This window comes from Protopterus annectens, chromosome 10.part0, assembly GCF_019279795.1.
Source record: "Protopterus annectens isolate FY-2018-M chromosome 10.part0, PAN1.0, whole genome shotgun sequence".
In the NCBI taxonomy this organism is placed as follows: Eukaryota; Metazoa; Chordata; order Ceratodontiformes; family Protopteridae; genus Protopterus; species Protopterus annectens.
Window position 1 is genome coordinate 680,247,050 of NC_056744.1, and position 72,089 is coordinate 680,319,138.

The window sequence follows — 72,089 nt, forward strand, 5'->3', positions numbered from 1 at the left end:
TGTGTAGGGCATGTGTTTGAGGCCGGTAATCCTCTTTGTGAGGTATTTCTGTGGCCTTTCCAGTTGTTGTAGATGTCTTGTGAGGTACATACCAAAAGGGGTGTTGTACTCTATAATGGATCTAATGAGTGATGAATAGAGGGGAAAAATTACCTCTTTTTTTCTGCATGAGAAACCTTTTGTGATGAGGTGTGCCACGTAGAAGGATTTCCTGACTACTGTGGTGATGTGATTATCAAAGGGGAGACTACTGTCCACCTGTGTCCCAAGGTCTCTTATCACACTTTCATTGTTAAGTATACTACCACTTATGTTGTAGTTCATGGGTACAGAGTTTTTACCAAAGGGGATGACAATGCACTTTTTGGCACTGAGCTTGAGGCCATGGCTTTGACACCAGGCATCTTCCTCAGAGAGGCCCTTTTGTAGGATGTCCACATCATTAGTAGTTTTGATTATGGCTCCTAGTTTGCAGTCATCTGCGAACTTCATTAGCCAAAGACCTTCTACGTTAGCCTGTACTTCAGAGATGTAGATACCAAACAGGACAGGACCCAGGACTGAACCCTGTGGTACTCCACCTGTCACTGGTCTGAAGTCCAATTTAGAGTCTGCTACTTTCACAGTGTAGGTTCTGTCAGTGAGCCAGCTGGCAACCCATCTTGTGACATAGGGATTTATACCTAGTTTAGTGAATTTATCTATAATTCCAGAGTGGGGGATGGTGTCAAAAGCTTTGGCAAGATCTAGATAGGCTGTGTGAACCACCTTACCCATGTCTACGGCTTTGGTGACTGCTTCAAAGAAGTCTATCAAGTTTAGGAGACATGATCTGCCTTTTACAAACCCGAACTGGTTGGGCTCCAGAGACTGGAGATTACCAATGTCTTTGTTTATAAGTTCCATGGCCTTGCAGACCAGGTTCATCAGGCTAATGGGGCGCTAGTTCCCGGAGTCCATGGTGTCTCCCCCATTGTGTAGTGGGATAACTGTCACTGTGCGCCATTCAGCAGGCAAAAAGCCTGAGGTTATGCTATGATTGAACATATTACTTAGGTGTGGTGCCAGTTCATTCTGTAGTTCATGCAGAATGCAGCCTGGGATGTTGTCTGGTCCCATGGATGTTGTGTTCCTGACTTTGGAGGGTGTGGTTTTTACCTGTGCAGCCGTGATTACAGGAACTTTGCATTCTTCCAGTACAGAGATGGGCTCTTTAATGGGTGAGAGGGTGGTAAAGTTAGCACTGAACCTATCTGCCAGGATGTTGGCAATATCAGTTGGGTATGTATATTTAGTGCCATTGTGCTGTAACTCAGAGCAGATCTGAGTGTTGTCACTGAGATTCTTGACATAGCTATAGAATGCTTTGAGGTTGTCTTTAGAATCAGTGGCAATTTTGTTTTTGTAACTAGCTTTGGAGGATTTTATCAGGGATCACAACTTCTTACTGAGGATGACCAAGAAGCTCCTCCACTCATGGGATTTTACTCTCTTTTGCAAGAGTTTCTTCCTTCTGTTGTACAGTTTGTTTATGGCAGAGGACCACCAGATTGGCTTAATATTTTTGGAGGATAGCGTCTTGGTTCTGTTTGGGATAGCACGATCCATGCACACATGTAAGTGCTTATAAAGTGCAATTGTGTAGGATTCAGTAGTTGTAACTGTATTGTCCATCTGCATGGGTGTCATGAAGTTCTCCACTTCTGTCTTAATTAGCATGAAGTTGGCTTTGGAGAAATTTTTTAACGTGATTTCCTTAATGGGGGGTGGGGGCAGAATGTGGATATGTAGGGTAATTAGCTTATGGTCAGATCGGACCAATGAGACGTTGACTTCAGGTGTGGAACACGGGTCACTCAGGACAAATCAAACCCAGTAACCAACACAAATAACCACAAAGTGAGCTAAATGCTACTCATTGCCAGAAGTCTCAGCCTCCAAATGCACACACTCGAGGCACTTCTCAGTATGAAGAATATTGATATCTGTGCTGTAACAGAAACCTAGTTCAAGGCACCAGAGAGCACACCAGCACTACCAGGATACTACTCATTCTATACCTTCCAGCATCAGAACCTGGATCATAGCACATAGGGTGGGGATGTATCCATATTGGTCAAGGATACCTACACCTCTCTCTACATCCTCTCTACAGGATATGTATCCATAGAATGTTGCAAAGCAACGTTCTTCCTGCTCCACAGGGGTGGGGCCACAAAAGACCCTTGGAATTCCCACTCCAGGAGCCTGATGAGTCTGATTTGCAAGGCAATGGAGCCAATCATAATGGAAGTCAACAATAAAGAAATTGGGAACCTTCACACAGTTTGGCTTTGTCAAATGCAGATCATGCCTCCTGAACTGGGTGGATTTCTTTGAGACAGTTACCCAGGCTACAGATGATTGAAAGGAGCTCCACACAGCCTACCTATAGCTCGCTAAGGTCTTTGACACCATTCCCTAGTCAGGTATCATAGATGAACTTACCAACCTGGGCATAAATCCATACATCACAAGATGGATTGCAAACTGGCAAACAGATAGATCCCACAAATTAAGTGTTGCTGGTTACATGTCAGACTCTAAACTGGTAACAACTGGTGTCCCCCAGGGTTCAGTCCTGGGGCCCCTCCTGTTTGGTATATACTTCTCAGAAGTACATGCCAACACAGGAGGGTTGTGGTTGACTAAGTTTGCTGGGAACTGTAAAGTGTTTGCCATAATAGATTCCCCGGCTGACACAAATATTCTCCAGAAGGGACTCTATGAGACAGATGTGTGGTGTCAGAATCATGCCCTCAAGCTCAATGTGAAAGAATGCATAATAATCCCCTTTGGGGAAAACAAAGTACCCACAAACTACCATATAAGGATAAAAAAACTGAGTCACACTACACACTCCAGGGATATGAACCTCATCACAACAATGAATACTACATGCTGGTGGGATAGAGTACCATCCCAGAGACTTGTCTTACTGTGGAACAGAGTCCCAATGTACATCAGACAGAGCCCCTCGCTGACACTCTTCAATAGAAACCTTGATGAGTGGATGGGAAACAGACAATTCACGCCAGGCATCACATCAGCAGCCCCACTAGAAAGGGGCTTAGGGTACTAACTATTAGAACTAGGGCTTAGGAGACTAACCAATGGAGTGGTGAAAGCTGCACAACTTGCCTAGGCCTAATATATGCCTTCGTGAAGATAGTCTACAACATACCTATGAACCTATGTGACAGGTACATGTCTGCAGATAGTAGATGTGTACTTCATTGTAGAGTCATGATGTACAGCAGGCACATGCACCACATAAACTGTAATGCTTACAGATACTGGTGGCTATTATGTACAGTAGGTGAGATGTGCACCTCATGTCTTTTGTGCCATTGGGATGTGTGCTGGGTGGGACAGTCCTGGATGGCTCCCTGTCATGGTCACCCTCTTACACACATCTCTGCCCATCCATCTTTGGCTTATTATACTGTGTTCCCCCTACATATATAGGTACATAGGTAGGTAATAGGCTATCTGCTTGAAGGCATATATTAGTATGGCCAGAGTGTGCAGCTATCACCACACATGGGGTTAGTTCCCTATGCCTCTGTGTAGTAGAGCTGATGAAGTGATCCATGGTGTGAAAGTTCAGTTTCACATACACTCATCAAGGCTCCTCTGGAAGAGTGTCAGTGAGGGACTCAGCTTAATGTAGGTTGGGAGCCTGTTCCAAAGCAAGGGAAGTCTGTGAGTTAGTAATGTATCCCTCCAACATGTTCTATTTATTGTTCTGATGATTATATCCCTAGAGCATGTGGGACAGTGAGCTTGGGTTTACTTCAGATAGAGCATGTACATCAGTTCTGCATTGGACATGGACCTGTCTCTTGGGAGAGATCGCCTGAGTAGACGGTATGCAACAGAGTACAGATTGAGTTACTTCAGTCTTGTTGCATGGGACAACTGTTTGAGGCCAGTAATCCTCTTGTTGAGGTACTTCAGTGGTCTTTCCAGCTGCTGAAGGTGCCTAGTCAGATTCATCACAAGTGTGTTGTGGTACTCTCTGATGGGTCTGATGACTGATGAGTGGGGGGAACCTCCTTTGACCTACATACAAAGACTTTGGCAATTTGTGGGAACACATAGCATGATTTTCTAACCACCTTGTGAATGTGTTTCTGAAAGTAGAGATGACTATCCACATGTGTGCATAGATCCCTTATTATTACCTCCATATGTAGGGTGTTGGCACCTATGTGGTATTTGTATGACTGTAGCTCAAGGCCATAATTTTGACACCGCATCTGTCTGACTGAGACCCTTTTTAAGGATGTCTCTGTTGTCCCACACATCGAGTATGACAACCTTTTTGTAGTCATTCGTCCACAAACTTTGCTAACCATAGCCCTCTTGTGTTTGACTGTATTTCTGAAAAGTATACACGAGACAAGACAGGTCCCAGGACTGAGACATGGGGAACAGCAGTTGTTACCAGCTTACAGTCCAACAGGGAGACCACAATTCTTACCTTGTGGGATCTATCTGTGTCCTAGTTGGCAATCCATCATATGATATACGTGTTTATGCACAGGTTGTTGATTTTGTGGATACATCATGTGTGTGGGATGTTGGAAAAGGGCTTTTCAAGGTCTATGTAGGCCGTGTGAAGCTCATTTCATCGATGTATGTCCTGGGTAACTGCATTGAAAACTGTCTAGCAGGTTTAGGGACCATGATCTGTCCCTGACCAAACCAAAATGGGTAGGGTTGGGTGTTTGTAGGCTCCCAATAGCTCTGTTTATGAGTTCCATAATGATGGACTTCATGGCCTTGCAGATCAGGCTTATTAGGCTTATAAGATAATAGGTCCCATGGTCTGTTGTGCACCAACACTTGTGGAGCATGCCAAACATTGCTGTAACCCATTCAACAGTTTCATATCCTGTACAGAGGGTGAGTCTCGACAGACTGTTCAGGTTCAGGGTCTGTTTGTTTTGGAGTTTACATATGACACAGCCAGGGACACCATGTCATCCCATAGACACCGTGTTTTTAGGTTTGGATAGAGCTGTTTGACCATTGTATATGTGATTTCTGGCTTTTCACAATCTCCAGGTATGGTAATGGGCCCTTTTGTCAGTGAGAGGCGGGTAAATATGTATGAACCTGTCTGACAAGATGTTGGCAATGTCAGTCATGTACATGTATTCATTTACACTTTGCACTGACTCAGAACATATATGAGTTTACATTGATATTTATGACAGCTAAAGAAAGCTTCATGGTTCTGTATGGACTCTTTGGCAATATTTTTGGCAGAACATGGCTTGGATAATGTTAGGAGTGCTCATTGTTTCTTGATAATACTGATCGGAGATTTATTGATCTTCTTTGGATTTTCACTTTCTTTGAACAACTTAAGTACTTGTATTACATAAAAACACAAATCCAACGCAGTTCAGCACTCCAACGGAGACGGGAATTAGTGTAGAAAATATGAAATAACAAAATCCAACAACCATATACGCTCTTCCCTGATGGCAATGAAACGTGATAAAACTAGATAAAAATCCTCCAAAATGCTTGACAACGAACACAACTGGATATAGATCTAAAACTTTATTTGATGTAAAGTGAGCGCTTTCGCCAACAGGCTTCTTCAGACTTATAAAAAACACAGTGCAACAAACATTTTAAAAAGCCCTCCTTGGGCTGTGATTGGTTGTATCTCCTGTAGCAAAATCACGTTATAATTTAAAGAGCTAGGTGCAATATCTAGTGGCTCTTTGCAATTTAAAAACACGAAGCTGCTATAAATTGAGATATGCTCAATTTAAATGCATGTAAAATTAAAACAGTAAAAAATCCTTTCAAATAAATTTGTATAAGGAGATTTTCATATAACAGTCATCAAAATGCATAAGGGCTAATATATATACATATTTATAGTGATGTTATATAGTGATATAAGTATCAAATGGTACAGGCTTCAAAATTAAGGACATATATAACATTTTTTAAAAATCAGTCACTAACAATCATATAATGCATGCATCAATCTGAACTGAAAATTCATTGACATCAATATTTATACTATACGCTAGTACTTTTATTTGCTGGAATTTTTAAATAAAAGTACTAATATGTAGATATATATATATTGATGTCAATGAATTTTCAGTTCAGATTGATGCAATTTATTTGAAAGGATTTTGTTACTTGTATTACATAGTTTGATTATGACAGGGGTCCAATATATTATATGGGTCTGTTTTCATATCAATGTGTGCGCAAGGCAGGATTGGTGAATAGTGACATGTGTCTGGAGTAAGAACTGCAACTGCCAGATATGTGTGGCCCACTGCTGTACTCAGACATGGCCTAAGTGTGTGAGCATGCTCAGTATGACCTTTCAGTATGTTGCTGACAGAAATTTGCTTCATTTGTTTAAGTGTGTAAGCATGCCCACTATGGGAATATATATACTATATATGTGTGTGAAAATTCAGTTGATTTTTACTTCAGGGCTCACCTTTGTGTTGTACATTGACAGGAAGCACACTGTGCCTGCAAGGCTTCCATGAGTCAATTTGCATAGACCTATCAACATTGCTACATACGGGGGGGGCAGCTATTATTTGTACATTTCTACCCCGGGGGGGCACACCTGATTGTTACTGTGGGTGTACATAGGATGAGGGGTACACCTGAGACTTATACGCATTTGCTAGGCCTGCACTGCTATGTCAGGTACTCCATTTCAGTCTGTACTGTTGCTTATCATACTGGCTTGAGGCATACCGCTGTACTACAGACCTTAGTTTCCAATTATACGCATATTAGTTTGTGACTTCATAACCTACCCAACCCACATCACACTGCCTGGCCTGCTGTTATCTGTCTGCATAGGCCTGGTGGGAGGTTACTCATATGCCTCTTCAGAGGGCATGATACAGCATTTGTTTGTGTTTGTCTACAATTATCCTGCTGGCTGTGACTGTTAGGTATGTGACCCCCCAAACTGGTATGTGTGAGTGACTTAAGTTGTGTCTGTGCCAGTGAAATGCTGTCATGGCTTAGTGGTTCAGTACTAAGACTATAGTGCACAGTATCCTGAGTTCGAGCCCTGTCACTGCTTTTTATTTTCCTGCTGCGCAGACCTGACTGGTTAAGGAACAGTAAAGCAGGTGTGAGCGTGTTTACCCGACTTTGCCCAACGTTGCCCAATGTTGCCCGACGTTGTGCTGGTTAGCGTGGTGTGCAGCTATGTGCAATTGTATTTAAATATGCTCAATACTGGTAAAATGTGCTTAGCTGTGCTTTATATTGCTTAAAATAGAGCACACATGCCTCAGGTGGTGCTGCAGGGCTGCCTATGCTGGATGCACATAGTACACTCCCTATGCATGTTTGAAAACAGGTAGTGTCAAGTTTGGCATCCCTTTTACTGTATGTGCGAGTCAGAGAGAGGTGTCCTTTCCAGGGTTCCTACTGAGTCAGTGTATGTGCTATGCATTGCCTCTTTGCCAAGGCCAGGGAATACTGGGCATGCCTCCTTCTGCCTACTGGGGCAGGCTCAGGTTGTTCCTCCTCCAAGTCATGCTGTGCCTGTGCAGGCCTTGGCAATGGTGGGTGGGCTGTTTGGCCCTGCCCCATGCTGTTCCTGCTGCAGGTGTTTATGCAGGATCATATTGTGTAGCATGGCACATACCATAACAATTTGGGTACATATAGCTGGTGAGTACTGCAAGGCTCCACCAGATGTGTCCAAGCACCGGAACCATGACTTGAGCATCCCAAACACACGCTCAATTATGTTTCTTGTTTGTGTGTGTGCATCATTATGGAGTTCTTATTCAGGTGTGTGTGTGTGCATTTCTGATGGGTGTCATCAGCCACAGCTCCAGTGCATATCCAGCATCCCCCACTAGGTGAACCTCAGGGATGTCCCCATTGGCAAATCTCTGATACAACTGGGTCAGATGCCAAATGTGGGAATCGTGATTGCTTCCAGGGCATCCAGCACACACATTCATTATTATGCCCTGGGCATCGCACACAACCCAGCAGTTGATGGAGGGGAAGCCCTTGCGTTTGATGTAGACCCTCCCCCACTCACCGGGTGGTGCTTTGATGCATATGTGCGTGCAGTCTATTGCACCCACTACCTCAGGATATTCTGCTATTTGGTGGAAAAGATGCATATTGCTGGCCAATGCCTCATGGGAATTGGGGAAATATACATGGCCACCTACATGTGCTGACATGGCATCCAGGAACTGGTGGAGTACCCTGGATTCTGATGCCTGTGAAATACCCATCATATCACCAGTTGGTCTTTGGAAGGTACCTGTAGCTATTATTCTTAGGCCTTCACATACATTGGTATCCACTGGGATGGGTTCCCCTCAGTTGGTTCTGTGTGTGAGGTGTGGCTGGCAAAGCTCAACAGTTTGCTGTAGGAGATCTCTGTCCATGCTATAACACTTCACTATCTCCAGCTCATGTAGCCCTGGTAGGTTACCCTGGGTCTGTACACTCTTCTCCATCTCCTCACTGTGGGTTGCTCAGCAGCATTCACAACATCACCACCCTCAGCACTTTGCCCATGTTGGTTTATGATAGCAAGATCAGCCCCTAACATTTTGTCTGACTTAAACTTTTTAAGCTTTCCCTTTTGTATACTTCAGTGTTGCAGAGTTCTTGAGAAAAAACAGGGGGGAATGGTGTTTGCAGAGTTTAAAGTGCTGGGCTGGGCTGGGCTAGTCTGCTGCCTGTGTAATTGGCTGATTCTGATATATTTCACCTGGCAGCTCTGCTAGTTCTCCTTGGTTAACTTCCTACTACTTTTTTTTCTTCCTTTTGCCTTTCTGTTTCTGCCCGAGGCAGCGTCACGCAAACAAGCGCAAACACATGCACATGCTGTGTGTATGTTTGCAGGGAGTTTCCTATCTTTTAACAGTGTGCACCTTGGGTTTGAGGTTTTCAAATTAGACAACTCTAGGCACGCCGCTTGCAATCCTGAGCAATTCAGGGCAAACACAAGCCACTGTGCTCCAATTAGCTTACAGCCTGTCTGACACACCCCCTCATAATGTCACCTATATCCTACTCTTCTACTCACCTACTCCTACTCTTACAGTCTTGGGTCATGCCTCACATGCTGGGGAAAATTGGGATTCACTATCCTTATCCTCATTTGCATAGGATTGCCTAGTAATGCATGGTTACATCTCTCACACTGAGCTCCCCTCCCCTTAGCAGCCACTACTCAGTGGCCATGTTGTCTTCAGCGTGCCATACACCTGCATGGCAGAATAAGCTTTTTAGCAAAAAATGCCTATTTTTGGCTTTTTTAAAATTATTTTCTTGTTTTTATATGCACCACACATTTGCGCGGTGCTGCGCTATGCTTAAACATCGGAGATTGGGGGAAAAAATGTTAAATTGTTATATTTTTAAACATTTTATAATGCCAATGGCCTTATATTTGGCCATTGGCATGCTTCCTCAACTGTATGCATCCTTTATTTGGAGCTGTCATAGCTTCGTTTAGCTATTTGCAGAAATGTACTCCGTTACCAACGAAGTACATTTCTGGAGCTAACACTAATCTTCCACGGACAGGTTAGTGTTTCCTGGATCACAAATTTACCTCATTTGCATGGCTTTCACCAGCAAATGAGGTCATTTGCATACCATGATGCTGTCCATGCAAGAGTAGCTTTAGCAGCTCTCGTGCACACCCCTGCCAGTTGTTCCTGGATCGCACGACAGACATATTGCCGGCATGAGCTCCTACACTCTTCTTGCACTCTGTGCAAGTTTTCATAAATCTGGGGGATTGTCTTTTGAAGAAAGCACTTAACTTATTGAATTGTGCTTGTTTTTTATTAAAAGTGGAGTCCTGACAGTCATTGGGTGCATGCCTTTTGGTTACTAGTGTTTTTCTCGCATCCTAGAACTTTTGTTGGATTTATTGGGTGATAACCATCCTCATATGTGCCACTCACACACTAACCCTGCATATACTGGGCCACTACACAGTGTGGTCCGATGCCTGTCTGTGGTATGGGACATGTGTGTGTTTGGCCTTACAAACATGTAAGCCGGTAGGGTACCATACACTAGAGCAGCATGTAACATCAGATAGAACAGGACCAAGAACAATGACATCTACCACAGTCTGTACACAGGCCAAGGTACATATTCACAATACAACACTGTTGACAATTACCATAAGTACACAGAACTCAGTACTGTGCACACAACCACAGAATGCCCAGGTTATGTTCTCAAATATAATCCCTTCTATACATAACATGTGTAACAGTTTGATATCTCACTGGCTTGTTAGATATGATGTTAATAAATAATGTTGTACAGAACATATGCACCTCTTACTGCATGACATATGTACAAAGGTTGACAGAGTTGTGGCTGGAGGTGCAAACACAGGGCCAATATTGACATGCTGCTGTGATAACCTTATACATTTACTGTTGTAACTGGGTTTGTTGTGACATATGTCCTATGAGAGATTTGAAGTCAGTAACTCTCATGGCTGTCACCATGTACTGACTGCAATCTTCACACTATGCTTCTGCAGTTCTCAGATAGGTGCTCTGTGAGTAGCACAAGAAACAAAAGGCACCTCACACTGCCCAGTCTGCAGATGACCCTACAGATGGGGGTTTCCTCAAAAACAGCACTGTCATGACAGGTATTAAAACATGTAGACCAGCTATATCCACACACACCCTGTTAAACCGACATTACTCCAAATATAGAATAGCAATACTTGCATTCTGTAGTCATGTCAGGCACATCCACCTCCTGTGTGTTGGCCTGTTTCCACAGTGTATGTTGTTAGAGGTAAATCCCAAATCCATCTGTGATGCTCTTTGCCAAACACCAGATATAAGCCTTGCTCACAGTGAATTAAAAGGCCCAACACCAACATGATGTTCCTAGATATTGGAGTGTGTTTCCATGCAATTGGCTATGGGAATGTTACCAAAGCTGTTCCACATGCAATCAGCTAGAGTAGGCCTGCAATTTGTGCAGAGGACATCCGCTGATTATGAGCATCACTTACAAAACACAAGTTGCTGCCTAAGAAAAGCAGGTGTAGTTCTCCACATCCACCAGAGAGGGAGTGAGAGAGACAGACAGAGACAGAATAAGTCACGGAGGGGGTGGGAGAGTAAAACCTAAGCATGTCTTTGTCACACACCTACCAGTACAGGGTTTTTAATCCCTGACTGACTATGTATTGCTATCACATGTCTATGCAGTTATTGCATGCTTCACATAGCTTACATGTTGAGGAACTGTCCAAACGTATATGTGATGGTGAGTGACATCTGAATCAGTGATATGGTAGTTATATGGTGAGTGTAGTACACGTGTCTGTCCACATGAACAGGTGTCATCATCAGCACAGCCACACCCCCTCAGTGACTCACACACATTGACACACTTAGCAGGGTCAGGAATACACTTCCTAACAAGTTAGTTTGCCACAATACAGTAATGTGCAGGTATCACATGCGCCACAGGGGTTATCCGGAGGTTATATGGGCAAAGGGTATGTGAAGGTATCTGACATCACACAGCATGCTTCAGTATGCCAATGGAAGTTGTAGTGAGTGTGAATGTGGTTAAAAGTATCATATATCACATACACAGCCACAGGGCGCTAGTACTGACATGCATGCATGCATTGCTTCGCAGGTGTGTAGTGATTGTGCTGGAAGGCTATACAAGGCTAGGTGAAGGGTATACCTTGGCATCAGGTCACATGACAATGGTCTGCAGTGTGGCTCAGGGGTGTAGTGTCTGGAGTGGCCCAAACAAGTGGGCATTGTTTCACCATCCAGTCACCTGGGTAACTATTGTGTGTGGCCATTGCTGTGCAATGCTTGCCATGTATGTGTTCTTTCATCCATGACATGGGATGTGCACATGTCCCACATGCATGTACAGCGACATGTGAAACTGTACCTGGGGTGTCTGGCCCATGTTGTGTACACAGATTGTTATCATCAAATGTGCCAGTCCTGGCCTCATGTGGTGAGAACTGGTGATGGGCAGCAGGTAGACCCTGCATCTACATTGATAGCATGATACAGGTATTCCATGGTGGCAGTGGCATCTGTCCATAGAGGGCATGTGTTTAAGACATGGTATGTCCTTTGTGGGTCACATTTGATGGCAGCACAGGTGTTGCAGGCATCCAGTGGAGAACATACTGAAGGCACACTGTCTGCATGTACGTGCCTATTGTACTGATGAACAGGATGCCATGCCCTCTGTAGTCCACTGCGATCACACCATGGTTACTATCTGTGGACAATGTGCAGGGTACTACCAATGTAGTGGTTGTTGCCTAGACAAGTGTGACTGTGTATGAGACATGGGTTGAGAGTGTTCCCTGGGTAATACAAGGGTTGTAACTTTGATCACCAGGCCTTCATGTCACATGTAGAGTTATGGATTGGCAACCCAGCCTCTCAGCTATTTCACATCTGTTATCCTTGTAAGGTGGACATTGTGACATATAATAGGCCTACCATATAAGAAAGTTGCAAAACCCGCTCCAAAATGAGTCCAGTTGTCACACACTCACAGCCACCTCCACACAGGATAGGAATGACAAACACAGACACACACTTGCCATGTCTGGGATTAGAACTCCTACCTAACTAGTTTATCACACAACAGCATTACACAGTTATAGGGTGCGCAATAGAGATTATTGGAGTACTTTTCCCCAAACGTGTATTTCACTGGGAATGACATCGACAGGCTTGCCAAAGTAAGGTAATTGAGGTTGTAGTGACTGTGAATGGCCTCAAACGCATTGCACCCTACACAGACAAATAAACACACACACAGACATCCACACTGGCCATGTGTGGGAATAGAACCTCTACCAAAATACTATATCACACTACTGCATTACGCTGTTATAGGATGCACCATGGAGATTACTGGGCTATGCCTTTCCCAAAGATGTATTTCACTGGGAATGACATCAGCAGGCTTGCCAAAGTAAGGCAATGGAGGTTGTAGTGACTGTGAATGACCTCCAAAGCACTGCACCCTACACAGACAAAGAAACACACACACAAACATCCACAGTTGCCATGTATGGAAATTGAACCCCTACAAAACTGCTATATCACACTACAGCATTACACTGTTATAGGATGCACCACGGAGATTACTGGGCTATGCTTGACCCAAAGGTGTATTTCAAAGTGAATGACATCAGCAGCCTTGCCAAAGTAGGGCATTTGAATTGTAGTGAGTGTGACTAGCCTAAAAAGCATTGCTCCCTACACAGACACACAAAAACATACACACACACAGTTGCCATGTCTGGGATTAGAACTCCTACCTAACTGGCTTATCACACTACAGCATTATGCTGTTATAGGGCATGCCACAGAGACAACTGGGCTACTCCTTTCCCAAAGGTGCATTTCAAAGTGAATGACATCAGCAGCCTTGCCAAAGTAGGGCATTCAAATTGTAGTGAGTGTGACTAGCCTAAAAAGCATTGCTCCCTACACACACACACACACACACACACACACACACACACACACACACACACACACACACACACACACAGTTGCCATGTCTGGGATTACAACTCCTACCTAACTAATTTATCATATGACAGCATTACACAGTTATAGGACACGCCATAGAGATTATTGGAGTACTCCTTCCCCAAAGATGTATTTCTCTGGGAATGACATCAGCAGGCTTGCCAAAGAAGGTCAGTTGAGGTTGTAGTGACTGTGAATGGCCCCAAAAGCATTGCACCCTACACAAAGAAACAGACACACAGACATCCACACTGGCCATGTGTGGGAATAGAACCCCTATCAAAGTATTATATTACACTACAACATTACACTGTTATAGGACACACCATGGAGATGACTGGGCTCTGCCTTTCCCAAAGGTGTATTTCACTGGGAATGACATCGGTAGTCTTGCCAAAGTAGGGCAATGGAGGTTGTAGTGACTGTGAATGACCTCAAAAGCATCGCACCCTACAGAGACAAAGAAACACACACACAAAGATCCACACTTGCCATATCTGGGAATTGAACACCTACGAATCTACTATATCACACTACAGCATTACGCTATTATAAGATGCACCATGGTGATTACTGTGCTACTCTTTTCCCAAAGGTGTATTTCAAAGTGAATGACATCAACAGCTTTGCCAAAGTAGGGCATTTGAATTGCAGTGAGTGTGACTAGCCTAAAAAGCATTGCTCCCTACACAGACACACAAAACATACACACACACAGTTTCCATGTCTGGGATTAGAACTCCTACGTAACTAGTTTATCACACTACAGCATTACACTGTTATAGGATGGACCACAGAGACTACTGGCCTACTCCTTTCCTATAGTTGTATTTCAAAGTGAATGACATCAGCAACCTTCCCAAAATATGGGAATTTGAATTGTAGTGAGTGTGACTAGCCTGAAAAGCATTGCTCCCTACACAGACACACACACACACACACACACACACACACACACACACACACACACACACACACACACACACAGTTGCCATGTCTGGTATTACAACTCCTACCTAACTAGTTTATCACACGACAGCATTACTCAGTTATAGAACACACCATGGAGATTATTGGAGTACTCCTTCCCCAAATGTGTATTTCACTGGGAATGACATCAGCAGGCTTGCCAAAGAAAGTCAATTGAGGTTGTAGTGAATATGAATGGCCTCAAAAGCATTGCTCCCTACACACAAAAAAAGAAACACACACACAGACATAAACACTGGCCATGTGTGGGAATAGAACCCCTGTCAAAGTACTATATCACACTATAGCATTACACTGTTATAGGATGCACCATGGAGATTACTGGGCTCTGCCTTTCCCAATGGTGTATTTCATGGGGAATGACAGTGGTAGGCTTGCCAAAGTAGGGCAATGGAGGTTGTAATGAATGTGAATGGCTTCAAAAGCATTGCACCCTACACAGACAAAGAAACACACACACAAAGAGCCACACTTGCCATATCTGAGAATTGATTCCCTACGAAACTCCTATATCACACTACCGCATTATGATGTTATAGTATGAACCATGGTGATTACTGGGCTACTCTTTTCCCAAATATGTATTTCAAAGTGAATGACATCAGCAGCCTTGCCAAAGTAGGGCATTTGAATTGTAATGAGTGTGACTCACCTAGAAAGCATTGCTCCCTACACAGACACACACGCATTTGCCATGTCTGGGATTATAACTCCTACCTAACTAGTTTATCACACTCCAGCATTACGCAGTCATAAGATGCACCACAGAGATTATTTGCCTATTCCTTTCCCAAATGTGTAATTCAAAGTGAATGACATCAGCAGCCTTGCCAAAGTAGGGCATTTGAATTGTAGTGAGTGTGACTAGCCTAAAAAAGCATTGCTCCCTACACACACACACACACACACACACACACACACACACACACACACACACACACACACACACACAGTTGCCATGTCTGGGATTACAACTCCTACCTAACTAGTTTATCACACTACAGCATTACACAGTTATAGAACATGCCATGGAGATTACTGGGCTATTTTTTCCCAAAGGTGTATTTCAAAGTGAATGACATCAGCAGCCTTGCCAAAGTAGGGCAGTTGAATTGTAAAGAGTGTAACTCACCTAAAAAGCATTGCTCCCTACACAGACACACACACACATATGTCATGTCTGGAATTATAACTCCTAGCTAACTAGTTTATCACACTACACCATTACGCAGTCATATGATGCACCACAGAGATTATTTGGCTATTCCTTTCCCAAACATGTATTTCAAATTGAATGACATTAGCAGCCTTGCAAAAGTGGGGTATTTGAATTGTAGTGAGTGTGACTAGCCTAAAAAGCATTGCTCCCTATACAGACAGAGACATGCACACAGTTGCCATGTCATGGATTAGAGATCCTACCTGACTAGTTTATCACACTACAGCATTACGCAGTTGCAGAACATGCTGCAGAGATTACTGGGCTACTTTCTCAAAAGTGTATTGCAAAGTGAATGACATCAGCAGCCTTGCCAAAGAAGGGCATTGGAATTGTAGTGAGTGTGACTAGCCTAAAAAACATTGCTCCCTACAAAGACAGAGACACACATACAGTTGCCATGTCTGGGATTAGAACTCTGACCTGACTAGTTTATCACACTACAGCATTACACAGTTATAGGATGCACCACAGAGACTACTGGGCTATTCTTTTCCCAAAGGTGTATTTCAAAGTGAATGACGTCAGCAGGCTTGTCATAATTGGGCTATGGGGAGGCCAGTGTGTGTGTGCATGGGCCATAACCCCTTCTTCTAGAGGCAAATACCCCACACTCAGGCACATGCAGGTTTATATGTTGCAGGTACATGTATACAACTGCTAAATGACTACTGACTTGTACAGACATGCTGCACAGCTAGCACTTGCACCACAAAGTCTGTAATGCTGAGGGATACCTGTGGCTAATTTTTACAGTGAGTGACATTTACACATCATGTGTTTGTAGCCATTTGGCTGTGTGCTGGGTGGGGCAGGCCTCATGATGGAAGGCTCTTTGTCACTGACACTCTCTTCCACACATCAATGTATGTGTACTTTTTGCATATTATAGTATGTTGTCTTTGAATATATGTGTATATTCCTATCCAATGTGTGTGCAAAGCATGACTGGTGCATACTGAGGTGTGTATGCACTAACATCTGCAACTGCCAGATATGTATGGGCCACTGTTGTTGGCAGACATGGGTTTCATTTGTTTAAGTGTGTAAGCATGTCCAGTATGACCTTTTAGTATGTTGTTGTCTGACATTGCCTTCATTTCTCTAAGTGTGTGAGCATACCCAGTATGCTCTTCAGTATTGAAAGTGTTGATCCATTCCAGGTAGTTTGTACACTAGTGCAGACCTTTGTTTTCTACACCTACAGATAGAAAACTGTTTCTGCAGGGTATTTGTAGATCAGTTGGCAATATGGGGTCACACTGTGCAAGGGATAGTGTGTACTGTAGGTGATTGTGTCTATGCTGCTTCTGCTACATGGTACTGGTGTTAGCAGAGATATTCAGATGTGTACTGTTATACACTGTGATGTTTTATGTCCTCGGGTGCTGTCAGGTGGACATTTTTGCTCACAGTGATGTCCTGGGGAACACAGGGTGAATGCAGCTGTGTCCAGTACTGTGGTCAAATGCCTACATATTCATGGAGAGTTATGCCATTCTGGAGGGGGAGCTGCAGGCACTTGCTGCAGGGTCTGTGTATCCGGTTCAGCACCTTGGTGCAGTGCTGGCAGAAGATCCCATACTTGTACATCTATCGACATGACAGTATGGCCTTATCTTGCTGTGGCAATACCTCACAGCTGTACAGATTCACACAGGTTACCCAGCAGCAGGGATCATAAGTCAGGACATTACCCCTATTGTGGTGTATGGGCAGGTTTGTAGCCACCAATTTTTGTGTTTGCAGCCAGGGATAGTATGTACACACTGCTGTGTGTCGGATCTTGCACATTCCATGCTGCCCACGGTCCCACCCCCTCTATTATTCTATCCTCTTCCATACATTATGCATACATTCTCTGATACTTTCCCTATAGTTATCACCTCATCACAACTGTGTTTTGATGTTTGTCTACAGTTCATGCAGTGGGACATGGTGGACATGTTACTGTGTTTTATCCACATGGCCTTGCATATGGCTTATGTGGAGTGTGTTATGTTGTTATTTGGGTGTTCATGACATAACATACATTAGCAGTATGGGTGAGACACGGGCCTTTCATAGAGGCCTGTAGGCCATTTGATGATGATGCAGGCCAGCTGTAGCAGGCCATTCCATTCTGTCAGTCCTACAGTCCCAGACTGCCATACAGTATATTCCCCTGGGGTAACAGGGTAGGTGTTCATGCCAATACTTTCTATCAGTATTGATCAGGTGGTGTGGATGCTGGCAGGGTGCTACTTATAGCTAGGGATATGCCTGCATGGGACACCTGCACTGCATGCTGCATTCTTTCACTATTGCCATACACATGTGGGGGTCATATTGTACCCATTCCCAACAGCAGGGATACAACCAGAGAGGTACCTGTGGGTGGTGTTTGGGTGAGCTGGGTACATGTGTGCTATGGACACTACTTGCGTCTGACTGGCAGATATGCATGGGGCATTCCAGTTATGCTGGCTTGTGCAGGGACATCAGCTGTTTCCCAATGCATCAGTCCTATCACCTTTGTGATCTGCAAGTGTTTGGCCAGACAACATCGGTATTCCCTACTACAAGCCCAGATAATGTGATGCATACTTGTACTTACAATTCCAATGGTGTGTCCATTTCACAGTTACACATTATATACTGTATGTCTGGGGTACTTTTCCCTGTGTACTGCTTGTATATCTAGCCCAACAGCCATGCCATGTCCATCTTTCAGATGGTGACACATATTACCACCACACATTTACAATGGCTTACTGCTAACATGTCTTATACTGGGGGGAATTGTCTTTGGCACTGCAGTTGTGAGGACTTGGCCATGTCATCAGCAGTAGTGGGCAATGGCCACCATGTCAGACCTCAACATGCATACATACTGGCCACTCTCACACAATATGAAACACACACCAACCTAACACATGCATACCTGCATATTGTACAAATGCTACAATTTATCCTGCTACCTTGGCCACCTCAGGTCATCTGTGCTCAACTGGTATTATACCTACACATACATGTTACTACATGTCTACATCAGATTGTGGGGGTCACACCTGACATTTACTACATTTCTACATAGGATTTGGGGGGCACACCTGACTGTTACAATGTGTGTACATTGGATTTGGGGGCACACCAGACTGTTACTACATGTCTAAATAGGAATGGGTGGGGGTGCACATCTGACTGTTACTACATTTCTACATTGGATTGGGGGGGCACATCTGACTGTTTCTACATGTCTACACAGTATAGGTGGGCACACCTGATTGTTTCTACATTTCTACATAGGATTGGGGGGGTGCACACCTGACACTTGTACACATTTACTATGACTGTACTGGTATGTCAGGTACTCCATTACATCCTGTGTTCTAACCTATCATGCTGACTAGAGGCATATCAGAGTACTACAGCTCTTAGGTCTGATTGACCTACATAGTTTCTGATTTTCTACCCTTCATAACTGACATACAACTGCCTGACCTGCTGTAGTCTGTCTGTGTAGGCCTGTGGGGGAGGTTACCCATAGCCATCATTCAGAGGCCTTAGCACAGCCTCTGTTTGTGTTTTTCTACACCTATCCTGCTAGCTGAGACTCTTGTTGGGTATGTGAACCTCCCTGACTGGCATGTGTGAGTCATATGGACACACATGTGGCCCAGCACATTTCTTTCATTGGGTTTTGTTGCCATGTGTAGTACTGGCTACTGTGGTGACACCAGTATTTGTTACAGATCTCATGGTGCCACTATGTGTCTACTATCTGCTGGCATCCCATTCAGCCACCTAGTTCCCTTGCATGCTCACATCCATGCCATAGATACAAGTAACAACACATACTACTCCATTTGGCAGTTGGTAAGGAGTGTGACTTACCTTGTGTTTGTGCCAGTGTTGAGGACGGTGCTGGAGGTCTGCCTATGTCAGGTGCACATAGTACACACCCTATACATGGTTGAGCACAGGTAGTGTCATGTTTGGCATCCCTTTTACTGTATATGCGAGTCAGAGAGTGGTGTCATTCCCTGGGTCCCTCCTGTGTCAGTGTATGTGCTATGCCTTGCCTCTTTGCCAAGGCCAGGGCATACTGGGCGTGCCTACTTCTGCCTACTGGGGCAGACTCAGGTTGTTCCTCCTCCGAGTCACTCTGTGCCTTTGCACAACTTGGCAATGGTGGGGGGCTGTATGGCCCTGCCCCATGCTGTCCCTGCTGCAGCTGTTTCCACAGGATCATATTGTGTAGCATGGCACATACAATGACAATTTGAGTACATGTAGCTGGGTAGTACTGCAAGGCTCCACTGGATGTGTCCAGGCACCAGAACCATGACTTGAGCATCCCAAACACAAGCTCTATTACAACTCTGGTCTGTGCGTGTGCCTCATTATGGAGTTATTTTTTGGGTGTGTGCACATTTCTGATGGGTGTCATCAGCCATGGCTCCAGTGCATAACCAGCATCCCCCACTAGGTGCCCTGGCCATTGCACATGACCTGTCAGTTGATGGAGGGGAAGCACTTGTGGTTGATATAGACCCTGCCTGGCTCACCAGGTGGTGCTTTGATGCATATGTGCATGCAGTCTATAGCACCCACTACCTCAGGGTATTCTGCTATTTGCTGAAAGAGATGCATATTGCTGGCCAACACCTCACGGGTACTGGGGAAATATACATGCTCACTGACGTGCTGATATGGCATCCAGGAACTGGTGGAGTACCCTGGATGCTGATGCCTGTGAGATCCCCATTATATCTCCAGTTGGCCTTTGGAAGGTACCTGTAGCTAGTATTCTTAGGCCTACAAATACCTTGATATCCACTGGGATGGGTTCCCCTCTGTTAGTTCTGTGTGTGAGGCATGGCCAGCACAGCTCAACAATTTGTTGTCCCTGTCCACCCTATAGCGCTCCACTATCTCCAGCTCATGTAGACCCTGGTAGGTTACTCTGGGTCTGTACACTCTTCTCCATCTCCTCACTGTGGGTTGGTTGACAGCATTCTCATCCTCACCACCCTCAGCCTCTTCCACATGTTGATGTATTATAGCTATTGCAGCCCCTATCATTTTATTGTTTTTGTTTGTTAAAGTTCCCCCTTTTGTATACACCAGTGGTGTAGAGTATGTGGGAAAAACCAGAGGGAAAGGTGTTTGCATAGTTTATAGTAGTGTTCTGGACTGTGCTGGTCTGCTGCCTGTGTGATTCGCTGATTCTGATACATTTCACCTGCCAGCTATGCTAATTCTCCTAGATTACCTTCCAACTGCTGTTTACCCTTCCCATTGCATTGTTGTTTAAGCCAGGGGGTGCATCACACAAAAACAGTGCTCAAATGTGCACAGAGCTGCTACTTCCTAGTTTATTCATTTATTTTCCTTTAAAACATGGTGTGCGGTGCGTACACCTGCTTAAGGAATGTAAAGAGTGTTAGGCAGCCTCAGACACACCCCCTTGCTTAGATTTGCTAAGCTAAGGGCAAACCCGAGCCACAGGGCTCCAGTCCACTTACAGTATGCCTGACACACACCCCTATGATGTCAGTTAACTCCTAAGCTTGCACCAAGCTATTCCTGCTCTTACACTGTTGGGTGCTGACTAGCATGCGGGGGAAATCTGGGATTCAGTGAAGATTCCAAGATGGCCACCGACTAGTCTAGTCCTTACTCTCTGAGCTCCTCACAGCTATTTAACTTTTGTTTTTTTTTACAACTTTACATCAACCTTTTTCCTCAAATTTTTATACTAAAAGATTTTATAAATCTTTTTCTACGCATTTGGATTATTTTTTCTTCTGGAATTATTATCCTGGGATTTATTTGACCTCAGAACATTCTTGGTCTCTCTGCTGCTGGGACTCCTACTGCTCCAGTCTGTTCCTGGTTCCTGGTATCCTGTTAACTGCATTCCATTTCTGGGCATGGCTACAAAATCTGACTCCATGGAGACTCAGCCTACAAAGGCCAAATATACTTCAATGCTCTCTCCTGAAAAAGATTCAGGTTCAAAAAGATTGAAATCATCTAGACAACCTACAGAAACTTTTAATGTAAGTAATAAAGATTTAAATGGCTCAAATTTCCTTTTAGAAGAACTAAAAATAGCATTAAAACCAATCCAAAGTGCTATACAAAACTTTTCAGAACAGTTTGCAGACTTTAGTAAATCTTTAAAGCAAATAAACGATAGTATTATTACTATTGAAAATAAAATCTTAGCTTTGGAGGTTAAAACAGACTTATTGGAAAGTGACTTTAAATCTAGAGATAAAACTGTTTCAGATTTACAAGCTAAAATATTGGATCTGGAAGCCAGGAGTCGAAGAAATAACATCATTATTCGTGGTTTACCTGAATCTTATGACAATAAAAACTTGTTATCTGTGACTAAAAATATCTTTGAAACACTGTTAAATTGTGAAGCTTCTTCAAAATCTATAATTGTAGAGAGAGCACACAGAGCACTGCATACAAAGCAAGATTCTTCCACACCAAGGTTAATTTATACTAAGTTACTAAACTTTCAAGACACTTTGCAGATCCTAGAAACTGCTAAAACAAAGAAACAATTCATAAGGAAGTCTCACAAACTATCATTTTCCCAAGATCTTCCTGCACAGATCAAATTAAATAGACAAAAACTAGCCCCCTATTGTGCTGACTTGATAAAAAGAGGGATTAGATTTCGAATGGCATATCCTAATACCTTGTCTTTCACAGCTAATGACAAAAGATTTGTATGTTCAGATCCTAAAGATGCAAAAGACATTTTTCTTAAAACATTTAAAAAGCTTCCGGACACTGTATCTTAATATTCTACTGTTAAAGAACTACAATAAGGTTTGATCTTTTCTTTTCTGTAATCTGACAGTATTTGTGTTACATGATTTGTAATTCTGGTGTGACATAATTATATTACCTTAAGAACTTGTCATGTAATTTACACATGATGGATTTGGTGTGACAGTGTGCAGTGACAGGATATATGCTTGTTAGATTTGTGTGGATTAATAGAAGCATTTAAATTCCTGTATTTACTTTTTTCTCTTTCTTTCACATATACTTGCTGTGTAAATAGATAAATATGTTAATTTTACTACAAGCTTTGGAGTTACAGCCTTCTGTGTAAGCTAAATGATTTTTGGAGGGAAAAACATTCCATCTCAACATTCTAGCAAGAAAATCTTCCCCTCAGAGTTCCAGCTGATGCTCTGCATGAACATGCGCACACTACAGTCTCTCTGAGATGGATGGTGATGTCATCATTTGTGAGGAAAGAAGGACAGTTTCAAATACACAAGTCTGCTTGTTTTCAACAAGTATTCAATAGCACTAACTTTTTAATAGATCTGGCTATTATTTAAAGTGTTTTCTCTTCATAAATGAAGGTTGCTTTTTAAATTTAAACAGATTCATGTCACATAATATATTCAGTGACTTTTAGTGTGTCTGCATGACTTCAAAGCAAGCTGCTACTTTCATAAAGCAGAGTGAAAATGTTTCTGGAAACAAATGAGCAGGTTAGTTTTATATATTAAAATTCTAAAGGATGTGTAAAGAAATGAACATATTTTCCTATTCAGAATATTTTTTCATACAATATTTTATATTATACTGAAGTGTTTAATTTGACAAATGTTACAAAGTATACCTGTTCATATGAAAGTTTCATGTTCTTTCTATTCTCTGCTCTCTCTCTTCTCAGAGGCTGGATGTGATATTTATGATTAGTAGTTTATGCTTAAGAAAGGTTTTACTTATTTGAAAGGTTTGAAATAACTATCTTTAATATGATTAGCTGAATCTACATGTATATATTTAAGCCCTTAGATTTACTGCATTTAGCTTGCTTGTTTCTGTTTTAATTAGATGTTCAAAATGTTTACTTTAAAAGCCTTGTCTTTTCATGCTGTTTTGCTATGTTACATCTATAGCTTAGAAGAATAGTATGGCTACATAACCTAACAGAGTCATTAGTAAAATATTCAAAAAGTAGATTTAAAATTATATGTATGCACATTGTTGTACATTCAGTCCAATATATATGATGCTGTTTAAGTTACTATTTAATAATATTGAAAATGCAAAACTGTACCACGGAGTCCTTGTACCAGCAAGCAACACAAGCGTTATCTTAACGAATTTTTATTTTTTACAAACGTTTTCGCCACACTACAGTGTGGCTTCTTCAGAGAAAAGCAAATGACAATGAAATAAAGTGCACGCCCCTTTTATACAAGGCAAAAGGGAAATGACAACATAAGTAAAACGAAGCTCGTTTTTTCTTATTTAAAAAAACAAAATAAAATAAACTAGACATAGTCAACATGTTCAGTAAAGAAAATACAGGTCATACTTCATGCTGATGCTTGCATTTTAAAATAAAAAGATGCCAGAAAAATAAGCATAAAATTAAAATAAATTGCTAAAAAAATATATTATTATTGACTTTAAAGTCATAGTGACAAGGTATTCAACATAAAGAGCAATCTAATGGTAACTCGTAAATACATGTAAATATGTACAAAGCAACAATGGATAAAAAAGGGTACTAATCACACAAAATAAGCACTAGGCTCAGTACGCAGCTAAGTAAAGAATGTGTGTGTTACAAATAACTACTGCTATGTGAATCCAAGGCAGTATAGTAACTCAAGTAGTACCTCAGCTTAAGTATACTTTAAAATTACTAGGTCCAGTGCAAAGGAAGGAACATAAGTAAAAATTGTATATACATATAACTGCTGCAGTGTAAATACAAAGCAGAGCACTACCTCAAGTAACTCCTCAGTCTAAGTACTGCTGAGATGTTGCAGTTTTCGTTTAAACCTGGGTAGCAGAATGCGTCAAATTGCAATTGCCACTCCAGTTCACGTACTTCTAAAAGAAGTGATATAGGGCCCCCCCGAAAAAGAATTTTTAGCAATTTATTTTAATTTTATGCTTATTTTTCTGGCATCTTTTTATTTTAAAATGCAAGCATCAGCATGAAGTATGACCTGTATTTTCTTTACTGAACATGTTGACTATGTCTAGTTTATTTTATTTTGTTTTTTAAAATAAGAAAAAATGAGCTTCGTTTTACTTATGTTGTCATTTCCCTTTTGCCTTGTATAAAAGGGGTGTGCACTTTATTTCATTGTCATTTGCTTTTCTCTGAAGAAGCCACACTGTAGTGTGGCGAAAACTTTTGTAAAAAATAAAAATTCGTTAAGATAACGCTTGTGTTGCTTGCTGGTACAAGGACTCTGTGGTACAGTTTTGCATTTTCAACAGTCTTCGTTTTTCCTGCATTTACTATTTAATAATATAATTATACTTTATTCATGTATATTAACTAGTGTTAAAACCTTACAGCTTATAATATTTCATTTTGAATAGTTCCTGTACTATTATTATCTAGTTAATAGATGCATCTCCAGACTGAATTGTTTTTCATTTTGAGATATGGTTGCTTGGTAGTTGTTTTTTGCTTTATTTGAACTATAACTAAATACTCATTCTACAGGTATTAGTGCTTTTATCATACTAATGGTCATATTGATTAATGAAATTATCACTAAAGTACTAAAGAAGGTTCAGTAGATAGTGCATGACTATTATCTTTAGTTCAGTAATGCTATGCTTATTTACTTATATTATAATGTTACCAGTTGGTTTTGTTATACTTATATATGTTATCTTACATATCTTTCAGTTTTAATTGTATTACTTCTTATGATAGAGTGTTCTAGTTAAGCAGAGTGTGATTTATTTATTATTTACTTGTTTCTCTTTCTCTTGAAATACTTGAGGAAATACATTTAATCACTATAAATTTCAATTTAAGGATAGGAGCTTTAGATTAGTATTAGAAGTAGAGATTAAGCATGTTGGACGTCTTGAAATTAGTTAATTTTGCATATATTTTTAGTAGTATTACTCGGACTTTATGTTATGTTAGGCTTCCTTTGAGTAATTTGTATTCTAACTTGAGGTTATTATTATCTATAATTACAATGTTTTTTTCATGTTCTTCTGCTCTTCCTTTATCACAGGGGGATTGGTGGGTAGGCACTAGGGTTAGGATAAAGGTTATTATTATACATTTCATGGTTCTTAAAAAACCTTTTTTCTTTTTTTTTCAACAAATGTTATTTGATGACTTGCTTGAATACTTAAAGACTGTTTTTCTTTTATTTTTTCTTCTTCTTTTTAATGTTGTGTTGGATTTGCACCTTGAGTTCACTTTTATAGCATCAATAATGATTATACTTGTAGAATATGCCTGTTGACATAATTTTAGATTTTTGGAATGTTAGAGGCATTCAAGATAAAGCGAAAAAGTCACTATTATTTCATATGATCTTTAAATCACAGGCTAACATTTGTTTTATTCAAGAGACCCATATTTCACGTATTGATTGGAATAAAGAGTTAAAAAAAAATGGATCGAAAAGATTATAGCTTCAGGTGACTCATCTAACTCCAGAGGTGTAGCTATAATCATTAAACAAAAATTCATTGGGAATATTATTGATGAGAAATTTGATGATGACGGCAGGTGGTGCTTATTTACCGCTTCTATTGCTGGTTTGGACAAACCCTTATTAATTTTAAATCTATATGGCCCATGTAATTCACAACATTTGTTCATTTTAAAATTTACAATATTCTTGCATCCTATAAGGATCATCATATTATAGTGGGTGGTGACTGGAATGCAGTTATAAACCCTGTAATTGATCGTTCGGCTCCACTGTCACCTATAATCTTCAATCTACTCTGGCTATAAATAATTTGATGACAGAATATAATTTAATAGATCCCTCCGCACTGTTAAAAATATAAACAAGAATGATATATATACTTATTATTCTAAGTGCTATCATTCGTGGTCCAGATTAGACTTCTTTCTAATTTCAGATTATATTTCAAAATATATTGTGGACTTTACTACAGAACCCAGATTCTTTTCGGATCACTCAAGAATTTCACTAAAATTGAACATAAAACCCAATATCAAAAATAAAACTATGTTTAATAAGTGGACCTTAAATAATAACTTATTGTCAAATGAAGATATTTGCAAACAAGCTTCAGAAATCCTAAATGAAATGGTGAATAGTCTTGAATCATCAGACATTCCTTATGACATACAATGGGCTGCATGTAAAGCAAGATTAAGAGGTTTATTTATTAGTAAAGCTGCTTTTTCAAAAACAATACTTTAAGAAAGAGGAATTCTTAAAATCAAGAATTTCTTCGTTGGAAAATCATCTTAGTCTGAACTATGATGCTACTTTAGAAAAACAAATTTTTGATTGTCAGAAAGATTTAATTCTGCTTCACCAAAATAACCTCTCCTTAGCTGAACAAAAGCTACTTGCTTCATATTCAGAGTGGGCCCAGGTTCCATCTAAATTGTTAGCGAGAATTATTAAAGTTAACTTCAGAAATCCAAATATTACATCTTTATCTTATAATAACAGATTATATAATACTGATGAAGAGATTATTCAACTTTTCACCTCTCTTTACACTGAGTTATATTCAGGTTCTTCTAATTCTGTTAAAGATAATCACTCAAAATTCTTTTTAGACTCTTTGCAGTTCCCTAAACTTAATGATAATCAGCAAAACTACTTTCTACCCTATATCGGTACAAGAAATCTCGGATTCAATAGATAATCTTAAATTGGGTAAATCTCCGGGACCTGATGGTTTTACTCCAGAATTTTTCAAAACTTTCAAATTGGTAGTTCTTCCCTTTCTATTTAAAGTTTACAATCATATAAGAGTTAATGATATCTCAGATATTCATTGGAACACATCCAAAACCATTCTAATTCTAAAAATAATAAAGATAAATCTGACCCAGTAAATTATAGACCCATTTCTTTAATTAACGTGGATATTAAGATTCTGTCATCTATTCTGGCTAACAGATTGAAACGGATTTTACCCTCAATTATCTCGTCAGATCAATCAGGTTTTATGTCTCAGAGACATGCTTGGGATAATACTTTATCTTTAGAGACTATACTTCATCTCATTAAGAAAAATCCAAACCCTATATATGCTTTGATTATAGATGTATCAAATGCCTTTGACAGAGTATGTTGGAACTTTCTATTTCAAACTATGTTATGTTTTAATATTCCCTTATTCTTTATAATTTTTTTAAAAGTTTTATACAAGAATATGTTTACTAGACTATACATTAATGGTCAATTTTCTGCTCCGATAAAGATCACTAAAGGAACAAGACAGGGTTGTCCATTGTCCCCTTTTCTTTTCAACATTTACTTAGAACCTTTGCTATTGTTTATTACTCAAAATACTTTTCATAACATCCCTAGAATTCTTAATACTAATATTCATTTCTCTGATTTTGCGGATGATTTAGTAATCTACTTTCAAACTCCATTATCTGATTACAGAAAAATAATGAATTCTATTGATTATTTTTCTTTGGTTTCCAACTATCTTTTAAATTCTACAAAAACTCATATTTTTCCCTTAAATCATTTAGCACACAAATTTTTTTTGTTTCCAGACGATCATTTTCAGTTTACTTATAATATAAAATATTTAGGAATCAATTTAGAACACAATAATAAATCTTCCTTTCAAAATAATATTAATAAATTATGGAACTCTATATTGTCTGATATGGACAGATGGAAGCATCTAAACCTTTCATTTCTTTCAAGGGTGGCCATTATTAAAATGAATATTCTGCCTAAATTTCTTTACCAATTCTCATCTGATCAGATAATTTCAAAAATTTTTTTTGAGTCTGTAAATAAAGCTTTGGCAAAATTCATATGGTTCCCTAAATCTGTTAGAATTTCCTATTCTAGATTGGCATTTTCGAAGGACAAGGGAGGTTTGGGTTTACCTAATCTTTATCTCTATTATTTGATTGTCTCATCCAATAAACTTCTTACTATCTCTAAATTCAATAACACTTCTTATCCAAATCACTCTTTATGGATAAAATTATGGTATAATTATGTCATTTCTAATAATTTAAATCCTGAAGCTATTCCCTTTATCTCTCTGGATAGTTTATTTATTAAAAATATATCTACAGTATTTAAACAAAAGATTAGAGATTTCCAAACCTTACTCAAAATGTGTAAACTAGAAAAGATCCTGCACCATGTTCAGCCAATTCATCTAAACCCAAATATATTATTGGACAATAAACTTTTGAACTTAACAAACTATCCTTTAATTAAAAATCTAAAAGTAGGAGATGTTTTGAAATATCTTGACTTGCCTTTATCTGACTGGTGTAAGTTATTGAAAGTAAACTGGAATTACTCACCAATTCTTACACAACTAAGAGCAATAATTAAAAACAAATTTGTATCTCTGGTCCCCATAGACTCACAATTGAAAAACCTTAACACGATTATCAAAATACTTTCATCATCTGATAAAATGCTCTCAAACTCATATAAATTAATTAATTCTTTAATGATGGACCACAACTGTCTTTTATCTAATGTTTGGTTGAATTATAATTCCCAATTGTCAGAATCTCAGAAAGTCCTGGCTATTAGATGCACTAAGGAATTTATCCCTTTTAAAAAATGAGCATACACACAATTAATGATTAATAATGATGCCTACTTTACCCCAATCAAATTAAACAAATTTAACCCAAATAAGTCCCCTTCGTGTTCATGCTGTTCTCATCCCCAAGCAGACCTCCTTCATATTCTATGGTATTGTCATTTTTCTCACAGATTGTGGACATCTTTGAAAGTCAGACTGCAGAAAATGGGATATCAAAAATCCACATTGACGTGGGAATTTGCTATTCTACATATTCCATTGATTCATCTTTCAAAAGTTGATATTCATGTTATCATTTTTATTTGCTCATTACTAAAACTTTATATAATACAAAATTGGATTGATCGTTCTAAATTAAAATGGGTTACTTTCCAGAAAATGGCTTTTAAATTTATTGATGCTCAAAGATACTTAGGTGGAAGTCCAAAAAAAAAAGCTATTAGAAAGGTTGTGTTAGAAAAGGTTCTAAACATATTAAATAGTTAATGTTAAATATTTTTTTTTTTTTTTTTTTTTTATCTCTCAGGTTGCCTAACTTGTATATAGTGTACATATGGTGTGTGTTTTATTTCTAAATAACTTATCAAAATCTCATGAAGGTTGTTATCACTAGATGAATTGTTATATGTTCATTTATGCCTTCTTGTTATGTATAATCTTTTAATTGTCTTGCTATTCATATAATTAATAAAAAATTTTTTGAGAAAAAAAAAAATCTGGGATTCAGTATCTTTCCCCTCATTTGCATAGCATTGAATGCTGATGCGTAGTTACAGGTCCCACACTGAGATTTAAGGCTTTCCTTGTGAGATCCAAAGATTTATTTCTATATTTGTATATGTCAAATATGTTTTTCTCTTTAATAAGCAGTAAGTTGTTTAAATTTTTCACCTCTTTATTCAGTCTAAGGTTTTGACTTAAATGTATTGTTTGCAACATCAGGACTGCTTTATTTAAGTTTAAAGATCCCAACAGTTTTTGTAGCCTTATTATTTTATACTTTATCGAAGCGTGTATTTTGATACTCTTAATACTACTTCTATTAAGAAATGGAAGGGCCTTAGGGTTAAATTTACATGTCTTAATATAATCATACTAAATTCTGATCCATGTCGGTGACCATTCTTTCCTTTTTGGATCAAATTCTGATATTTCTATAATTCCGTTTGAACCTATAATATCATGATATAGTTTAACATCAGATAACACCAACCCTCTATTTTCCTTTGGATTAATTCATTTTTGATGGCTTATTCAAATCGCTTTGGGTTATCAAATGAACTTAGCTAAAACTGCATTTAATTTTTTAAAGAATTTATTTTGTGTTATTGTGTTAGATACACTAAGTTGGAATAACAATCTTGGGAGACTATTCATTTTAATAATTGCTACTTTTGAAAGGAAGGATAGTTTTAGTACACACCATATTTGAACATCCTGTTCAATTTCTGACCATAGTTTCAAGATATTATCCTGAAGAGTCTTTGGTCATATTGGTAGGAAATCTCTAGATTTTTTAAAGAATATTTTGGTTTTATTTCCGAATCTAGGAAATATGGGCCTATCTGATATGATGGGTATAAAGGGAATATGGAAGATTTATCAAGATTAATTTTATAATTGAAAAATTTTTGAGAACCTATTAATATTTTATTCAAACTGGTCTTTGGTAGGGAGATGTAGAAGTTTAAGTCATCCACAAAAGCTGTCAAAGCAATTTTATTGTTGAATAGTTCTGGAACATACTGGTAAGTTTTTTGATTTATAAGTAGGAAGAGAGGTTCTATCTATAGACTGAAAAAATATGGCAACAGTGGGCATCCATATCTAGCCCCATTACAGATATTTGTTTGACTTGAATTTGTTCTGTTTATATATAGTGTTGTATGCGAATTAACATTGAGGGTTTTAATTATGTCTATGAAACTTTTTGGTAAATTAAAATAAGGTAATACTGAAAATAAGAAACTGTGATTCAGTCTGAAAAAAGGCTTTGGATGTGTCTATTGCAAGTGCATAAATTGGGTGTTTCTGTTGTTTTGAGAGTAAAAATCTTTGTATCCAGTATAAGTGTAAGTTTGTCTGTTCTGGATAAAGCTTCACTGCTTAGGTGATATAATATCTGGTATTATATTCTTTGATCTGTTTGCCAAGATTGCTGCTAGGATTTTAATATCTAGATTGATCAGGGATATTGGTCTATAGTTCAGAGGGGTTTTGTTATATGTTTTTCCTTTAGGGATGAAAATTGTCCTAGAGTTGTTTAAATATAAGTCTGTAATACCCTGTTCTTTTATATAGTTATAGATTAATACTAGGAGATTTGATACCCTTCACCCAAAGGTCTTATAAAATGCAACTGTGAGACTGTCTGGACCAGGAGCTTTCTTTGAATATATGTACAGTTTTGGCATTCAGGTAGGATTAGTTGTAAAGATAAATTGTGCACACTTGTGTTGAGATCTCATCATTTATATGTTGTAGCCCATTATGTAGCCTAATCCACTTTTACATTGCAAAAATAATTCAGTTTGTTAATATTTTATGTGTGCTGAGCTGAGCAGTGGGTATGTAGACTGTGCTATTGACTGACCTTGTAAATCAGGTGAAAATATTATAAACTCTTTCATTTCTGGGGTGGGGGGCTATTGTGTTAGGGTAGATTATATCTAGGGTTTACAAGTTTCCAGTTAATCATGCTAAGATAAAATATGGTTAGGTTTTAGAGGGTGGATGCCCCATCTTCGAGTTTTGCATTTCTATCATGCGATATCTCTTATTTCAAGGCTTGAGTTTTGCCATTTTACTATCTAAAATGTATAGTAGTCATCATTTTAGGATGGTTTTAATGTTATTTATTCACCAATTAACTGAGGTGTCATATAGGCATATATCATTCTGGGTTTATAAAAAGATACATTCGTGAGATGACTGGACTATTTTTTCCTGGAATTTGTATGTCATACAGGCAATAACTAAAAGGTAACAGAGCTGAAATTTATTCTGCAATATAAAAATAAACATATGTTTTAAACAAGAAATCACATACAGGTATCTGATTTTGAGGGATGTAAGAATAAATGGATACCATATGTACTGGTCACTTGTAAATCTGTGAAGTGGTTATTCTGGTCAAAAGAGGTTTCCTGTTTAATGTAACTTTTTTTTTAAATACATTTCTTAAGTAGATAATCCCACTGGAATAAAGTGTCCTTTTTCAGGTGCAACCTGCGACCACTGTGATTAATTGACTTGCTCAGAGTCACATAAATGACAAATGGAGGTGGGGGAATCAAACAGTGTACCTGTAGCTATGAGAAGCAAATAAATAACAGTTCAGAGTCTAATCCTTTGTATTTACTTCCAGAGATTTTAAAAATGGCATTCAAAAGATTTGTTATAGTGGAAAGTATCAGTCTACTCCTTCAATACCCCGTATCGTTGACCTTATGCACCATGCCATCATAGGAAAGGTGGTTTCCATATTTGGCCAGCTTCTTCACAATAGGGCTTTTTCATCAATGAGCTGTGAATCACTGATTAGCTTGAAGTTCCTCCTTGGCACAACTGACATATTTATCAGTATGTCTACCCTTCATGTTGGGGACTTTTATTTAATTTAGTTTTGTCCCCATTTACTTGCCCATCTCTGTAACTGGTATTGTGTGAGGTGGTAGTGCACTTCTGTGTTTTTTATTTTTATTTTTTTCTATCACTGTAATGTCACTTGGAAAAAATTTGGAAAGTGAGAGGATGCCTGAGGAATGGAGAAAAGGTGTTTTGGTACCGATTTTTAAGAATAAGGGTGATGTGCAGAGCTGTAGTAACTACAGAGGGATTAAACTGATCAGTCACAGCATGAAGTTATGGGAAAGTGTAGTGGAAGCTAGGTTAAGAAGGGAGGTGATGATTAATGATCAGCAGTATGGTTTCATACCAGGAAAGAGTAGTACAGATGTGATGTTTGCTCTGAGAGTGTTGATGCAGAAGTACAGAGAAGGTCCGAATTAGTTGCATTGTGTCTTTTTGGACTTATCACAGGGTGCCTAGAGAGGAGTTGTGGTATTGTATGAAGAAGCTGGGAGTGTCAGAGAAATATGTAAGAGTGGTACAGGATATGTATGAGGGTAGTGTGACAGTGGTGAGGTCTGTGGTGGGAGTGATGGATGCGTTTAAGGTGGAGGTGGGATTACATCAAGGATCAGCTCTGAGCCCTTTCTTATTTACAATGATGATGGACAGGTTGACAGACGAGATCAGACAGAAGTCCCCATGGACTATGATGTTTGCAGATGACATTGTGATCTGTAGTGGGAGTAGGGAACAGGTGGAGGAGACCCTGGAGAGGTGGAGATATGCTCTAGAGAGAAGAGGAATGAAGGTCAGCAGGTCTAAGACTGGATATATGTGTGTGAAATAGAGGGAGGATAGAGGAATGGTGAGGATGCAGGGAGTAGAGGTGGCAAAGGTGGATGAGTTTAAATACTTGGGATCAACAGTTCAGAGTAATGGTGAGTGTGGAAGAGAGGTGAAGAAGAGAGTACAGGCAGGATGAAGTGGGTGGAGAAGAGTGTCAGGAGTGATTTGTGACAGACAAGTACCAGTAAGAATGAAAGGGAAGGTCTACAAGAGGGTAGTGAGAGCAACTATGGTATATGGATTGGAGACAGTGGCACTGACAAAAAGGCAGGAGTCAGAGCTGGACGTGGCAGAATTAAAGATGTTAAGATTTGCACTGGGTGTGACGAGAGTGGACAGGATTAGGAATAAGTATATTAGAGGGTCAGCCCAGGTTGAAAGGTTTGGAGACGAAGCCAGAGAGGCAAGATTATGTTGGTTTGGACATGTGCTGAGGAGGGATGCAGAGTATATTGGAAAAAAGATGCTAAGCATGAAACTGCCAGGTAACAGGAAAATAGGAAGGCCTAAGATAAGGTTTATGGATGTGGAGAGAGAGGACATGCAGGTGGTTGGTGTGACAGAGCAAGATGCAGAGGACAGGAAGAAATGGAAACAGATGATTCGCTGTGGTGACCCCTAACGGGAACAGCTGAAAGAAGAAGATAGTCTAAGAACTTGTCTAACACATGTTTCTTTTATTTATTTCTTCTTGTAACATTTATATCTCTGATTGTGACATGGAACAATTACAAGAGGCCTGGCAATTGTGGATTTTTCTATATTGATCCATATTAAGTTCTCATGAGAAAATAATACAAAATCAGCACTTGTATGACAGTATCAGGGACAGAGATTATAATGCAGATTTGGGAACATTTAGAATAATTGCAACAATATAAAGTTTTCCTGACCAAAGTGGAAATATTTTTTTGTATTCCTAGAAAGGTTAGTCTTAAGATCTACTATCTCAAAGCAGCATTTTTTATCATTTGCTTGTAGCAATATGCCCAAAGTTGTTCTTTATCTGCTAACTACAAAACCATACATCTGGTATATTTAAGCTCATAGAACTACAAATAAACCTCTTGTGCTCATCTGGAATCCACAGATGGTAAGATGGCTGGCTAATACAGTAAAGGTCTCCATCTGTTATTATGGATTATTTACTTTGGTAGAAAATGTAGACTATGGAGCTATCTGTTCATTTACTTACAATAATTGATGACCTATTTGGATAGATGTGCATGTAGGTAACCATATGCCAAAGAGATGCCGTGTTAAAGACAGTATAATGACACTAGGCACAGTGGCTCCATTTGCAGTAATTTTTCTATTCTTGTTATTTTCATTAGGTTTGTAATCTTATAATTTGCCTTTGCTACTTAAAAACATTAATCCTCTTTCCCATTTTTGGACATGAGGTTGGGGTGTCACTTCAACGGTAACAATCATCTAAATCTAAGTTTTACACTGCTGCGAGACTAGCCCTGCCATGGTAGTTCTTCCATACCACACACACTCACACCTATGACAAATTTAGAGTGTCGAATCCACCTACTGCATGTCTTTGAAATGTGGGAGGAAACCACGGCATTTGGCAGAAACCCATTTGAACACAGGGAGGGTATGCAGTCTCTGGTCAAAAGGTACCCCAGCCAAGAATCAAACTGGTGAACCTCTTGTTGTGAGATGACAATGTTATCCACTGTGCCACAGAGCCGTAAGACAGCAAAGGTCAGGAAGGTACTGCATGAAATCTTCCACAGCTGAAGATGAAATAAATGCTCAATGTTCAATGTCTATTAAATACATAATTATCTATTACACTTTAATAGATTCCTTTATTTCATAGGAATGTAATCAAATGAGCTAACATATGTGTAATTGTTAATGTGCTGCATATTATTTAATGTCTATTTAAAAATGTCTATAACACTTTGAAGCTCTTCTCCCCAAGCTTCTGCTGAGAGGTGTTTTTTTCCTAGTTGAACCAACGCTGTAAACAAATGTAAAATAAAAAAAAAGTTAAATAAAGAAACATAGCTTACAGAATAGCAATAATTTATTACACTATTATACTGTCTGTAGGCTGTCAAAGATCTCATTTGCATCTCACTTCCACAGAGTTCATCAACACTTTTAAAGTGTTTCATCTTCCTTCAGAGGCATCCAGGCTAACATAAAATATTTTCTTGATTTACTGCACTTACTATTTTTGAGCATTTTAAAACTTTTATTTAACTTTGTGGCAAAAATTATAATTTCTCTCTTTGTTGGCTTTTTCTAGTTCTATTTGCTACCAGATTGCCTTGCAGACCTAATTGTTTTTTGTTTAATCTGCACTTGAAAGCTACTTTTGCTGTGCATTAATATTACGAAATTCCAGGATCATCCATCTTGTAGCATAAGGTGCTCACCTGGTCTCTTTCAGTTGGGAAGCACTTCAGGATGCTCAAAGTGCGGTCCTATATTGGCTACAGGGAATAGGAGTCAGTTTTCAAGCTTTTTTTCTCTTCAATAAACCAAAAGAGTTTGTGCAGAGCTGCCCTTCATGCAGAGGTGGTTAGCAGTGCCCTGTATAGTAGCAAATGCCTAGAGGGTAAAAATTCCATATAAAACTGGAATTAGGTATGAAACCTATTGCATGGAATTAAGCTTAGAGCAGTTAGCCTGTGGATAAAATACCACTACCACATCCTGGCACTGTTCAGCATATTGGCCTTAACCCCAAATACTAGTTGGCATATAGAATTGCACTACCATATCATAGAACTATATAACATCTTGCCCTTAAGCCCAGAAACTACCCTGGGAGACCCCATTTAAAACCCAATCCTTAATCCTACACAGCCCACCCTATTATATGACTAGACAACATCAATATGTAATTTCCTAATGTCTCTGTGGCCATCTTGGTAGATTTGGGCATCCTAAGGCAATGTAGCAATTGCCTGATGTTCTCAAACAAACCAGTTAATCATTAATAAAAATAACACAGCATGTGACAGGCATAAATATGCAACATCCTTGGAAGCAAAAATCTTGCATATGAATGATGTTGTCAAGAATACTTACACTGCATCCCTCACACATACTGCTCACCACTCACACACATTGTTGTATGTTGATGCTTTTAGAGGAAACCTACTGACATCTCAAAGATCTCCAAAGCCAACTAAACTGATCTTTAGCCATCGCTAAAGCACACACCAAAAGAAGCACCAAACATATAATGTAAGCCAACATCGAATGTCCCACCCCGCAACAGCAAAGCCCATAAGGCAATCATATACTTTACCAAATACTCTGGTCATTGGGAACTGCATTATGTGATGTACAGATGCCCCACTCATTAGTTTAGACAAGTAGAAGAGAATGGTTAGTTGCCTATCTGGAGCCAGTAGCCAGAATATTGTACACACACACACTCATGTCACTGCACCCCACATACCAGTATGATTCTATCATAGTCCAAGTGGGTGCAAATGACCTGAGACATACCCCACTGGACTATATGAAAGGAGACATAATGGATCACTCCAAATATTTGCACAGATAGGTATGAGCCTTGTATTGAGCAGCATTCTATCTTCACCATGAATGATGCCACAACATGAACATAAAATGACTGAATTTAATAATTGGTATCATTTCTGGTGTCACTCCATGGGGATCCAATATCTATCAGCATGGGAGGACATGATCAACAGACCATGTTGCTTTACTAAGATTGGGTTTCACTTTTCACCCCAGGCTTTAATACATTGGCTAAAACTTTATTCACCCCATTACTGCCTTTTTAGTCAATGCCAAAAACACCAACCTTAAGGCGTTACTGCTCAATGCTAAGAGCCTAAACAAAAAATTCCACACCCTTCAAGCCCTCCTCACTGTGGAGAATGTAGGCATCAGCAGTGTAAGGCTATAATGGCTTCCATACATTTAGGCCAATAAAAGCACAGATTGGAGCCAAAGGTGGAGATGTCTCATTCTATGTTAGTAAAAAACATGCCTCTAGGTTGATTAAACAGGATGAGACCATGTAGCTTATCCACATACAAGTCACCTCACCATATCATGGCTAGCTACATGTCATTATCTATACTCTTAGAGTCTCTGGATATTTACAAAACTTATTATAGAGTCGTATACCATCCAACCAAACACCCTTTTCATGGCTGACTTTTCTATCCTTCTATAGAATAGCAAACTTACACTTCCTCAAACTCACAGGTATAATGCTTCTTGGGCTTAACTACCACAAACACCCTGGAGCAAATAGTGCACACTTTAACCAGAAGAGCAAACATACTGGATCTGATACTCACTAACATGGGAGATCACCACACCACCCATGCCACATCCTCACTAGTGAGGTCAGATCACAAAGCTGTCCCCTTTGATGTAAAAATCAACCCAGAAAACCCAGCTAAAACAGTAACAGTTAGGAACTATTCTAAAGAAAACTACATCTTATGATGTGCCAGTTTGTCAAAATTCAAGGCTCCCCTTAACTCTGAAACCACAGCTACCTATGCAGAATTATTCAGAGTCCCTGTACAAACGTGAATAGCTGCAGAGGATGCTGTACTTAGGATCATAGGAAGTTACTAGGCTATTGGTCCTGAGCCCCTTACAAGTCTAGCCAAGAATTTAGCCCATGTTCCAACAAGTCAGCACCCTATGCCACTGTCCAGCAGGGACACAGGTGGAATCCCAGAGGTGTATTTTCTGTTCCCCATCCAGATATCCAGACTGTGCTTAAAATGGTTTAATGAGTTACTCTGCTTTATGTGGAGAGGGAGTCTATTCCACAAAAGGTGGGGGGGGGGGTCTCTGGGACGCAAATATGTCCTGCCAACAAGTCCTATGGATGTCACAGATGAGGTTGAGGTCATGAATGCAGGTTACTCGAGTGGAGCTTGACTTGCGGATATGCAACAGTCCCATCAGGATGGGGTCTGAGATTGCTTTGTATGCCAGAAAGAGGTCACCTCAGAGGAGTCTGTAGGAGACTGGCTAGAGGGACAGGGCTTTTATAAACCTAAAAAAAGCACTGAAAATAAATGGTTCTGGATGAATCCTTGCCTAAACAGGGTACATAATAAAAGAAAAAAATGAATGGCCAAAATCAGAAGTAACAACTCCATTGAAGCCAAGTGCTCTCTTATACAACTAAATAAGAAACTAAGAGGTATAGTTAAGTCTAACAAGGCTGACTATGAGGTCAGGATAGCCTCACAGAATAAGGCCAATCAAAAGGCCTTCTTCAGCTATGTCCAGAACTTTAAGGGTAACACACAGAAATGTACTGAACTGATGGTGAATGGTACCACCTACATTAATCAGGATGACTTATCAAATCAACTGACTGATAAATCCAGCTTAAACTTTGCCCCCCCCCCCCTCTCCCCAGCTCCTCCATGTGAAATCCACTTCAATATACTTCCCCCAAATATTAGCAGGGACCAGGTGCTAGCACCACTCTCTAAAGCCAAGAGCACCTCCTCTGTATGTCCTGACAACATCTCCAACTGCCTCCTGAGCAGTCTAAAACACAACCTAGTAGGACCACTTCAGGGATGTTGTTGATTAAACAGGATGATACCATGGAGCTCATCCCCATACGGGCTATGTTTCAAATGAATGGAGGACCACAACAGTCACTCCCTCTTAACAAGGAGAAACCATCAACTGACCCAGAGAATTTCAGACCCATCAGTCTAATGAGCCTAATATGTAAAGCCGTGTGATGAATTAGCATGGATATAATATATAAGGACACTGGCAACCAAAAGACACTGGACCCATCCCAATTTGACTTTGTATGCAAAGTTGTGTTTATTTCACCTGGGAGACTCCTTTGAGTGGGTTGCCAATACGATGGACTATGGTAAAACAGTACATACTGTGTATATTGACCCGGCCATGGCATTCAATAAAATACCCCACTCATGCCTTGTTGACAAGCTCTCTGAACTAGGCATAAATCCCTATATAACTCAATGGATTGCTGTCTGACTCACATACAGGAACCAAGAAGTCAGTATTTGATAGACCACCGCCACCAAGTGACCGGTCACCAACAGATTACCCCAGATGCTCTTGGCTGACTACTGTTTGGCACCTACTTCTCGTAAGTCAAAACTAACATTGAAGGCCTCTGTCTTATGAAGATTGCAGATGACTGTAAATTGGGAAGCATTATAGATCCCCTCCAAGACACCAACATCTGGCAAGAGGGTTTAACACAGATTAAGGACTGGTGCCAAAACCATGACTTAAAACTCAATGCCAAAAATGCATTATAATGACCTTTGGGAAATGTTCAATCCAAGTTAATTACTCCATCAATAAAACAACTCTAAGAGTAGAACCCAGTAATTATAGATGTGGGAATATATGTAAACTGTAAGCTGATCTTTGACCAACATGTAGTTAAGATAGTAAGAAAATCATTCTATGTCACCTAACTTATAAATAAGAGTACAGCATCCATGTCCAACAAAGTTATAGTACCACTCTGCTCGGCAGTTATCAGACCTATCATTCAGTATAATATTTCCTTTGGCATATACCTAGCCAGGCACATGCAATGGTTGGAACACTCACAAAGGTTTCTCTCCAGGAGAATTCAGGGCATGAATATCCTGTCCTATATTAATCATCTAAAAGCTCTGTCTCTGTATTCAATTTCCTACGGGCTGCAGAGAGACAGGATCTTTATCTGGCACATGAACAAAACAAACAGCACCAAAACCACTACATCCAGGGATCTGAACTTCACTTTTTACATAAGCAGAATGCGCTGGAGAGACAAATATGTGTCTCAATGGATTCCTGCACTATGGAAAAGGGTCCCCATCCATGTAAAACAAAGTTCATCCTGACTCTATTCAAACAAAGCCTTGACAACTGGATGAGATATCAAAAATGTACCCCTGTCTGGTCCTCATATCCCTTATGGACAGAGGCTATCAATAAGAAAAGTATTATGCTTAGTAACATTCCCCTATCAATCCCCTGGTTTCCTTCTTACTAACATGCCCTTCCCTTGTATAGACCCCCATGATACTCAGGATCCAAGTGGGTTTGGGGTGTATGGCTAGGCTTTAAGGGGCCTAGTGGTCATTAGCATAATAACAACCTATGAACCCATGAACAGTTTTTTCAGTTAGATTACCTGTAAAGTGTTACGGCACTATATAGTAGAAGAATAGTTCAGTAATTATCTTGTTAAGGAATTCCTTATTTACTGAAAAACAAATCAAAAGATTCTAACTATATCTAGACATTTTGCAGTTAGGATGCCCTGCAACATGGCAAATAACTGGTCTATCAGGAATTCATTTGGACCAACTAGTCTGAAATGGTTTTCAGTATAATCATCATTTGATACACCATGTAATGCAGCTTGATGCTGCAGCCCAACAACATTGTAATGGCTGACTGGTTTCTGTGTGCATATCTAACTTCAGACACTGAGGCTTCATTTAGTACTACTAAGCTTTCTCCATCTTTAGAGGATGACATTTTTATCATTAGCTCTATCAGTCTTTGTTAGTTACAGTACAAAACGTAGCATTCCCCTTTGTTAAAATAGATTTTCAAAATTAATGACAATGATATTTATGGGCTGGATTGTCACCTGTGGATGCCAGCAGTAAAGTCTGATCAGCATTTTATGATGTCTTAAAATAGAAATATTAAAACTAAGGGAGTAAGCAGACTTCTAATGACTTCACACCTTCTTGTCATGGACCTCCCTAAACTGCTATTGCAGTAGACCATTTCCTCAACCATTTTTGGCTAATTTACTTTTCTGGACTGTCTGGTACTGTCATCAATAAACTTTCATTCTTGCTTCTCATGGCAAGTACATCATGTAAGATAATGCATTTTTTTTCACTCTGTCCTTTCTATCTCCATTTCTGGGGTGGCAGAGTTCATGCTATCATTTGTTTCATATATATATATATATATATATATATATATATATATATATATATATATATATATATATATATATATATATATATATATATATATATATATATATATATATATATATATATATATATATATATATATATATATCTATATATATATAAAATATATATATATATATATATATATATAAAGTCTATGGGCCGGATTCACGAAGGTGTGCATGGAGTCTAAGAGTAGAGTAAGACTCCAGACAGCCAATATGTCTGCCGAGTGATCCAGGAACAGCCGGCAGGGGCGTGCATGAGAGTTCCTAAAATGACTCTTGCACGGACAGTGTTAGGTTATGCAAATTACCTCATTTGCTGCTGAAAGCTATGAGGTAAATTTGCGATCCAGGAAACACTAACCTATCCGAGTAAGAGTAGTGTTATTTGTAGAAATATACTCCGTTGGTAACTGAGTACCTTTCTGCAAATAGCAAAACGAAGCTATGACAGCTCCAAATAAAGGATGCATCCAGTTGAAGAAGCATGCCAATGGCCAAATATAAGGCCATTGGCATTTTTATGTGTGGCAAAATAATAAAAAACACATTTTTTTCCCCGATCTCCGATGTTTAAGCATAGCGCAGCGCCGTGCAAACATGCGACGCTCTAAAAACCAGAAAAAAAAAATCCAAAAATAGGGATTTTATTAAATATATTAATCTGCCATGCAGGTGAATGGCAGGCTGAAGACAACATGGCTACTGAGTAGTGGTTGCTAAGGGGGGAAGCTCAGTCTGAGAGATGTAACCAAGCATTAGTAGGCAATCCTATACAAATGAGTATAAGGATAGTGAATCCCAATTTTCCCTGCCATGTGAACCATGTCCCTAGAGTGTAAGAGTAGGATTAGGGGAGTAACAGAGTAGAAGATAGGTGACATCATGAGGGGGGTATGTATCAAAGACTTTAAGCTTATTTGAGCAGAGTGGCATGTGTTTGCTGTGAGTTACTCAGGACTGGAAGAGGCGTGTCTACAGTTGTCTGAACTGAAACCCAGAAAATAAAGGTGTATGCCGTGGCTATCACTAAAGTTTCTTGCAAAGATGCTTACACTGTGTGCATGCGTGTGCACGCCTGTAAACCCGTCTAAGCCTGTGTGCATGTGTGTGCACCTGTGTAAGCCTGTGTAAGGCTGTCTAAGCCTGTGTGCACGCATGTGCACCCGCCTAAGCCTGTGTAAGCCCGTGTAAGCCTGTGCAAGCCTGTGTGCGCACGTGTGCACTCGTGTGCGTGTGTTTGCACTTGTTTGTGCATCACTGCCCCCTGTGGAAACAGAAAGGGAAAAGGAAGGAAAAGAAGTAGTAGGAAGTTAGCCAAGGAGAACTAGCAGAGCTGCCAGGTGAAATAAATCAGAATCAGCCAATTACACAGGCAGTACACTAGCCCAGCCCAGCCCAGCACTTAAAACTCTGCAAACAACATTCCCCCATGTTTTTTCTCAGAAACACTGCAACACTGCAATCTATAAAGAGAAGTGAAAACTTAAAAATCTTAACTGAGACAAAAAATGTTAGGGGCTGCCATTGCTATTATAAGGCAACATGTGCAAGATGCTGAGGGTGGTGCCATTGCAAATGCTGCTGAGCAACCCACAGTGAGGAGACAGAGAAGAGTGTACAGACCCAGGGTAATCTACCAGGGGCTACATGAGCTGGAGATAGTGGAGCACTATAGAGTGGACAGAGACCACCTGCAGCAAATTGTTGAGCTGTGCAGGCCACACCTCACACACAGAACCAACAGAGGGGAACCCATCCCAGTGGAAACCAAGGTATGTGTTGGCCTAAGAATACTAGCAACAGGTACCTTCCAGAGACCAACTGGTGATATGATGGGGATTTCACAGGCATCAGCATCCAGGGTACTGCACCAGTTCCTGAATGCCATGTCAGCACATGTCGGTAATCATGTATATTTCCCCAATTCCCGTGAGGTATTGGCCAGCAATATGCGTCTCTCCAGCAAATAGCGGAATACCTTGAGGTAGTGGGTGCAATTGACTGCACGCACATACACATCAAAGCACCAGCCGGTGAGTGGGGTAGGGCCTACGTCAACCGCAAGGGCTTCTACTCCATCAACTGCAAGGTTGTGTGCGATGCCCAGGGCATAATACTGAATGTGTGTGCTGGCTGCCCTGGAAGCTACCATGATTCCCATATCTGGCATCTGACACAGCTGTACCAGACATTTGCCAATGGGGACATCCCTGACGGTCACCTAGTGGGGGTTGCTGGATACACACTGGAGCCATGGCTGATGACACCCATCAGAAATGTACACAAACCTGAAAAAGAACTCCATAATGAGGCATACGCACAAACATGAAATGTAATCGTGCATGTGTTTGGGATGCTCAAGTCACGGTTTCGGTGCCTGGACACATTTGGTGGAGCCTTGCAGTACTCACCAACTACATGTACCCAAATTGTCATGGTATGTACCATGCTACACAATATGATCCTGCGAAAACAGCTGCAGCAGAAACAGCATGGGGCAGGGCCAAACAGCCACCCACCATTGCCAAGGCCTGCACAGGTACAGCATGACTCAGAGGAGGAACAACCTGTGCCTGCCCCAGTATGCCTTGGCCTTGGCAAAGAGGCAATGCATAGCACATACACTGGCTCAGTAGGAACCCTGGAAATGATACCTCTCTCTGATTCGCACATAAAATAAAAGGGATGCCTAACTTGACACTACCTGTTTCCAAACATGTATAGGGAGTGTAGTATGTGCATCCAACATAGGTAGCCCTGCAGTACCACCTCAGACATGATTGCCATGTTTTATGCAATATAAAGCAGTGCTAAGCAGCATTTACCGATATTTAGTTTATGTAAACAAAATTACCCATGTTAACTAGCTCAATGTTGGGCAACGTTGAGCAATGTTGGGCAAGGTCGGGCAAAGTTGAGCAAAGTCAGGTAAACATGCTCATATTTGCTTTACTGTTCCTTAAGCAGTCTGGTTTGCCCAGCATGAAAATAAAAAGTAGTGACAGGGCTCAAACCCAGGATACTGTGCACTATAGTCACAGTACTGAACCACTAAGCCATGATAGCATTTCAGTAGTACAGACACATCAGGACAATTGTACACTTATGCAAACACAAAGAAATGCTGTATCATGCCCCTAAAGAGGCATATGGTTAACCTCCCCCACAGGCCTATGCAGACAGAGAACATCAGTCCAGGCAGTGTGATGTGGGTTGTGTAGGCTATGAAGTCGCAATCTAATATACTTGACATTGGACGCTAGGATCTGTAGCACAGTAGTATGCCTCAAGCCAGTACGATAGGCAACAGTACAGACTGGAATGGTGTACTGTACATAGCAGTGCAGGCATAGCAAATGTGTATAAGTGTCAGGTGAAACCCTCATCCTATGTACACCCACAGTAACAATCAGGTGTGCCCCCGGGTATAAATGTACAAAGAATAGCTGTCCCCCCTGTATGTAGAAATGTAGATAAGTCTATGCAAAGTGTCTTATGGAAGCCCTGCTGGCACAGCATGATCTCTGTTGATCTATGACACAAAGGTGAGCCCTGCTGTAAAAATACAACTTGATTTGCCATACACATATAGTATAAATGCCTATACTGGGCGTGCTCACACACTCCAACAAATGTAGTGGATTTCATTCAGCATCACACTGAAAGGTCATACTGGGCATGCCCACACACTTTAATAAACAAAGCAAATGTCAGGCAACAGCATACTGAAAGGTCATACTGGGAATGCTCACACACTTAAAGAAACGAAGCAAATGTCAGGCAGCAGTATACTGAAACTTCATACTGGGCATGCTCACACACTTAGGCTAAATACGGATGTGATAATAAGGGATCTATGAACAAATGTGGATAGTCATCTCTACTTCCAGAAACACATTCACAAAGTGGTCAGAAAATCATGCTATGTGTTCACACAAACTGCCAAGGTCTGTGCATGTAGGTCAAAGGAGGTTCCCACTACTCAGCGGTCATCAGACCCATCAGAGTGTACCACAACACACTTGCGATGAATCTGACTAGGCATGTTCAGCAGCCAGAAAGACCACTGAAGTACCTGAACAAGAGGATTACTGGCCTCAAATGGTTGCCCCATGCAACAAGACTGAATGTAACCCAATCTGTACTCTGTTGCATACAGTCTACTCAGGAGATCTCTGCCCAACAGGCAGGTCCATGTCATGGCTACACTCAGATCTGTTCTGAGTTACAGCTCAATGGCACTAAATATGCAGACCCAACTGATATTGCCAACATCCTGGCAGATAGGATCAGTGTTAACTTTACTCCCCTCTCACCCATGAAAGAGCACATCTCTATAATGGAAGACTGCAAAGTTGCTGTCATCACGGCTGCACAGGTAAAAACACTCTCCAAAGCCAGTATCACAGCAGCCATGGGACCAGATAACATCCCAGGCTGTGTAGCATCTACTTCCCTGAAGTAAAATTTAACATGGAAGGTCTGTGGCTACTGAAGTTTCCAGAGGACTGTAAACTAGGAGCCATAATTGTAAACACTAAAGATGTGGACATCCTACAAAAGGGCCTCACTGAGACAGATGGCTGTTGTTAAAGCCATGGGCTCTAGCTCAATGCCAAAAGGTGCATTGTCATCCCCTTTGTTAAAAACTCTGTAGCCAAGAACTACAACATAGGTTGTAGTATACTTCACACTGAAAGTGTGACAAGAGACCTTGTGTCACAGGTGGACAGTGGACACAACTGTGATAATCACATTCCCACAGTAGTCAGGAAACCCTCCTATGTGGCACACCTCATCACAAAATGTGTCTCATGCAGAATAGAAGAGGACATTGTTCCCCTCTACTCATCACTCACTAGAACTATAATAGAGTACAGCGCCACTTTTGCTATGTACCTCACAAGACAACCACAACAACTGGAAAGCCTGCAGCAATACCTCACAAAGAGCATTAGTGGCCTGAAATACATGCCATACACAGACCATCTCAAAATGCACCATCCGTACTCCCTTGCATATCGCCTACTCAGAGGTGTTCACTGCCTAACATACAAAGCTATGGCAAACACAGAGCTGTTGGACATGCTCCATGTAAAACACTCACAGTCCGTCTGACCTTCGGACCCAAAACCATGAGTGAAATACAAAAGGAAGGGGTGTACCCATTTACCTTATGGATACACACACCTTCAGGTTAGTGGCACTGCATGAGGCCTTGGAGACCATGCAAGTGCAACTAACATTGGGCAAAGCTGCTCATCAGATTGTAGCCTGCTACAGATCATGTACCTTGTCTCAGGAACCTCACTCAGTATTCCTGAGAACAGTGGAAAATACAAAGTTCCTGTCAAACACCATTATATGAGGAGATTACAACTACCCAAACAATGAGTGGGAGAATTACTCATGTACAACGTCCTTTGCCCAATGTTTCCAAGAGTTTAAAAACTCTAACACCCTGGAACAGCTGGTCACCACGCCCACTAGAGGTGACAACATACTGGATATGATCATCACCAACATGAGGTACCAGTGTTCCACAACAGAGATAAACCCCTCGCTGGTAATATCAGATCATAAAGTAATCACACTGGACATCCACATCTCCCCCCCCCACCCAGTCAATGAAACCACTGTGAAGACATATTCAAAAGCAAACTGCACACTTCCCAAGACCAAAGTGGAACGTTCCAAAGATCTCTTGCTATAGGATAATGGTATACAATCTGCTGAATCATTTACAAGTGCATCCTATGAGCATCTACAGGGATGCATGGAATGAGACAACACAAATAAATCCAAGATGCACTCCTCCAAAAATAAGACAACAATCAGGTGGTTGTTGCCCATAAATAAGCTAGACAACAGAAGGAGGAAACGAACACATGATAGAGCCAACTTCACTAAAGGAAAGGCATCACTGATCATAATTAGGAAGAAACAATGATCGCTCATAAAATAATCCAAGGACAGTTTCTAAAGACAAATAGCCAAGGAATGTAAGAATAACAACCACAAAGCCTTCGGTAGCTATACCAGACACATAGGTGTCACCTTCCAAATATGCTGTCAGCTACTGAAAAATGGAAAGAAATACACTGAACCAACTTTCTTTGCTCACATCCAGGGGGACAAGTTCAGTGTAAACTCCCCCCATCACCCCCAAATGGCCCTGTGTCCATCACAGAAGGATGCTGAGTCTCAGACGTCATGGACATGCAGGTAAAGACAGCCCTCTCCAAAGCTAAGAACACAGCATCAGTGGGACTGGATGGTGTCCCAGGCTACGTCTTACACTAGGTCCAAAAGGAACTACACCCTCACCTACATCCACTGTCCAGACTCAAGCGTACCACAGGCTATGTACCCAAAGAATGGCATACACTAACAGTCATCCAGCTCCACAAAGGGAGTGCCACAACAGAACCTGGAAACCATTGCCCTATATGTCTACTCAGCCTGGTCTACAAAGCTATTGAGCAAATTGTTATGGAACCCATAAACAGAGGCATTTTAGACCTCCAGACACTGGACTCTACACATCTTCACCTTGTTAAAGGCAGATCCTGTCACCTACACCTAGTTGACTTATTTCAAACAGTTACTGAAAAGTAGGCGAGGATGAATGCAATGAGAGCCAGCAAACTGACAATAAAATAAAAGAAACTTGCATTTATTATTAAGCGCTTTCAGTGTGGATCAGTGCCTCACCTTCATCAGACTGAAACAAAATGAAAATCAATTACCATTCTTTATATAGAAAAAATCTAACAATCAATGAATTAAAACCTAAATTAGTGAACCCAGCTAATTCTTAAAAGGGAAAGCCTTCATGCACATTCTTCAAGTAATATACTGGTAAGTTACACTGTTTTTAACTTGAAGTCATGTGCAAACATGAGCACATTTCCTTTATCTTATTGAATTAATTAAAAATAAAAAGCAGCAATACATATTAATTAAAAAAATCCATAATAGTTGCCATAAATAAAAATGACATCAAGCCTTATAGTTAGTTGACTAAGCTAGCAATAGCAAAATTAATAATGAAACTAACTATAAATTAGTTAGTACATTAAAATAAACAATATATAGTAAAAGTCAATTAGTTAATTATTATGTATAAATATCTATCACTGATGTAGTTACTAATAAATGAATATATATATATATATATATATATATATATATATATATATATATATATATATATATATATATATATGTATATATAAATATACAAACCTAATAATCTAATAAGATATAAATAAGTAATAATAATTAATAATGGATAAATATGAATACATCATTGTATATGCCATTATGTATAAATACTAGAAAAAGCAGTACCTGTCAAATAATCATCTCTTAAGGGCATGCAATTTCAAAACACATTTAATAGATAGATTTTCATTCAGCCCTGGTGGAATGGGCGCCCCTGTTTTTATTTGCCAAATAAGCTCATCAGTTTCTAGTAAAATCTGCCAAGGGCCTCCTCTAATGTCATTATCTCGATGTTGTAACACTAAAAATTTAAAAATATGTCCAGGGTATTCTAAAATGTGTTTAGCCAAAGCGTTTTTAATGCCCCCCTTGTTAATGGCATAAAAATGTTCGTACATGCGCTGTTTGAGTTTCCTTTCAGTTTTGCCAATGTAATATGCATTACATTGGCAACATAAGGCTGCATAAACCACACTTTTGCTATCACAATTGAATTTCAAACCAATCATGTATATTTTGTTGTTAATTATACATCTAGTCCCTTCAAATATGTGTTTGCACTGAGGGCAAGTACCACATTTGAACATACCTTTAACCCTACTATTTGGGACTCTTGTCTTTTTCTCAAGTAATGCTTTCAAGTTAAGCCCTCTCCTGTACGTAATACGTGGTTTCTCACCTAATGTTTTAATCAATGTTAATTCTTCTCTAATGACGTTCCAATTTTTATTTATAATATCCCTGATAAATACATAACCTAGGGAAAACGTCGATAAGAAGCTGGTCATGTAAACCCTATTATTGTTGTTATCCAATAAAGATTCCATTGGCATGGGCTGTTGCTGTAACCCACTAAGTAAAGGCTGAAAGTACCCGTTTTTTCTTTTATGACAAACTTCTTGCTTTATATTAACAATCAAGGAAGCAGGGTAGCCTATATGCATAAACATGGCTTGCAGGTTTTCACATTCAGTCTCAAACTCATCATCATCAGACACCATTCGGGCTGCTCTAACCATCTGACCTTTTATAATGGCCTTCTTTTGGTAGTAGGGGTGATTACTTGAAAAATGCAAAAAGGTATTTGAATGTGTAGGTTTCCTATAAATCCTACTGATGTACCTACGTTTACATCTGTCATTCACTAAAAGAATGTCTAAATAGTTAATCGAAGTATCATCAATGTTATATGTAAACTCAAGGAAACTTGTCATGGTTGAAATGTTACGGATAAAGGTTGGAATGCGGGTTTTATCTCCTCTCCAAAATGCAGAACATGTCATCCTGGTATCTTGTATACCAGGAGACATGCTGTTGATAAAGACTGTTCTGAAATAGTAACTCATTTTCTTAATATGCCATGATGGCATTGGCAAAACTACCCCCACATGGTGACCACATTGCTACACCCAACTTCTCCAAATACAGTTTTCCCTCAAAAACCATGAAATTGTTTGTCAAAACAATTTCCAATAAGGTTTCGATTACATATATGGTGTTCTCCTCTACTTTTTTTAGGGCCAAAAAGTCCCTGATCCATTTAAGTCCAGTTTCCTGGGGGATAACTGTGTAGAGGTCTTTGATGTCTATGGTAATAAAGCATGCCTCAAGTTGATAGTCTAGTCTGTTTATGGTTCTTAAAAAACCCCAAGAATCTTTACATATCTGAGGCTTGCTATCAACCAATGGTTTTAAAATAGAATCAATATATTTGGCACAACTGTGTGTGATGGATCCCCTACCATCCACTATAAGTTTAAATGGGGGACTATTAAGAGAGTTGTGTATTTTAGGAGTACCAAATAAGGCAGGTGTTTTGGGTGCAATCATTGACAAGTATTGAAATAGGTCCTTGTCTATAGACCCCTCTAAAAACAAGTCATCCAATATTGACCTAATTTTTCTATATGCCTGGTTGACTTCGTTAAGGGACACTCTTTCATAAACGTTTGTGTTAAGATGTTTTTGCATTGCTTCAACGTAAATGAAATTATCCATAAACACAAGCCCTCCTCCCTTGTCGGGATTCATGACCCTGATGTTACAGTCATTAAGTAGATGAAGAAAATCCTGTTCAGAAGTGCTGAGGATGTTTTTAGTTGTTGATAAATGTTGCTTTTTCTCAGAGCTAGCCCTTAGATCCATTTCACAAATCTTTTCAAAAAGGCATAGTCTAGGGTGAAGGGGGGGATTAAACAAACTAGGAACCCTGATAGAACTGGTTTCAGTTGAACTCGCCCCCATGAGCAAATTTAGGTTTAATTTACATACGAACAGTTTCAAATCAATGATTGTTTTGGCTAAATCCATCCTTTTGCCAGGGACGTAAGTTAGCCCTTTAGATAGAAAATTAATCATGTCTTGCTGAATATCAAGGTTTGTATAGTTATAGATTTTAAAGTCACCTTGCGTGCATACATGTATGGAAGGAGCAAGACCATACACCTGGTTTGAAACTGTCACCTCCTTTGTTTCCTCCTGTTCCTTTGATTGCGGTTGGTCCGTCGGTTGTTCTGTTGACAAGACCGATCGGTCCGAAAACCCTGGTCACTATTGTTTTGCTCATTATTGGGGTTAACCACATGTGGTCGATCATGGTAGTTATCATTAGCATTAGTATCATTAGTGTTGTTGTTGCGATTGATAATTCTTTCACTACGTCTTAACCCGTTACCTTCATTGTTACTAATATTGTTGAAAGAACGAGCTTGCCCTTGGTCGTGGGTTCCATCAACCCTGTTATTATTATGTATGTCATTTTTATCAGGGCTACTATTAGATGGAGGCTTAGGATAAGCAATATTATTCAAATAATCATACAAGTCTCTAGTTATTTTCCTCTTTTTAGTGGCATGCATTTTATCCATAGTTGCCTGTATGCTTGTATATATTCTACAATAGTCATATTTGTAATGGGAAAAGTCACCATGAGTCACTATGGTATGTTCCAAAATTTCTAAATCACTCTTAAGATTATTAGTTTCTTGATTGTAATAATTAATAAGAGATTGTAAAAATTCCATACATTGCCTGTCAAAAATTTGGATCAATTCTTTAAAAAATAAAGAATCATATATTAATCCAGCTGGATAACGCCATTGACCCAAGCCTTTGGGTATGATTTTTTTGGTAATGCACTCTTGTAAATACGAGACCTCCAGTTGGAGTTTCCTACATCTGAAAAGCTTGGTGTTGAAAAGGTTAATTTGATCAGAGAAAGAACTCTCCCTCTGTTGTTCTACTGCATCCAAGGGAGCATTGTTGTCATTGTTAGTATTAAAGCTGTATTTATTGCTAAGAAAAGTACCCATAGATGGTAAAACACTTGCTTGATTTGTTGGTGAAATTGGCGCAAGTGGTGCTGCAGGTTCAGAATTATCTTCCGAAGTATTGGTAATTGGTGCATTGTGTTGGCTCGTCGTTGCATTAATAAAACCAATGTTGTTCCGATTCCTGGTAGGTACTGCATCAAGACTTCCCCTCGTATCATTAGTTGGGTTCAGACCAAGAGCCTCGACATGTTGGGTTAAAGTTTCAACCCTTCCCAAAAGTAATTGTACTAGCGTGATTAAGTTGCCAGCAGAATTGTTCTGATTACCGTCAATATTGTCTTCCTGTGTAAACAGGTTTTATGAAACTGCTCCGGTTCCACTCGCCATATAGTAAAACTCTCACAAACGAAAAAAAAGAAACCAAACAACTGAAAAGTAGGCGAGGATGAACGCAATGAGAGCCAGCCAACTGACAATAAAATAAAAGAAACTTGCATTTATTAGTAAGCACTTTCAGTGTGGATCAGTGCCTCACCTTCATCAGACTGAAACAAAATGAAAATCAATTAACATTCTTTATATTGAAAAAATCTAACAATCAATGAATTAAAACCTAAATTAGTGAACCCAGTTAATTCTTAAAAGGGAAAGCCTTCGTGCACATTCTTCAAGTAATATACTGGTAAGTTACACTGTTTTTAACTTGAAGTCATGTGCAAACATGAACACATTTCCTTTATCTTATTGAATTAATTAAAAATAAAAAGCAGCAATACATATTAATTCAAAAAATCCATAATAGTTGCCATAAATAAAAATGACATCAAGCCTTATAGCTAGTTGACTAAGCTAGCAATAGCAAAATTAATAATGAAACTAACTATAAATTAGTTAGTACATTAAAATAAACAATATATAGTAAAAGTCAATTAGTTAATTATTATGTATAAATATCTAGCGCCGATGTAGTTACTAATAAATGAATATATATATATATATATATATATATATATATATATATATATATATATATATATATGTATATATAAATATACAAACCTAATAATCTAATAAGATATAAATAAGTAATAATAATTAATAATGGATAAATACGAATACATCATTGTATATGCCATTATGTATAAATACTAGAAAAAGCAGTACCTGCCAAATAATCATCTCTTAAGGGCATGCAATTTCAAAACACATTTAATAGATAGATTTTCATTCAGCCCTGGTGGAATGGATGCCCCTGTTTTATTTGCCAAATAAGCTCATCAATTTCTAGTAAAATCTGCCAAGGGCCTCCTCTAATGTTATTATCTCAATGTTGTAATGTACTAACTAATTTATAGTTAGTTTCATTATTAATTCTGCTATTACTTGAAGAATGTGCACAAAGGCTTTCCCTTTTAAGAATTAACTGGGTTCACTAATTTAGGTTTTAATTCATTGATTGTTAGATTTTTTCTATATAAAGAATGTTAATTGATTTTCATTTTGTTTCAGTCTGATGAAGATGAGGTACTGATCCACATCGAAAGCGCTTACTAATAAATGCAAGTTTCTTTCATTTTATTGTCAGTTTGCTGGCTCTCATTGCGTTCATCCTCGCCTACTTTTCAGTAGTTTGGTTTCTTGTTTTTTGTTTGTGAGAGTTTTACTATATGGCGAGTGGAACCGGAGCAGTTTCGCAAAACCTGTTTACACAGGAAGACAATATTGACGGTAATCAGAACAATTCTGCTGGTGACTTAACCACGCTAGTACAATTACTTTTGGGAAGGGTTGAAACTTTAACCCAACGTGTCGAGGCTCTTGGTCTGAACCCACCTAATGATACGAGGGGAAGTCTTGATGCAGTACCTACCAGGAATCGGAACAACATTGGTTTTATTAATGCAACGAAGAGCCAACACAATGCACCAATTCCCAATACTTCGGAAGATAATTCTAAACCTGCAGCACCACTTGCGCCAATTTTACCAACAAATCAAGCAAGTGTTTTACCATCTATGGGTACTTTTCTTAACAATAAATACAGCTTTAATACTAACAATGACAACAATGCTCCCTTGGATGCAGTAGAACAACAGAGGGAAAGTTCTTTCTCTGATCAAATTAACCTTTTCGACACCAAGCTTTTCAGATGTAGGAAACTCCAACTGGAGGTCTGGTATTTACAAGAGTGCATTACCAAAAAAATCATACCCAAAGGCTTGCGTCAATGGCGTTATCCAGCTGGATTAATATATGATTTTTTATTTTTTAAAGAATTGATCCAACTTTTTGACAGGCAAGGTATGGAATTTCTACAATTTCTTATTAATTATTACAATCAAGAAATTAATAATCTTAAGAGTGATTTAGAAATTTTGGAACATACCATAGTGACTCATGGTGACATTTCCCGTTACAAATATGACTATTGTAGAATATATACAAGCATACAGGCAACTATGGATAAAATGCTTGCCACTAAAAAGAGGAAAATAACTAGAGACTTGTATGATTATTTGAATAATATTGCTTATCCTAAGCCTCCATCTAATAGTAGCCCTGATAAAAATGACATACATAATAATAACAGGGTTGCTGGAACCCACGACCAAGGGCAAGCTCGTTCTTTCAACAATATTAGTAACAATGAAGGTAACGGGTTAAGACGTAGTGAAAGAATTATCAATCGCAACAACAACACTAATGATACTAATGCTAATGATAACTACCATGATCGACCACATGTGGTTAACCCCAATGATGAGCAAAACAATAGTGACCAGGGTTTTCGGACCGATTGGTCTGGTCAACAGAACAACCGACGGACCAACTGCAATCAAAGGAACAGGAGGAAACAAAGGAGGTGACAGTTTTAAACCAGGTGTATGGTCTTGCTCCTTCCATACATGTAAGCACTCAAGGTGACTTTAAAATCTATAACTATACAAACCTTGATATTCAGCAAGACATGATTAATTTTCTATCTAAAGGGCTAACTTACGTCCCTGGCAAAAGGATGGATTTAGCCAAAACAATCATTGATTTGAAACTGTTCGTATTTAAATTAAACCTAAATTTGCTCCCGGGGGCGAGTTCAACTGAAACCAGTTCTATCAGGGTTCCTAGTTTGTTTAATTCCCCCCCTTCACCCTAGACTATGCCTTTTTGAAAAGATTTGTGAAATGGATCTAAGGGCTAGCTCTGAGAAAAAGCAACATTTATCAACAACTAAAAACATCCTCAGCGCTTCTGAACAGGATTTTCTCCATCTACTTAATGACTGTAACATCAGGATCATGAATCCCGACAAGGGAGGAGGGCTTGTGTTTATGGATAATTTCATTTACGTTGAAGCAATGCAAAAACATCTTAACACAAACGTTTATGAAAGAGTGTCCCTTAAAGAAGTCAACCAGGCATATAGAAAAATTAGGTCAATATTGGATGACTTGTTTTTAGAGGGGTCTATAGACAAGGACCTATTTCAATACTTGTCAATGATTGCACCCAAAACACCTGCCTTATTTGGTACTCCTAAAATACACAAATCTCTTAATAGTCCCCCATTTAGACCTATAGTGGATGGTAGGGGATCCATCACACACAGTTTTGCCAAATATATTGATTATATTTTAAAACCATTGGTTGATAGCGAGCCTCAGATATGTAAAGATTCTTGGGGTTTTTTAAGAACCATAAACAGACTAGACTATCAACTTGAGGCATGCTTTATTACCATAGACATCAAAGACCTCTACACAGTTATCCCCCAGGAAATTGGACTTAAATGGATCAGGGACTTTTTGGTCCTAAAAAAGTAGAGGAGAACACCATATATGTAATCAAAACATTATTGGAAATTGTTTTGACAAACAATTTCATGGTTTTTGAGGGAAAACTGTATTTGCAGAAGTCGGGTGTAGCAATGGGGTCACCATGTGGGGGTAGTTTTGGCAATGCCATCATGGCATATTGGGAAAATGAGTTACTATTTCAGAACAGTCTTTACCAACAGCATGTCTCCTGGTATACAAGATACCAGGATGACATGTTCTGCATTTGGAGAGGAGATAAAACCCTTATTCCAACTTTTATCCATAACATTTCAACCATGACAAGTTTCCTTGAGTTTACATATAACATTGATGATACTTCGATTAACTATTTAGACATTCTTTTAGTGAATGACAGATGTAAACGTAGGTACATCAGTAGGATTTATAGGAAACCTACACATTCAAATACCTTTTTGCATTTTTCAAGTAATCACCCCTACCACCAAAGAAGGCCATTATAAAAGGTCAGATGGTTAGGGCAGCCCGAATGGTGTCTGATGATGATGAGTTTGAGACTGAATGTGAAAACCTGCAAGGCATGTTTATGCATAGAGGCTACCCTGCTTCCTTGATTGTTAATATAAAGCAAGAAGTTTGTCATAAAAGAAAAAACGGGTACTTTCAGCCTTTACTTAGTGGGTTACAGCAACAGCCCATGCCAATGGAATCTTTATTGGATAACAAGAATAATAGGGTTTACATGACCAGCTTCTTATCGACGTTTTCCCTAGATTATGTATTTATCAGGGATATTATAAATAAAAATTGGAATGTCATAAGAGAAGAATTAACATTGATTAAAACATTAGGTGAGAAACCACGTATTACGTACAGGAGAGGGCTTAACTTGAAAGCATTACTTGAGAAAAAGACAAGAGTCCCAAATAGTAGGGTTAAAGGTATGTTCAAATGTGGTACTTGCCCTCAGTGCAAACACATATTTGAAGGGACTAGATGTATAATTAACAACAAAATATACATGATTGGTTTGAGATTCAATTGTGATAGCAAAAGTGTGGTTTATGCAGCCTTATGTTGCCAATGTAATGCATATTACATTGGCAAAACTGAAAGGAAACTCAAACAGTGCATGTATGGACATTTTTATGCCATTAACAAGGGGGACATTAAAAACGCTTTGGCTAAACACATTTTAGAATACCCTGGACATATTTTTAAATTTTTAGTGTTACAACATTGAGATAATGACATTAGAGGAGGCCCTTGGCAGATTTTACTAGAAATTGATGAGCTTATTTGGCAAATAAAAACAGGGGCGTCCATTCCACCAGGGCTGAATGAAAATCTATCTATTAAATGTGTTTTGAAATTGCATGTCCTTAAGAGATGATTATTTGACAGGTACTGCTTTTTCTAGTATTTATACATAATGGCATATACAATGATGTATTCGTATTTATCCATTATTAATTATTATTACTTATTTATATCTTATTAGATTATTAGGTTTGTATATTTATATATATACATATATATATATATATATATATATATATATATATATATATATATATATATTCATTTATTAGTAACTACATCGGCGCTAGATATTTATACATAATAATTAACTAATTGACTTTTACTATATATTGTTTATTTTAATGTACTAACTAATTTATAGTTAGTTTCATTATTAATTTTGCTATTGCTAGCTTAGTCAACCAGCTATAAGGCTTGATGTCGTTTTTATTTATGGCAACTATTATGGATTTTTTGAATTAATATGTATTGCTGCTTTTTATTTTTTATTAATTCAATAAGATAAAGGAAATGTGTTCATGTTTGCACATGACTTCAAGTTAAAAACAGTGTAACTTACCAGTATATTACTTGAAGAATGTGCACGAAGGCTTTCCCTTTTAAGAATTAACTGGGTTCACTAACTTAGGTTTTAATTCATTGATTGTTAGATTTTTTCTATATAAAGAATGTTAATTGATTTTCATTTTGTTTCAGTCTGATGAAGGTGAGGCACTGATCCACACCAAAAGCGCTTACTAATGAATGCAAGTTTCTTTTATTTTATTGTCAGTTTGCTGGCTCTCATTGCGTTCATCCTCGCCTACTTTTCAGTAGTTTGGTTTCTTGTTTTTCGTTTGTGAGATTATTTCAAACAGTTACCAAGGACTTAGATGGATGTGAAAGTTGTCCACACAGCCCACCTGGACCTCACTAAGGACTTTCTACACCATTCCCCACTCTGTCATCATGGACAAGCGTACCAGCTTGAACATTAACAGCTATATCACAGGATGGGTGGCCAAGTGGCTCACAGATCAAACATACATGTTCAGAGTTGCGGGTGGTATGTCCGACTCTAAGCCAGTCACAGATGACATCCCACACGTCTTGGTCCTGGGACCCCACCTGTTCAGTAGATACTGCTCAGAGGTACAGGCAAGCATGGGAGTTGTATGGCTGAACAGGTTTGCAGATGACTGCTAACTGTGGTCCATAATCGACTCTACGGCTGACACAGACATCCTCCAGAAGTGTCTTACAGAGACTGATACCTGGTGTCAAAACAATGCCCTCAAGCTGAATGCCAATGAATGCATAGTCATCCCCTTTGGGTAAAACAATTTGCACACAAATTACCACATAGGTGGTAATCCAGTATGTACGGAGAAAGTCATTATGGCCCTGGGTACACAGGTAGATAGCAAACTACCCTTTGATGGTCACATGGCCAAAGTGTTTAGACATTCCTTCTACGTAGCCCACCTAACGTTACCTAATCTAACCCACTGCGTATAGTCTGATGATGTCACCATCCTACAAATATACCTGTAGAAAGGTGAGCTCACAGTAATGTGCATAGCATGTCGTGTAAATGCGTGCTCCTGTAGTATCATAAAGTAGTTAGGTAGGAGTTTGAATCCTGCACTTGACAAGTGTGTTTGTGTGTGGTCTCCTTGGGAAGGAGCAACCTTTTTGTAGAGTAGTAAAACACCTTAAAAGTGGTATACTAATCATTGTCAAGTCTGAAGATGTCACCATCCTACAAACATACCTGTGGAAAAGAGACTTCACAGTAATGTGCATAGCAAGACGTGTTAATGCATACTCGTCTAGTATCATGAAGTAGTTAAGTAGGGGGTTGAATCCTACACTTGACTACTGTTTGTGTGTAATCACCTTGGAGCGGAGCAACCTTTTTGGAGAGGAGTAGAACACCTTAAAAGTGGTATACATATCTATGTCAAGTGTGAAGATGTCTCCATCCTACAAATATACCTGTGGAAAAAAGAATGTCCAGTAATGTGTATAGCACATCGTGTTGATGTGTACTCCTCTAGTATCATGAAGTAGTTAGGTAGGGGGTTGAATCCTGCACTTGCCAACTGTGTGTTTGTGTGTAATGACCTTGGAGAGGAGCAACCATTTTGTTGGGTAGTAGAACACCTTACAAGTGGTAAACTTATTTTTGTCAAGTCTGATGATGTCACCATCCTACAAATATACCTGTAGAAAAAAGACCTCCCAGTAATGTGTATAGTGCATCGTGTTAATGCGTATTCCTCTAGTATCATAAAGTAGTTAGGTAGGGGTTTGAATCCTGTACTTGGTGAGTGTGTGCGCTCTATGCGTGTGACATTGTTGGTCAATGTGTTGTGGGCTTTCCTTTTACTACTGTATGACATATCAGTATGCATTGCACATGTGAGGTAGCTGTGTGGAAAATACATATACGTACATGTTACCTCAATTATTGCATGTGTGGGAACCCTGCTTTATCCAAGAACACAGCTGTCACCTTTGCCAGGCTGTGCTGCTGCTTCCCAGACCTTAGGTCACATCTGTATGCTTGTGACAAGGCCAGCCACTGCAGTGATCCCTGGCTTAGGTCATCCATGTCACACATGCTCATTACAGTTTCTATTGAATTGTGTGAGTGAGGGTTTATGGCCGAGGTATATGTCAGACCTGTTCAAACGCAGCAAAGTCTGTCAATGATGACTATTCATTATAGGTGTACAACAACCTTTGTGGATATGCATGCAAACCTCTTATTGATTATGTGAGCCACCGAGGGATTTCAAAATACCTTAGGAAATGTGATTATCAAAGGAGAGATGACGTAACACTAGGTTGCATGTACACATCGGTACATGTTCATCATGTTGGTGGCTACTACTTATGTGGTACTGTGGGGATACTATGTTCCATAAAGGTGGATGACTATGCTTAGTTTGGCTTATAGCTTTACAGCATGGGTTTGACAACAGGTATCTGTCTGTATGATACCCTTGTGGAGGATGTGTGTGTCACCTGGAGAATGCATTATGTGCCACAGTATGCATTACCAGACGTGGACGGACATATCCCTACTGTGACTGCTTGTACCTAAGAGAGCTATATGCCAAATAGGAGTGGTCTCAGTAATGGGTGCAGGTGAATACCACTCATTACTGGCATAGTATAGTACCTGAAGGATCCAAATGTTGCTGTGTGTCCTACATCTGTGTGTCAGTTGTCAAGACATCATCTAATGATTGGTTATGGTCAGGCTGTTGAAGTTATGTATACTACCAGAATGCAAAACAATGACAGATAGTAACAGTATCACCCACAGCACAGTGTCAAACCATGTCATACACACATGTGTAGTCAGGTTCCGAAATGTGTGTAGTACAATGCATACTGGCCACCAATAGAAACTATGGAGTGTTACTGTGTAATACAGAGCATGCCACCCTGCCCATGTGTCCACTATGCACGCACATGCAGACAGTGCACCTCCACCATGTTCACAATTGTACACCTGCAAATTTGTGCTACACACATCCCACACATTCTGTCCACTCTTTAACACATGCTGCCAATACTGCACTCATCAGCCAAGTGGCATGTGGGCGGACAATACACTATTGGAACTAACACAGGTGTAAACAACACTACAATGACAATCATAGCTTTAATGCATCATGCCTGCTCAGCTACACCTTCAAGCATATCATTACACTCTACTGCTGACAACATGCTAAAATTGCTATACTGCTATAAAGACACCCTGTGCATCAGCACCATAGTAGCCTGTTCCTGCATCGATATTAAAGATGACAGGAGGTGGCACAGGTTTCATCATATGCACAGGATGTGTTGTTGGTTTGCCAGAGGCCTACAGTGTCAACATGTATGTGTGTGTGTGTGTGTGTGTGTGTGTGGGGGGGGCAAGAATACTGCTATGGGCCAATGTTGATGTAATGTGTGTGGGTATGTGTTAGCCCTAGGTGTCTGGATTATGTGTGTGTGTGTGTGTGTGTGTGTGTGTGTGTGTGTGTGTGTGTGTGTCTGCATGCACACAGTTCCACCATGTGGCTGCCATATACGAGTATTTGTGGGACAGCCACAGACTGTACCTGCGAGGCTTTACAGATCACCATCTCTGGCCACAGATACGGTACCTGTGCCTGGCAGGGGTGCTACTGACACTATCAGGTACTAAGCCAGACTGGGTACTATCCCCAGAGGTAGATGGATGTACACTGGACCCAGTCCCTGCTGGGACTGTCCAGAGCCACGTGCACATGGTCTTCTAGGATGTTCTATGGACAGCCCACCCCCAACATTACGGGGACTGGTACTGGCACTACGGGAGTGGCTGTGGCTTGAGGAACATCTGCGGCGACTGCCAGCTGCTGATGTTGCTGGCATATGTCCATGCCGATGACTCAACCATCCTGCACTGTCCTGACACATGGACATGACATTGCAGAGGACATCTAATGTCTCTCCCCAATGTCTATCAGTGACCTCAGTGTAATTATGGATGGCACCAGCTAGGTCATGGATACTGTCAATTATGGTAGTGTTATGTGCCTTCTGTGCCCTTAGTCCCTGTCTGGTGTACCATTCCATACGTGCCTGTGCCTCCATGACAGCCTGGAACATGCGTGAGGTTGTAAGACTTGTGGCACGTCTGCCAGTGGCATGATGAGCAGCAGTGCTCCGACGAGAAACCCTGGACATCTGCCTATGTGTTACCCTTCCAGACATCTGGGTATGGCTGCTGTGTTGGGATGCATGTGCCATGGATACCACACTGTCCTGGCCAATGCCAACTGTATGCTGTCCCTCAGCTAAGGGCATTGATGATGGATGTATTGGCAGTATGACTGTGCATGGATGGGGTGGACACTTGTGTATTGCCAATTGGCGGCCCAACGACAGACCCTGGCAGACATGCCTGTACCTCAACACACCTATCATCATTATCACTATTTTGCTCAGTGACATCAGTTTCCCTGCTGCAGTGAACCAGCCCAAAGTCAGCACCTGTGAGAGGAAGACAGGAAACACACTTTACGACCTGTACATGATGTCGGCACACATGAACACATGCACACATGCACACATGCACACAAATGCACTCCTCACTAAAACCGACACAGACACACACACACACACACACACACACACACACACACACACACACACACACACACACACCACCAGCAATCCAGAACGTACTCAATAGTGGGTGATGGTGGGGTACAGTATCATAAGGCAAACAGTTATATCACACGTGTCAGCATGCAGGATGTGTGTTGCTCAACAGCATGCAGTGCGGGTGTAGACAGCCCTTGCTAATAACAGTATACATGTCTTTGATGCATGTGTGTTGTTGTTCAGTGATTGGCCTCACCCTAGAATGCAATGTATACATGGACACAGCATTGCTGTGTAAGTATTAAAAGCTCTGCAATGTCCTGTGCACCATCACTCACAGGTATACATACCATGGCTGGATGTGTATCTGTGTGTCACATAGATATCCATTTCTGATTAGAGTGTCTGTTTCTTTAGCATATAAATGTGGACACAGGTTTAGCACATGCATGCTATGTATACACACAGGATGAGTGGTGCATGTATACATGATGGAATACCATTGCTCAACATAGCCATTGTACAGTGGTTATGTTAAGTGTAGGACATATTGTGGCCATGCCAGTGCCAGCCATGACATGGCATGCTAAAACACAACTGCAACATTAAACATCAGACACACAGTGTGTGTCATGTGACCTATACACTCAATAGCATTGCAAGACATATATGTGTCACTTTGTACAAATGGTGATTGTTATGCATATTGTGTATCGGTGCATATGTTTGCACACACACAACATTGAGGTGCACAGCAGTTAATGCTATGTGTAGTGCTGTGATCACTGTAACTGGATGGGGTGTAGTACCATGAGCCATCATCATGCAGCATCATGTGGTCACTCAAGGCTACTAATGTGTGCCAGGCTGACATATACCATGCTATACCAGAACTGCTGTACCATGGCTACATTCACCATTTCACAGCCAGTTGTTACATGGGTTTGTATGGTGCCCAATAGGGGGCATTGCCTAACATGAATGTGTTATGTGTTGAAGAGTGTCGCACAGCCACATGAGAGGCATCTGCCCCTCAGGTATATTATGTGTGCTGTGCAGATGACATTTGGAATACTGGAGTGTGACCTTACAGTGGGTGTCTGAATACGCCATGTGTAGCATGTGAACGTGTACTGCGTATGACAAAGTTGTGTATGTTGTGTGCATGTGTATTGCCTCTGCCTATCCAATGTCCACTACAGTGTTGCCACAATTGTGTGGGATGCTCTGTGTATTGTATGTGTTTTAGGCAGCTACCCACGTTACTGGGATGTGCATAGTCTCACAGCAAACATGCACAGCATGCATTATGCATAGGTGTGTTACATGTACATGGCCTACAGCTCACCTATGACATGCACATTTAATTAGCAATATTAAATGTAGAACACACTCACCAGCATGGATCTGCTGCCTTGCTGTCACACCAGAGGGACCTACAAGGATATGAGACAGTTTGTCAGTGGCAACAACTGTGGCATTGCTACTGGGTGTCTGAAATCTTACAGTAGTACAACAGTTGACAATCACAGGCCTACAGAATACATTCCTAATTATTAGTATTGCACAGCACTAGGCACCACATCCTCTAACTACACAGTACACATCTCACATGAGCATGTTCTACCAATAGAGGTAACAGTAGTCTACAGCTATGCCATGTTACCTGCACGCTCCATGTCAACTTGCTGGGTGGCTCCGGCCTCCATGATGATACATGTTACTTGTTGTTGTTGTTGGCCAGGAGCCACCTGGCTCAGGAGCAGCTCCTCCACTCTGGTGAGGGGGGATGGATGGTTACCCCACCACCTGTGGCAAGCTGTTGTCTACGGATATCTGACACATGCTGCCGACATGTCTAATTAAATCATTGCAGTGATGGCATACCTACTCATATGTCCGGTTATGCATGCCTATGTCATTTACCCTATGGACAAGATCTTGCCACAGTGCAGTCCGCTCATGCTGGTCCTGGCTGGTTCTGGAGAACAGCAGGACATAGTGCTGCACCAGGCTTGTTGTTATCTGTTCCTCCTCTGCCGGGTTGTAGGTGGGGTTAAGATGGTGGGCCATTACCCTGGAAGACAATGAAACAATATGTGTGAGCAAGTCATGTGGCACACTTAACATTCTAAAGTACAGATATCAATTAACTGCCATATATTGCAACCTATTGGCTGTCAGAGGATACAAACTTTCAATACCACATATCAGTGCTCAGCCCACAACTGCCTGACAGTGCCTGGCACACTCTATATATCAAACCATGTTTTGCACAGCAACAAAGATAAACCAGTATGTAAGACTATACAACAGTATATGGCACACTGTATGTGATACAATGCACCACCTAGCCACAGGAGGTAGATATCAAGCTAATTCATCAAGAAATATGTATTCCATTGCAATGATTGTAAAGTCCAGTTACAGTATTACCAGTATACCACACTAGTCGTTGATGGCAAACCCCTGCCTAACATATGTGCACATTCGTTAATATAGGTGGCATACTGCTGAACTAGACTATACATGTTGCTAGATATGCACTTATATCCTGTAACACACATATGACCGAGGCCATGGTACAGGCATACCCACACACACATCAGACATACATACCAGACACAAAGGTATGGCAACCCAGATGACCTTTACCTGTGTACCATACAGTACTGTGTGTCAGTAGTTACAAAGCCTTATGCCTGAGGTATGTAATCTGTGAGGATGACAGGGAACATAAAAACAGTGGTTCCAAGAAATGTGGAGATACACCATACTGTGCTGTGTAGGCATACAGCTTCAGGTAGTACTACAGTTCATACAGGAGTTGGATTCACCAGCAGTAACACTCAATAAGCATACATGTACTGCTTTAGCCTAAAATGGGACACCCGTGTCGACACCAAGGGACTACGTCAGACCATATGGCATACTGCTTTTTCTGCATAGCAATTGCATACACATCTTTTGCTGGGATCACAGCTAGGCCACATAATACCATGACAGAAACAGTTTCCCACCAAGCTGTCACACATATACAGAACTCTGACACATTCATCAACACATTCACCATCACACTCAGTCAACCTCACATAGCAATTATTGCAACAAGTACATGTGGGTGTGTATCGCTTCATAGATAGGTAATAGGCTATTGGCCCTAGGGCCTATAGAAGTCTAGCCATACACTACCCTGGCCTTTGACACACAGGTATGTACGTTTCATGTGGCCCTCTCAAGCAGAGCTACAGAGGTGATTCCCGGAGTGTATTATCTCCCATACAATCATCAGGATTATTTCTGATGACTACTAATTAGAAACTTTGTTTGCTACTGATAGGTGGTTTGTTCCAGAGTATAGGATGTCTCTAAGATAGGAATATATCCCTCCAGCATGTGCTATTTATTGAGGTCACAAGGTTTAGGTCCCTAGAGCATGTAGCTCGTAGTGATTGTGATCTGTTTACATGGAGCATGTCCAATAGCTCTGGGTTTGACATAGCTTAGTATGTTAGGCAGAGGTCACCTCTGGGTAGGCGGTATGCGACACAGTCTAGCTGTGGGTTTGTGAGACGGTCTGCATAGGGCATCTGTCCGAGGCCGGTATTACTCTTTGTGAGGTATGTCTGTGTCATTTCCAGTTGCTGTAGATGTCTTGTGAGGTACATACCACATGGGGCATTGTACTCTATAATGGGCTTTATATGTGATGAGTAGAGGGGAACACTGACCTATGTTTCCCTGGATGACACACCTTTTGTGATGACGTGTGCCACATAGACAGATGACATGACTAGTGTGGCACTGTGATTATCAAAGGGGAGACTACTGTCCACCTGTGTCCCATGGTCTCTTATCACACCTTCGGTGTTAGGTAGACTACCACCTATGTGGTAGTTAATGGGTACAGAGTTTTTGCAAGAAGGGATACCAATGCAGTGTCAACATTGAGCTTGTGTCCATGGCTTTGTCACCAGGCATCTGTTGCAGTAAATATGACCCTCTCTCTCTCTCTACATATATATATATATATATATATATATATATATATATATATATATATATATATATATATATATATGTGTATATATATATATATATATATATATATATATATATATATATATATACTCTCTCTCTCTCTCTCTCTCTCTCTCTATATATATATATATATATATATATATATACATACACATACATATAAACATCCATTGGTGTACCTATAGATATACATATAGGCACATATACAGTCCACCTTTCATGGTGGGGATATCAATTATGCGAAGGTTGTGAGGTATACAGTTATGTCATAATATTGCACAGTGTTGTGCGGAATGCATTGAAGGTGTTCTCAGCCCATGTAGCTTTAGCAGGCCTCACTGGCTGCAACACTGCAAACCTGACGAATCATACCCACAGCATTTAACCACCACATGTCATATACCAGCACTGTATGCTGTCTTATTTGCCACACAGTACAACCTACATAGAAATATGCACATAACAACCTTCAAGAACATATGTATGTCCACCCTTCACAAACAGTTGCAGTATGTCCCTTGCTCTATGCACATGTACAGATACTAATATATCTGACACAGACAGATCTCTCCGTATGTGTGCGCCATACACACACAAGGTCCACACTGTTGTAAGTTCGTGTACCTCACGGCTGACCTGTTGGGCCTTGCTGCAACATGAACAGGTGTCACATGTGAGGACACAGTAATATTAGAGGGTGTATATATAGCTGCAATGCTAAATTAGCATACTAGCCTGGTACAGCTGTTGCCAATGCTAAGCTACACATTAATATGACTATCATGCATTTGTTACTCTGTCACATCCATGTTTATATAACCATATGCGCTACTCCCCCAAACAGACATTGTACACACTACTGTACAGAACACAGATAACATGGATCAGATGTTTAATATTTAATGCTGAACTACATAGGTCACAGTCATATCCCACTGCACACAGCTACACACTGATTTCTCCATGCCAGTAGTTATGCAGGGCATCTGTGCATAGAAACGTACTGCTGCCATATGTGGATGATTCAAACTATGTTGAGTACTCTTCATAAACATCTACTACATGCCAGTAAATACATAGCTGTTACATACCTTTCCTTTGTATGTGTTCGTATTTGTCGGTTCTGTGTGTTTTGTAATAACGTTTATTTTTTATATCTTAACTTTTTTTTTCGAGATATATATTTTTTTCATTATTATTTTTTTTCAATATATTATTTATTTTCCAATATAATCTTTTATTTTTTTCAATATATATTTTTTCAGTATATTTTTTTTCAATATATTATTTTATTTTTCAATACGATTTTTTTCCAATATTTTTAAATATATATTTTTTTCAATATATTATTTATTTTCAATATATTCTTTTAGTTTTTCTTTTTTCAATATATTACTTTTTCTTTCGATATATTTTTTTTATCTTTTTTCTTTTTTTCTGCTGCCGTTGTCTGCGTCCGTCTCTCTCTCTCTCTCTCTCTCTCTCTCCCTCCGTACTTGCAATGAAATGATTGCATGTGTGGACAGCAAGTACAGCCTGCTTTTATAGGTATCTGCACATGTGCATGTGATGGCCTCTGCACCAACTGGTGGCCACCATTTGGCAATTGCATGCAGCCTGCTGTGTGGTACTTGCAGTACTCACTGTCATAGCATCCCAGTGCTATAAATTGCTAAGTTAGGTAGGCATAGCCCTTTCAGCTTTCCAAAGTGGGGACCATGCTTGTTTGCTGTGGACACCGTTGTGTAAGTCAGATTGTTGGTATATTTCTTATAACTGATGCTAGGGGTGCAGCTAGTGATTTGAATGTTGTACTCAGACCTGAATGTTGCCACTTCCAGTACACAGTTGACAGTGTAGAATTGTACTCACCCCTACAAATGTTAACACGATACGTGGAAGTATGTAGTTTATTTTCTACTTATACAATTATCTGCCATACATATGTAGTTATTGAGATGTTTTCATTTGGCACATGAACTGTTTGGGAACTGCTATACTGCGTTTATTAATGTACTCACTTCTGCACACTTTGTGCTTTTTCTTTTGTTGATATTATCACAGGATGCTCATGAAAACTGGACAATTCCAGTACTGAGAAACTAGGAAGGCACATAAACTAAGAAAACCGAAAAACGAGTGCAGCAGCAGCCGACAAATTTATTACAGAAGATTAAAACAAGTCTTTGAAAGCGCTTTTTCGTCAGCGTTAATACCTGACGTCATCAGAAATTACATTCAATGGAGTAAAACCAACCATTTATAAATTCAAATTAAAAGCCTGTTATTACGTCAAATGCTGAACTTCAAACACATTTAAAGAGACATACTCAGCTGTGAAACAAATCGATACAATAATCATAATAAAACTAGACTTAAACCTAAACAAAAAACATTATATATATATATTGAATTGTAAAACAACAAGTTCAATAGATACAATAAATATGTACATTATCTTTTAAGAATTTTCAATTTCAAAAGACTGACAATAGAACAAAGGTCATTGATACCTGGATAGCTGTATGCATTAAGCCTAATTTGCCAAAATAACTCAGCTTCCTCGAGTTTTAAAGGTCTAGGACCCCCCCCTGCCGTCATAATTGACCTTATCTATAGCCATAAATTTGAAAACATGATTATGAAAAACTGAAATGTGTTTTGCTAGGGCATTATCAAGTTTAAGTTTTTTCATAGCATATGTATGTTCATAAATACGGTCTCTAAGCCTTCTTTCAGTCTTCCCGATGTAGAAGGCAGGACATGATGTACACCTAGCTAAATAAATGACAAAGGAAGAGTTACAATTCAATTTATGTCTTATTTTGTAAGAAAAATCATTTAAATTAAAATAAGAAGCTTCTTCCACATGTCTAGAGTAGTTACAATTGTAACACTTCCACATTCCAGCATTGTGAACTGACAGAAGTACACTACTTTCCAAAATAAATTTAATGTTCTTCCCCTTCTTATAAACAACCTTAGGTCTAGTGCCTAATTTGTTAAGAACATTAGGATGCAATTTAAAAAGTTCCCAATTCTTATTAATTGTGTCTATGCAAATGTTGCTACCTTTACTATATGTTGTAATAAATATAGTGGTTGCTGTATCTTCGACATGGTCTAAAGTTGGTTGCTCACTCTCTTGTACAGTATTAACGTTAAGATCACATACATTATACAGAGAACTAGGAAACCTCGTGACAGTCACAGGGAGCAATGGTTTGTATATATGCTGGCTCCTCTTGTTTGTTATTTCTTTTATTAAGTTGTCCAAAAGACATTCAGGATATCCACGTGATGAAAACATTTTTTTAAGTGCTCCAGTACTGAGTATGCCTACCTACATCCTTGCTGTACCTTGAACACACAGGTATTTTGTACATTTGGGTGGGAATTGTCCTGCTATGATACTGTGTGGGGGTTGTAAAGTGCTGATGTAACATTATTTACTGCTAGAATGTCTGGTTCTGTTATCACGTCATGTAATGCAATTCCATAACAACTGCTGGTAAAGTTCCACAGAACAGGTTTTTTGTTATGGTATTCCTATCTTTCCTTTACATTCACTCATTCTGATGCATGATATATTTATTTCAGCAACAACCTGCTGTATATCTACACTGGCGTAGTGGTACTTCATGCAGTCTAGTGTGTCCAAGGTCCAGGGTTCGAGACTGACAGTGGTGTTTTATTTTGCTGCTGAGCAGAATGAGGCCCATCATATGCAGGGTGACTAAAGCACTTTTAAGCGGGTTTGCGCAGGTTTGCGTGATGCTTAACAATACTTAGCTAAGTGCACACAAGCGCACACTCGCGCAAACCTGCTAACTACTGCTTAAAAGTGCTTACTCCCGCTAACTCCCGTGCTTATTTCTTTGAAAGAAAAGAAAATAGGGAGATAGGAAAGTGGTGAAAGAGGGCACAAAGAGGGAAAGACAGTAGGGAAAACAGCTCAGGATGTGCAGGACGGGTGTAGGGAAGGTCCATAGCTGCCCATTTCTTTAACAGCAACAGCTGTGTATATACTAGTAATTTGGAGGGAAATTTGAAACCTTCCACCCCTGAGAGAGGGGTGAGGACAACAAAGTATGTTGTACTGCCAATTAAATTTCAGTTTATGTGTCCAGCGGACATGTGTGAAAAATGAGCAGCTATGTATGGGGCGTAATTTATTTGTGGTAGCAGATTGTTCTTTTTTTTTTTTTCAGGTGAGAGTGGAATGTGGGGTAGGGGAAGTAGGTATATTTTGGGAGGTAGGTTGGGGAAGTAGACAAGACAAACAAGATGGATACAGGGGCGGAATATGACACATGGGGTGGGTGAACACCATTGATGAGGAAAGATGTTTGGAAATCGCAAGCCCATGAGACCGCAGATGGCAACAGTTGAACTGAGATCCCCACCCATGGGCAGTCACCACTGCACCTTCACAGCCTGGAGGGTGGCTGTGCTGGGGGCTGTGTAGGAGGGGCAGGCTCACCCATGAGTCACTTCACTCTTGCCTTGAGCTGGCGTAGAGAATCAGCGACTGAACGCTCGATCTCCCTACGCATCACAGCCCGGACCATTTGGAGGGTGATAGGTGGCCCTCCTCTGGCCATGCTTGCACGGGGGGATGAGCCCCATCCCCTGCAGTGCTTCCACCTGAAGGTGACCAATGGAGGAGGAGGAGGCCCCAGGCTGGGCACCGGACCTGCTGGTGCCAGGTGCCATCGCCAGCTGAGGTGGGACAGGTGGGTCCGCTGGGACTGGCCTTCCCACATGTTCTATGTTTAGGAGGATTTAATGACAATATGGGTTAGTAATCACCAACAGCATTCCAATTTAGTTGTAACAGCATACAGTAGTATTCCCATTAACCCAACACACCAGAGTTCCAACAGTTGGACAGCAAGCATAACATATGCATATATAGAACAACAGTGGACATTCCAATAGCATGCAGGATTGATTGGTGGCAACAGGCCACCAAGATTGTGGTATGTGAACAGGGCACATACATCATAGTAAATGCAGATATTTATAAACCAATAGGACATGTGTCCCAACAAATGTTATGAGATTAGACATACCCATTGAGGTGTGGAATTGCATTGTTTATACACATACAGTAGGTTGTAAAAAGATACCTCCATTAACAAGTTATATATACCTATAAGTTTACACTACATTCCTATTGACTGCAGTTATATATCCCCTACATGTATTATTACACTAGGCAATGTCCGTTAAATTGTGAAATGGGTTTTGCTAGTTCTTGATATACCTAACCTGTATCTGACATACAAACTGTCCTGGATGCAGATGTTACTGCTGCATATTTATATATTTCATTTATATTTATATATCTGCATATCTGGATGTGTTCAGGTGACATTATCAGGTATATGTTTACAGCCCCCTACATTTCTAGCACCACACTGACATTTCTGGGGAACACAATAACAAGCTACTCATCTGCCAGATTAACCTGTACATGCCGGGCATGAACCGTCAGTTGTGGAC

At 39.8% G+C, this 72,089-nt stretch overlaps 1 protein-coding gene across 1 annotated transcript; it reads right to left on the bottom strand.

The window, feature by feature from the left end:
* Positions 1 to 51,477: 51,477 nt before the first annotated feature.
* On the bottom strand, positions 51,478 to 51,885 carry LOC122814189 (putative uncharacterized protein DDB_G0283431). The gene has a single exon (XM_044086795.1). It carries the CDS (start codon positions 51,883 to 51,885, stop codon positions 51,478 to 51,480), a length of 408 nt encoding a protein of 135 aa, XP_043942730.1.
* Between the last annotated feature and the right edge of the window lie 20,204 nt (positions 51,886 to 72,089).

Coding starts and splice junctions, on each gene's coding strand:
- LOC122814189 (XM_044086795.1), bottom strand. CDS start 51,885: ATGGATAAAATGCATGCCACTAAAAAGAGGAAAATAACTAGAGACTTG.